Raw genomic sequence first — 72,089 nt, 5'->3', positions numbered from 1 at the left:
CAAGACAGTATGAATCTCTCCATTAAATTTGGTAACAACTTTTTCAACAAAAAGTTCTTAATCTGCCCATTATTAAAATTTGACTATGACTTTTGGTATACATAGTTCATATAAATAACTTTTAGTAGTTTTACATGTATCACCTCTCTAGGACTTCTTCGACCTACTTATGCCTCTTATCGTACCTCATAACTAATCTCTCACACCTCCTTATTTGTGTGTTTATGCATCTCCTTTTCACATGTCCAAATCATATCCCGCTTCCCTCATTTTGTCCACAACAGATATCACTCTTACCTTATTTTGATTATCCTCATTTATAGTCTTATGACTCCTAGTATGACCTCACCTCGATCTCAACGTTCTCATCTCTACAACATGCATCTTTAAGACTAATCAAGATTCAGTCTCATACAACAATAGCGGTCGAACCACCACATTATAGATTTTATCTTTGAGCTTTGACGGTACCTTCTTATCACACAAAACTCAAGAGGCGAGCCTCCATTTCATCCATGTTGTATCAATATGGTGTGTGATATCATCATCGATGTCCTCACTCTTCTAAATTATAGACCCAAGATACTTGAATCCATATTTCTTAAGGATAATTTTGTATGTCAAGCTTCACATCCACGCCTACCTCATGCTCCAATCACTGAATTTTCACTCCACATATTATATTTTGATCTATGTCAACCAGAACCCTTCAGCCTACAAAGTTCATGTCTATGCATTTATGATCTAACTTAGCATTAGCTTCACTACACGTCTCATCAATCAGTTCTATGTCATCCACAACACCTCATTTTAAATGTCTCGCATAAATACATCCATCACCAAGGCACATAGAAACGGGCTAAGTGTTGACCCCTCGTGTAATCCCATCTCCATAGAGAAGTGTTTCAAGCCTCCTCCCACCATTTTTACCCGGGTTATTACCCCTTCATATTCGTAGTGACAGAACTAGGAATTTAAACCAGAGGTGTCCAAATATAAACAAGTAAATATACTTAGAAATCAAGAGAATTCAACAACACTACAATTCATTCAACACAACAAAAAGAAAAAAACACTTCTTACCTATCTACACAATATAATTTTCTGATCAGTTAACACTCCTCGAGTACATGTGGCTCTCCCACTTCATATACTTAATTACATTATACTCATTCAAAAAAAGAACCAAAATACAGATCTTGAGATGATAAAACTAAACAAAAACTGTGCTTATTTCCTTGTTATTTGACAATGAAAATGTAATACAGCAAACAAATTATACACTACCAAAAGTATAGTACATAAATAAATCATAACATAGTAAACAAATCAGTGTGAAACTTCATCAAAAGTACCTCACAACCAAACAGCATTGAACCTTCACACACGAAGGAGCTGCGTAAACCAGGTAGATATCAAACTCAACACCACCATTGTACATAAAGATGAAAACAGAGAAACAGCAGAGGACACCGGTAGAGACTGCGTAGGCGAAAACGGCATATAAAGAGGTCCAGGAGCAATCATAGCATCAGGATTAGGAGGGCTAGGGGTAGAAGAAATTAAGGGTAATGAAGAATCAGTAGGAGCAAGCTCAGAGCCACCTGGTGAAGGAAAAAGAGGACTTATATCAGGAGACAGAGCAGGTGGATTTGGTAACAATGCATGGGCAACTGAATTGAAGAAGATGGTGATATGTGTAAGGCTAGTGATAAAGAAAAAAAATTAATAACAACACAAATTAAGAAAAAAATTGTAGATATTGAAGTGGAAGCCATTAATGTTAGTGATAATTTTGGAATGAAGGAGAGAGGGAGTTGGTGTTATGATTGAAGGATAATTGGAAGGTGAGGGGGGTGGGAATGAGAATGATAGGTGGCAGAAATTTGTTGGAGACGGAAAATTACATAGTATATAATAGATGTTGAGTCTCATTTATTTCTTTATTGTATTTTTGAATATTTTCAAAAAATCAAAAATTCCTATCAGAAATATTACTGTTCTCTCGCTGATACATCTTTATCCCTCTCCGATACATTCCTCGGCTATGTATTCGAATGTCCTATTCCTTCAATGATACATTCCTTCCCTTTTAGATACATCTCTCACCTTCACATGAAAGAATCTTTCTTCGTCTTTCTCTACGCAACGGGCATACCTAACATCTCATCGAGCCTAGAATCCAATCTCACTCACTTATTCACTTATGATGATATTATGGGTGACCTTATTGCACGGTTCAGAGATCACTTGTGTATGTGATGCAAGTGAACGTCTACGAAAAAGCTGTCATCCTTGCATCAATACCCTAGCACCGGGTATCCTTAACGCCTGCCACCAGGCCATAATTGAACTAGGAATTGTAATCCTACTCAATTTCATATTCCTATATATGGTTTATTGCCCAAACCAAAAAGAAATTATAATTCAACTAGGAATTGTAATCTTACTCAATTTTATATTCATATATATGTTTTATTGCCCAAGGCAAAAAGAAATTGTAATTAAACTGGGAGAAGGATTTTATCCCAACACATGACATCTATAAATAGATACATTGTCTCCATAATTTAATCTTCAATTACAGATTGTGAGCCTACGAAGAAAAGGGCATACTCAAGGTAATTTTTCTCCTTTTTTATTTATTTTCGTCACTTTTTTACAGTTTGACATGTATGTCGTAGAAAATTCATATCTCATTGTAGAAAAATTAAAATCATGAACCGTTTGATTTTTCATAAACTAGACTTTTCGATATCTAACATATCCAAAATTTATAATTTAATACTTTCAGAATCTTTCTAGATGATTTTTTAAAGTTAACTCTAGATTCTGTCAGGCTAAAAATTCGTCACTTTTTTTTACAGCCTGACATGTCCGTCGTAGAAAATTCATATCTCATTGTAGAAAAAAATCAAAATCCTGAACCGTTTGATTTTGCAGAAGCTAGACTTTTCAATCTCTAACATATCCAAAATTCAAAATTTAATACCTTCAGAATCTTTCTAGATGATTTTTTGAAGTTAGCTCTAGATTCTGCCATGCTAAAAAAATTTCAGATTTGTGTGACTTACTAAAGATCTCGTGTCTTGACGTAGGAACAACGAAATCACAATCCGCTTGATGATTCTGAATCTAGACATAAAGGTCTACAACACATCCGAGATTCATGATTTAATATCTTCCGGGTCTCAAACATCTTGACGGGTAACAATCTCTCCTTCACTTGTATTTTCCTCCTTCTTCTTTTTTTTATTAGATCAACAAAAGAAATTTTATATTTTACGGAGGCTACATAATGGAAAGATTTATCACATAAAAATGTGTTTAACGTCCATGCGTTAAAAAATTAAATAAATAATACTCTCAAGGTGTTCCATGGCCATGGATGCTTAACAAATTTGAAACTTTACTAGAATGTCGTGTAACGCTCCCGCCTTGAAAACAAACTCAAGGTGTAACAAGGTCCCATGTTTTTAACCATGAAGCTTTATTAGAATACCGTGAAACGCTCCCGCCTTGAAAATAAACTCAAGGTGTTACAAGGTCCCAAATGCTTAACCAACTTGAAGCTTTACTAGAATACCGTGTAACGCTCCCACCTTGAAAATGAACTCAAGCTGTTACAAGGTCCCGAATGCTTAACCAACTTGAAGCTTTACTAGAATACCGTTTAAGGCTCCCGCCTTGAAAATAAACTCAAGGTGTTACAAGATCTCGAATGCTTAACAAACTTGAAGCTTTACTACAATACCGTGTAACGCTTCCGCCTTGAAAATAAACTCAAGCTGTTACAAGGTCCGGAATGCTTAACCGACTTGAAGCTTTACTAGAATACCGTATAACGCTCCCGCCTTGAAAATAAACTCAAGGTGTTACAAGGTCTGGAATGCTTAACCAACTTGAAGCTTTACTAGAATACCATATGACGCTCCGCCTTGAAAATAAACTCAAGGTGTTATAAGGTCTCGAATGCTTAATCAACTTGAAGCTTTACTAGAATACCGTGTAACGCTCCCGCCTTGAAAATAAACTCAAGGTGTTACAAGGTCTCTAATACTTAACCAACTTGAGGCAGGATAAATCCATGAAAAGACCAGTTTAATGTGCAAAGGGACAAATATTATCCACCTTAAAACATGAGAATTTAAAGATCCTTCAAAGATAAATCTGTGGAAACTCTAGCTTAAGGTGCAAAGGGACAAGTTTGCCCACCTTAAGACATCGAAATTTAAAGATTCGTTGAATGATAAAATCGCAACAAAGCTAGCTTAAGGTGCAAAGGGACTAATATTGTCCACCTTAAGGCATGAAAATTTAAAGATCCTTTTAAATATACACCAGTCAAAAGACCAACTTAAGGTGCAAAAGGACAAATCTTTTCCACTTTAAGGCATAAAAATTTAAAGATCCTTTTAAGTATACACTCGTGGAAAATCTAGCTTAAGGTGCAAAGGGACAAATATTGTCTACCTTAAAGAATGGAAATTTAAAGATCCTTTTAAATATACACCAGTCAAATGGCCAACTTAAGGTGCAAAGGAACAAATCTTGTCCACCTTAAGACATGAAAATTTAAAGATACTTTTAAGTATACACTCATGGAAACTCTAGCTTAAGGCGCAAAGGGAAAAATATTACCCACCTTAAGGCATGAAATTCAATTACATGCGCATTTGAAGACTTCTACTTACATACTTGAAGTCTTACCTTTATACTTAAAAGATTTGAATACTTCAACTTGTATAGTTGGAGGGTTTGGGAACTTCAAATAATAAACTCGAAAAATATAAAGACTTCACTTTGCATACTTGATCTAATTTAAAGACTTAAACTGTACTAATAAGAGACTTATATTTTATAAAGGTTTGCCCCCTCCATTGATCCATCAATACTTCGTGCAAGTCTAAAGTTTGATGAGACAAAAGATAAAATAAAATATATATCTCTTTGACTTTCATGCAATTGATCAAGTGGGAACTTTTTTTTGACACTCATGCAACTGAAATTAGGATATGGTTATAAGCGCCTACGTAACTCGGTGAAGAGGATCAAGTCACAACGTAGTTCTGGGGATTTGAGTGATTTTTTTGTGGTTGTGCCGTACACAGTTTATACTCTTGTGGGTCAGGAGTGACATGCAGTTTAGGCTCGTATCTTAAGGAGCATCATCTTACTTCAAGGATAGTATCTCTTTAGGAATTTGGCATTAATAGGACCGATCCTTAAGCCATCAACATCAACAAGCTTGTAAGCACCATTTGAATATGCTTCTTGTACAACATATGGTCCATCCACCTTTGAGGTAAATTTTCCCTCAGACTTGTGCGAAGTAATGATGGGTCTTCTTACCGCGAGAACTTGATCTCCAACTTGAAAGTACCTCAAGCAAACCTTAAAAGCACGAGATAGACGAGGTTGATAACATTCAAGGTTTTTTTGGGCTTCTAACCTCTTTTCATCAAGTGCTTCTAACTCAGCAAGATGCAATCGAGCATTTTCTTCCTCATTGAGTCCTTAGCAAGTCTTAAGGAGGGTATTTGACGCTCGAGTGGCAGGAATGTTTCAACTCCAAAAGCAAGTGAATATGGTGTTGCTTGAGTTGGTGTGCGATATGTTGTCCTATATTCCCACAAAGCTTCTTCCATTCTTTCATGCAAATCCCGCTTGGATTTGGAGACAACTTTCTTGAGCAGGTTGCATAAGGTCTTATTGAATGCTTCAGCAAGACAATTAGCGGCAACATGGTACATAGAAGATTTACGCTGCTTAAAGTCAAAAAGATCACAAATCTTGTTCATTAACTTGTTATCAAATGGTTTGCCATTGTCTGTTATTATATAGCGAGGGATGCCAAAGCAATATATAATATTTACTCGGATAAAATTTACAACATTCTCTTTCTTCACCTCTTTAAGAGCGACAGCTTCAGCCCATTTTGAAAAGTAATCAGTTGCAGCCAAGATGTACAAGTGTCCACCAGAAGACTTTGGTAATGGTCCTACAATATCCAGTCCCCAAGCGTCAAATGGACAAGATGTGATGGTTGGGTGCAATACTTCGGGTGGCTGATGAATGAAATTCGCATGAAATTGACAAGCATCGCACCTCCTCGCGTAATATAAGCAATCTTTCACCATGATTGTCCAGTAGTACCCCATCTTCTTTATGTGAAAGTGAAGTTTTGCTCCAGATTGATGTGATCCAGATAATCCTGAGTGTGCTTCTTGTAGAGCTTCAATCGCTTTTTCCTCTCCCAAACATCGTAATAACATACCCTCAAATGATCTCCTATATAATGTGTCCTTTTAGTAAAGGAACGAGGTGCACGACGACATATGTCAGTTCTTTTTCTTGGATTTTCTGGAAGTATCCCATAACATAGGTAGTCAATGATGGTTTGTCTCCAATCTTTCTTCGCGGCTTCAAGGATGGCGATGATATGATCAAGCTCATTTTCAATATATTCTTCCTCATTTGACGCTGGTACTATCCATTTTTTATAGACAGTTACTTGCATTTGATAAGGAAGGGTTAGCGTCGAAGCAAGAGTAGCAAATGCATCAACTTTCTTATTCTCTGTTCTACGCACATGTTGAAGGGTTACATCTCTAAGCCATCTTATCAACTTTTGAGCATAATCATGATAAGGGCGCAATTCAGGTATTTTTACCTCATAACTTCCCAAGAGTTGATTAATCACCAATTGAGAGTCACCAAAGACCTGTAAATGTAATTGTTTCATGTCAACGTCCATTTCAAGTCCAAGTATCAGTGCTTGATATTCAGCGACATTATTGGAGCAACATTGTTTTAGAGTAAAAGAGACTGGTAGAATCGCTTCTTGTGAAGTGATGAACACCACGCCAACACCAGCTCCGCCGCGATGTGCACCCCCGTCAAAGTACATTTTCCAAGGAGGCTGAACTTCAATTAACATCGCATCTTCATCAGGAAACTCATCAGTTAACTCCCAATCATTTGGTATAGGATGGTCTGCTAAGAAATCCGCTAGTGCTTGTCCCTTCACGGATTTTTGAGGGATGTACACAATCTCAAATTGTTGGAATTGGAGGTACCATCTTGCTAGTCGGTCACAAAGGACAGATTTTGACATAACAAACTTGATGGAATTTGCTCTAGAAATAAGGCGGACAACATGAGTTTGAAAATAATGCTTCATCTTTTGAAGTGAGAAGACCAGTGCCAAGCATAACTTTTCAATTGGTGAATAATTTAGCTCATTTGGCGTCATCGTTCTACTTAAGTAATAAAGAGCATTTTCTTTGCCTTCACTATTCTCTTGAGCTAACAGGGCTCCTACAGACCTTGCTGCAATGTAGAGTATCAATGGTTTTCCAGGTATAGGGGCTGCCAAAACCGGAGGTTTCGCTAGATATGATTGATACTTTTAAAGGCTTCACTACATGTTTGGTCCCAATTAAAAGGAGCACCTTTCTTCATGAGATGACTGAATGATTGACATCTCCCCGCTAGATTTGAGATAAACCTTCTCAAGTAGGCTAACTTTCCTTGGAGACTTTTTAACTCATGAATATCTCGAGGTTCAGGCATCTTTGATATTGCATCGACTTTGGTTGATCAATTTCAATTCCTCGATGTCTCACAATAAAGCGAAGGAACTCGCTGGAAGTAACTCCGAGGGCACATTTCAATGGATTCATCCTTAGTTGATATCTTCGGAGTAACTCAAACACCACCCTTAAGTCTTTCAAATGATCACCCCTCTTCCTCGACTTTACTACCAAATCATCAACATAACATTCAACATTTTTATGGAGCAAGTCATCAAAGATATTTTGCATAGCCCTTTGATATGTGGTGCCAACATTCTTTAAACCAAATGACATCACTTTGTAACAATAAATACCTTTTGGCGTGCGAAATGCAGTGAGTTCTTTATCTTTTTGTGACATGCGGATTTGATTATATCCAGAAGAACCATCCATGAAAGACATTAACTCATAACCAGTGGTGGCATCAATCATCAACTCTAGAATGGGAAGAGGAAACTCATCTCTAGGGCATGCATTATTTAGATCTCTAAAGTCAATGCAAACTCGAATTTGACCATTCTTCTTTCTCACACAAACAATACTTGAAATCCATGTAGGATATTTGACCTCACGAATAAAGCCTGCCTTAATGAGTTTGTTAACTTCATTTTCTATCAACGGAATCAAGTCTGGTCTAAAATGTCTTTGACCTTGTTTAACAGGACGAGAACCATTTTTGACTGCCAACTGATGGACCGCTACTCTAGGATTCAATCCAGGCATTTCTTTATAACTCCAAGCGAAGACATCTCTATATTCTTTGAGTATACTCATGTAAGCGACTTCTTCATCAATTTCTAGAAACGCACTCAAGTAAGTTGGCTTTGGGTCTTCATCAGTGCCAAGGTTAACTTCCTTCAAAGGATCTATTGTGATCTTTACTCCTTTTTCAAGTGTTGGTGAAGCATCTTTAGCATCTTATGCTTCCAAAAAATCATTGTCATTGACCGATATATGACAACACGAGACAATATCTTCTACCTCTTCCTCAATCTTCTTTTGAGGCAAAGAATTGTACTCATTTTGGATTGTAACATGATTTGAGGAACCTATACTTTCTTCATCTTCCTCGCGCTCTTTGGTGTAAACCACAGTATGAACCTTTGCCTTGAGTTCCTCTTTACAGGAAACCACAAGTTCCACTCGTCGCCTCATCCTAGAAGGAATCAAACTTCTGAAATCCTTTCAAATCAAATGTGAAGTAGGCGTTGTAACTTTTAAATAACTTCTCAGGTTCTTGTTATTATTCTTCAGAGGACCTAACCTCTCAAACACAGAAATTCTTGTTGTTGCTTCACCAAGTCGATCAAAGACGGAAGGCCTTTTATTGGGAGCAGTGACATCATCTTCAAAAGTTATATGATTATTACTGGCCCTTCTTCTGGAAATGCGAATTGGCGGCGATTGGCTATAACCTAGGCCTTCACGCGCTTTCCTAGTTTTATCTTCTGATGGGAGTTTCCCTAGTGCTGATGGGTCACTAGGGTTGTATCCTGCCTTCACAAATAACTTGTAGGCATTGAGATCAAAACCTTCTCTTGTGCGTTTTGTAGGGAGAGCCATATCTAGCACTTGATCTTGAGCGACTGACTTTTCTGGCAATTTTGAAGACAAGTTTATTGCATCAATCCGTCTGATAGGAAAAGTTAGCCCTCTCAATGCATTTTCTTTAAGGTTAGATGATTGATCTTGTTCTTTCTTCGCTTTTGGAACATAGCAAAGACTAGAAGTCAGTTTCTTCTTTGAAGACACGATCTTCCCTTTCATTAAGAATGGGACAAGAGTCTTTAGTGTCAATTTTCACCTTTTCGATATCCGCATCAATTCTTTTGATTATGATCTTATCAATCTTTATTGATTTGACGTCATTGGATTTGACCCTTTTAACTACATAACTTCTCAAATAGAATTTCGCATCCGCAGAGTGTGTCTCCACTTCAGTGAAAGGATTATCATCTGCAACTATCTTTCTTTCAATTCCACCTTCAAGATATTTCAAACATATGTATCCATGCGCTTGATCGCAAATCTTCCATGTGGATCTCTAATATAATAGAGCCTATGGACCTCTACCCGCCTTGATTAAATCCTTGTATCAACAGACGACTTTCACTAAGTTCCCCAGTCGTGATGCCATGTTCCTTCAATATGTGGATAGGCAAAATGTTGACTCCAGATCCTTCATCTATTAAGATTCTATTTATCTTCTTCTCTAGCACATGACCCACCATATACAAAGGACGATTGTGTGGTGTTTCTCCAAATAGAAGATTTTTATCTGTAAATGTGATTTTAGTATCACAGACATGTTCTTCTTGGAAAGAAAGTTCAATATATTTTTCAGAAGATGAAAGAGACATCATTTGAGATTTCCCTTGTTTCTTTTTCTTCTTCCCTAGGAGACACTTTTGGTGAGGATTCACTCGTTGTTCCTTTTTTTACAATAGGAGGCACTTTCATTGTTTGTTCTTTATCCGCATTGAAACATGATGCCTCGACATTGCCTTGAGTAGACTTTCTGTCAAACGAACTTGGCAAGACTTCCTCTAGAGTCACAAGACGTCGAGGTTTTTGGTAGTGATGCACTTCAACCTTTGCCCTTTTGGGGCGCTTGATTGATTTTTGCTTCTCTAATTTCTTCACCATTTATCCTCTAACCGGTTGCTCGGATAATTCTTTTCGTAAGCTTGACTTGTTGCGTCTTCGCCTAGTTACAAGAATCCAACCCTCATCACCATCCATGCAACGTCCTAGTCTACTGGCTCTTCTTCATGCTTTTCAGAGATATATATTTGGACCGGATCTAGTGACCCAAACGTGATAGAGATCTGGTTAGAACTAGCCTTCTCATCATCAAGGATAATTTTATTTTCGTTAGCCAATCGCATCACTCTATCCTTAAAGACAATATTTTTCAAGAGGATGACTCACAAGTCTGTGATACTTGCAATAATTAGGTCATCAGTTTTTCCAGCTTCATCGGGTCGCTTCATCTGTGGCAAGTCAATGAGCTTTAACTCAAGCAATTCATCAAAAATTTCAGAAACGTTAGAATCCAAGAAGGGATACTTTTTTCCTTGCATCTCCCTTAGCGTCGACTTTTGATTTGAACGTGCTTGGAAAGTCGTTCTCACATTTTGTTTTACGCCCTCATTCGTGGTGAACTTTGCGGGTGACACATTTACACTCATGGATTCTTTGTTGTCATTTCTGGGCAGAAACTTGCTCCATCTCTTGGGATCCTGCTTGTCCCTTCCTTTGCGAGGATCATGGACAATAGTCATATCTTTTCCGGCAGATGACATGCTCAACTCCATATCATGAGCGCGAGTAGCAAAATCCTTGAAAGATTTTGGTTTTATTCCTTGCAAGATGTAAAGAAGCTCACAGTGCATTCCTTGAATACACATTTCGATTGCAGAAGCTTCACTAAGCCTGTCATTGCAATTTAGGCTCGCGTTCCTCCATTGATTTATGAAATCTTTGACCGGTTCATCCTTTCTTTGGCGAGTATTCGTGAGTTCTACCATGCTCACCGTGCGCCTTGTGCTATAGAAGCAATTGAGAAACTCATGTTCTAGTTGCTCCCAACTATCAATAAAGTTAGGTTCGAGATCCGTGTACCAATAAAAGGCATTCCCTTTTAGAAAGCGGAAAAACTGTTTGACAAGATAGTCTCCATATGTTCCGGCATTATTACATGTCTCCACGAAGTGCGCGACATGTTGTTTCAAATTTCCTTTTCCCTCAAATTGTTGAAATTTGGGAGGTTGATAACCAGCAGACATTTTAAAGTTATCAATCCTAGCAGTGTATGGCTTAGCATACATATGAGAAGACTTGGTGGAGACTTCATACTTATCTTTGATAGTGCCTTCAATAAACTCCTTCAAGCGATCGAGTGGGATCATTCCATCAGAAGAAACTGGCATCTTTTTAACAAACAGGGCTGTCTTAGCAGGATCTTCGTTTTCTTGAACTTCAATGCCCTTTCCAGGTGCATGGCTCGCATCTCCATCTAAAAGTCCTTCTATCCTGTCCATCAACTTGTCAATTCGAGATTCTTGGTGTTGTACATGCTTCGTCAATCCTTTAACCAACTTCGTCAGATTTGCGAGTTGTTCCCCAAGAGAGGAAGCAGAGACACCATCTTTTGCATGATCATCGGAGATGCAGGAGAGTAACATGGATTGTCGCATAATTTAATTTTCAGTGGACTCACGTTATGCGATATACGTGGAGATGATTCATAAGTTGAATCACAGTTCTCCCTTGTGGTAGAGTTCTTGGAACCAGATTGCTCAAGTGATCTTTTCAGCAACACTACTTCCTCCTTCTAAAGCATTTGTGGAGGAACTTGCTCCTTTTTGGAATCGAAGACCCCAAAACAGGAGTTGATGCAGGCGACACTTGAAGCGTTTGTTGTCCTAGTGTAGCAGCCTTGCTTCTCGTAACAGCTCCAAAACATCCAAAGGTAACACCAAGCATGTCTTCAACTTCAGTAGATAACTTGGAGCTAGTGACCTTAGAGGTGGTTGATCGAGAGTTGTTGTTCATGGAAGTCATCTCGATATTCTTTGACGTTTGAAAAGTTGAGATGAGAGGTAGAGATTGTACCACTGGGCGTGCTAGAATTTGTAGACAATAAAATTCGCGTCGAGAAAATAATAATCAAGAATGGAAATTATTGCAACAATCAATTTTATTATTTCAAATTCAAGTGTTACAATCTCTATAATTCCTCTGAATTCGCCTTTTCAAATATAAATTCAAGGGTTTTAAAGCTTGTTCTTGAATCTATGATGAACTTGAACTTGAACTTTATCTTGATCTTGACTTTTATTTGAATTCAAGGGCTTCGAGCTTGTTCTTGAATTCGGTGGTCTTGATCTTGATCGTTCTTGAACTTGAATGCTTGAATTCTTAAACTTGTAGCTTTGTAGAGAATTAAATGGCGTTTGTACCACAGAGTTTCTCTAGCTTCTTGTTTAGAATTTTCTGTCTCTTTTCTGAATTATGAGGACCCCTATTTATAGTATTAGAATAGAGGAGTTGCGATTGGAATAGGATTCCGTTCAACCAATTAGATTTAAGTGACATGGAATTTGGTCTTTATGGAGCGGGCTTGTTATGGTTTTCTTATTTGACTTGGCATGCCACATCATCTGCACACGTGGCGTCAAGATGGGCTGTAGAATGAGATGGGATTGGGGTTAACAAATTGGGTTCATCCAATGTAGCCCAAATCAATTAATTTAGACTTTAATTAAAGGGTAACTTTCACATATAGCAAATAAAAAAATCATATTTGTATGCTATAGCAAAGTTTGCATAATTGCGCCATAGCAAACATAGAAATTATATAATTCGCTATACATATACAATTGAAGCAAATTGCATAAAACGAAGTGTATAAAACAAGAAAGAGAAAGACACTTGGGCAGAGAACTGTATAAAAACGAAGTGTATAAAATGAATTGTATTATTATAAGTGTATAAAACGATTATATACAATATGAATTTGTATAAAATGAGAAAGAAAGACAAAAGAGACTTGACAAGGAATATACAATTGAATTGAATTGTATAAAACGAGAAAGAGAGAAATTAGATACAATTTGAAAATTGTATAAAACGAGAAAGAGAGAAAGACAAAAGAAACTGGGCATGAGAGTATTTTTATTGTATAATTATAAGTGTATAGGATAAAAATATATGTACTTCCATGTGTGTATACAATTTTCTCACGCTTTATACAAACAGAAACACAATTTATACATTTCGCTTCTATTTGTATAAGTGAGAAAGGCGAGGGTGGTGAGCGAGGTCTGAGAGACTGGCGAGCGAGATCTGGAAGAGGGTGAGAGAGGGGAACAAAAATATATGTATTTATACAATTTTCTCTGCTTTATACAATTAGAAACAATTTTTATATACACTTGTGTTTGTATTAAAAGTGAGAAAGCGAGCGAGAGATTGGACGAGAGTGGCGATTGAGGATTGGACGAGAGTGGCGCCTGATAATATTTTGTAAACGTTTGCTATGGAGCACAATTAAATCAAACCCTAGCTACTCCATTTATTTTAGGTTATTAGTTTGCTATTATATACAATTTCCCTTAATTAAATCCATATTTATTGGTCTTAAATATTTAACTCAATTATATCAATCCACAATATTCATTTGGATTAATATATTTATGAATTCAATATAATCCGGATCATTTTATAAATTTATATTTAATAAATTTTAAATGATTACAACACTATCTATTTTTACATAGATATGAAATTTCTGACTTATCAATTGAAGAAATTCATTATGTAAGTTCAAAAATTATAATTACTTTCATGTTCAAGCGTAATTTTTTTTTGAATATGTTAATTTTTTTTAAAGATTTTCTCCTAAGACATTTATCACAATAGAATAATCTATACAACTTAAATGTTCTTTTCATTACAAATTATCTTTATATATATACTCTTATTTTCTTCTCTATTTTTCTTCTAATGTTGATTAAAATATCAATGATTTATTATTTCATGAATAATTCATTATTTAGAGTTTCTTGAGTTATGTGATAATGACAAATAATCAATTCATGAAATATTACTAATGTTTTTTTAAAAACCTATTTTTTATTATTTTTAATATATAGACATTTGTAAAAAATTATTTGCAAATACCTAGTATTCTAATAAATTTACAAGCTACTTCAAATAATAGAAAGCGGCCACTTTTTGAAAAAAAACACACACACACATCGCCAAACAATTATGTAGTCAGTGGAAAAAAACTCCAGCATGGGAAGAAGACGAAAATCTAGAATATAATTAATTTCTATTTTAAATATGAAATAACAGAAAAATAATAAATAATAATTTTATCTATTATAAAATATATTTAAAAATTTTGACACGATTTTATCAAAGACCTTCATGCATATCAAACGTAACTTTGATCAAAATTATTGTACAATATAAATTTTAGAATTTTTTTTATATTCCAAAAATATATATGTAATCAAGTGAACATTATAAATACTGAATCATTATAAATGATAGTTTATTATATTCCTTCAAATATACTCTAAATATTACAGGGTATGCAATCTTTCATAAATTTGGTAGTATAACATTAATTTCTGTCAATTGAAATATTTTTCAACTTTTCCCCATTGTTTTTTCTTTAAAAAGAAAATCAAGATAGTTGTAATTAATTAAAAATAAATAAATAAATTGATGCCCTCTATGGGTGACACGTATAGGACAACTGTGGAGAATATGGAAAAGTGGAAAAATGAATCACCGAAATGAATGTGAACAAAATCCTCATTTCCATTATTTTTTTTCCATAAAGACGAATATAGGAAGCAATTCAGTTCATCAATTTTTTGTAGGTATGTATGATGTTCTTTTCCTTGCTTGTGTATTTTAGTTTTTTCATGAAATCAAATCATGTCAATTCAAATTAAAGGATGAAATGATGACTTGAACTTGTGTTGAATTAATTTTAGACCATTTTAAATATCCTTAAAATAAATAGAACAAGCATGTACAATAAAAAGAAAATTGGGTTCTCTGTGAAAACCGAGCATTTTATTATCTTACGATGATCATTTAGGTGTGAGTCAAAAATACTCCATAAAGTCATGAGTTGGTTAATAACTTTTTGTTTCGTTTCTTTAGAAAGAAGTTATTTTAGAATTAATTATTTGTTTAGTTGAAAATAAGTTATGTCAGAATTAATTATTTATTTTATTGAAAATAAGTTAATTCAAAATTAATTATTCGGAGTTAAAAATAATTTATCTCACCATTATTTTAATTATGACAAGCAATGAATTATAAAAAATTTATCTCATCAGTATTCAGCTATTTTATCAATTGACTTAATTTTGATCTTTTTAACTCAGCTCATTTTAAAATTGGGTTGATATCACTAGAACAAAAATAATTATAATTTTTAACGACAATAAATATACACACTATTTATTGACATTAGTTAATGAGACATCAGATTCAATGCCTTAGTTTTATAGTTTTAGTGTCGAACTGTTAAAATATATTGTTATTACTAATTGTTTCTTTAAAAAAAAAAATATTTAACAATAATTAAACAATCAATTATTGTTGGTGTTGAGTATGCTGCCCATATTGACTCCTTGGTGTAAGCATAGGGGCGGTGCTAGTGTTTGTGTTAATAGGAATAAATTATTTAATTGAGATAGCAATAACGAAAAGAAGTAAAATTTCAAATGCACAAGCTTCAAATCTTGGGTGGGTAAGCACTTGCAACTTTTGCATTTTTGAGCTTTGTAGATGTCAAACACATCATGAATGAACTTGTTAATAAAACACATGATTTTTTTTTGTTGGCAAATCTCGTGTAAATTTTGGTGATATTTGAATGTGATTGTTTTTCAGTGTGCAGAGTGGAAAAACATGGCTTCGAGACAAGAAACTAAGAAAGGAAGAGCTGAAGCAGGTGCACAGAAAGCAGCGGATGAACTTCATGACGTAAATAAGGCTACGAGTGAAAAAGGTAGCACGATGCACGAAGAACCGCCATTCAATCAAGGGCATGATCAGGGCAGTGCTGGAGTAATTGGAGGTATATTTAAGTCGGTTAAAGACACGATTACTAGGAAGGCTCATGACATATCCGACACGACAAGAGAAAGTGAGGATGTTGCAGCACAGAAGATTCATGGACAAAATGAGGGACCAAAGGTGAGATCTTAGTTGTTTTTGCTTCGTGATTTGTTCTCGTTAAACAATAATGAAGAAATAAAGGACTTGAAACAATCTGTTTACTGTGCAGGAACTATATGAAGAAACAGAGGACAATGCAAGGAAAATGATGCAACAACTTAAGCTCAAAGAGGAAGGAATCCACGATGAGGCTCGACAAAGAGCTGAGGCCGATAGAGAAACAGCAGCGGCTAGGTGACACTATTTTCTAATGTCTGGTTAATTTTAATGTTTATGCAACGATATAATGACATTTGGTGTTAAATCTAGTTTTTGATTTTTATGTATATGGCTTGGGCCACAACAATAATGTATTTAGCTGGACTTGTTGAACCCCTTCCAGCTCTAATCATTTGTGCTGAAATCATATTACTAAGTCACCATTTTGTTTTCGTATGTTGAACAGGGGAAGCGCGGCAAAAAAGAATATCTATAGTGCAATGGGGAATCTAACAGGTTCCATCAAGGAGAAGTTAACAATGCCAAGTGACATAGTAGAGGAGACGCGCGCAGCACGTGAGCTGGGTGGACCGAAGAGGGGTATGAGGACGGATGTGGATGAGGGGACTCCTGTTGCTCGATCAGGTTTCGTTTTCACAACTGCGAGGGATGACACAAGTTCATAGGCAAAGATTTTAGCTTATAGAATGTAATTAATGTACAGGTGTTCGTTATCTCTTGTATTTAGAACAATAAAAAAATAAAGATTTACTGTATGGCCTGATATTTTCAGGTAAAGATCTTACAAAGCTTAACCTTTATGTATAAGTGAGTCTTTATCAAGTATTCTCTTATTTAAAGGTAAAGAAGTGAAGTGATGGTTTTGGGTTGGAAAATACCGGTTCTATGTAAGTCTTTTTTTGGTATCTTTATGTAATATTGCAACCTTTAGTATGAACAGTGACTAAGCAATAATGGTAGGAATTGAAGTATACCTATTTTTATTTGGAGTTAGCAAATTGCAGTTTTTAATGATTTGATAAACTGAAAGGACATGATTCTTTGAAGGATCAATCTTATTGCTTTCGAGAAGTATTCTTCTCAACAGTAACAAGGACCTAATAGAGCTGCTTGTTTCTTTGTTGTCTTGGGTTTTTACTCGGTGCTTAGATTGTAAATTTATTCCTGAGCTATAGAGGAATTAGATAGTTTGTTTCTTTCAATCAAAAGTCTTAGGTCAGTTAAAGTTTATATATGTAAATGACCTCCCCCTCTATGCCTTGCGGTAATGATTCCTCTGGCATTACGAACTTACCACAACGACGCTGTCCATAGATCAAATTATTTTGTGGATTGGATTTCACTTGACTGTCTACGGTTCCATTGCGTGTGTTCGGGATAAAAGTTTTGTATAAATGTATCGCCATGCTATTAAGAGGCAGCTGTTGCTGTTTAGTCAATTCTAAGTCGTCTAGAGGTAGAAGTAGGTGGTTTAGTAGGCAACCGTGTGTTGTTTGGTGAATTCTAAGTTATCTAGTGTTGGTAGATTAGTGGGGTATATAGTTATTGTTTAGTTGCTCTTTTTGTAGTAAGGTTGCTACATCGAGGGGAAGGGATTAAAGATAAATTCCTAGGTTGCAAGCAATTGTAATATGAATTTTTACTTTATTTGACAGAAATGAAGTTCAGATTGAAAAACATGTGAGGACAGGTCGTGATTTTCACCGTGAGTGAGTGAGGGGTTTCCACGTAAAGTGATTGTGTTGCTTTACTTCGTGTTTATGCTTCCATTATTGTTCTTAACGTGTCAAGGGAATTGGTCCATTGACTGTTAGTGGACGCATACATATTAACGTTGGTATCAAAGAAGGTTCTCTCTATCTGGTTAACAGCAAGAGAGCTTTACGTGAAAGAATGGCTGCTCTACTTAACTTGGAAAAAGGACAATCGACTACAAGATCATCTCGTTTCAATGGCCAATTCTATAGTTGGTGGAAAACGAGAATGCATAACTTTTTCACGGCTAAGGACAATGAGTTGTGGGACATTGTGTTAGATTGTCCCCTTATACGTACAACAGAGTGAAGGAAGGTGAAATAACTAAAGTCATTTCAAACTATCAACAGTATAATGAAGTTGATCGTAAAAAAGATCGAAAAAATTACAAAGCCAAAAAGTTGATTGTGTAGGATAGGTGCTGAAGAAATACAACTGTATTGCCGCATGTGAATCAACAAATGAGATATTTAGGATTGCCTCACTGAGGCACTAAGCAAGTGAAAGAATCAAAGGTAGAGATACTAACTACCACATACGAGAACATCACTATGAAACAGGGAGAGATATTCCATGAAATGAGTACAAGATTTGCTTCCATCATGAATGAGCTACGATCATCGGGAGAACTTGTTCATCCAAGCAAACAAGTCAGGAAGATTCTTCGAGTTTTTCCAAATACTTGGTCAAACTAGGTTGATGTTATTACTGAGGCCTAGGACCTAAAAGTACTCACAATGGGTGCCCTAATTGGAAGTCTTCAAACACATGAAATGAATAAAAATCAAAATATGTCAAAGAAGGAAGTGAAAAGGATAAACCTCTTTCCTCAAGGTGGCATCAGAATATACATCTGATGAAGAAGAAGAAGAAGAAGACATGCTTACGTCACTAGCTACGACATTCCAGAAAATACTGAGAAAACTTGGAGGCTTCTGAAAAGGTGGAGTTTCCGTTACGACAGCAAATGCAAATGATCTGTGTCACAAGTGTGGCAAACTAGGGCGCTTCATCAGAGATTTCTTTATGACTAAAGTCGAAAAAAGAGACCACCCAAGACCTGGAGAAGATGAAGGCAGGAGAAGGGACCCGATCTCCGACATAAAAGAAAGAAGACCTGCTAGTGACTATGTTGTAAAGAAGGACCTTGCTGTCTGGGGAGGCTCCTCAAGTGATTCAAATCAATCAGGACATCCTAAAGACGTATCCATGCTCATCATCAAAGATGATGAAATTTTGTTCAACACCATGTTTGCCGTCACGGAAAAATCTGATGATGATGAAGAAGCTGAGGAAGAGGTAACACTTTGAAAATGATGAGTGAAAATTGTGGTAGAGGAATGGAGAAGCTAGCAACATACAACTAGAGCTAGAAACTCGCCTCAATAATGCTGAAACTAAACTTGCACTGTCCTTGGAGAGAAACAATCAAATGGAGACGGATCTGGTCCGTCTTAAAGAACTTGAAAAATCCATGAGATTGGCAAGTTTTTCTAAGCTACTTTCTAGTATCACTAGTAAAGCCAAAGCAGTTGGAAAGGGTTAGGTAGTCTGAACATTAATCCTCCCTATAATCCTCACAACAATTTTTTGTGCCTTCGCTATGGCCACAATGGCCACTTGAAGAAGGATTGTTGAACCTTTAAGGGTCCCTATAAAACCTTTCTCCCTACACCACTCAGGAAACTGCACAGAATAAGGGACCTGCTCCCACTACCAGAACTTCCAAAAAAAATAAGATTGTGCTACCTCATTGGACAAGAAATCACTTTATCATGCCTCTATTTGTATACTTGGGACTCAAATTGAAATAGGTTCCCAATTCTCACAAGTGATCTTTGTTGCTGGGAGTGGATGAAGTGGCAGTTATGTTGGTTCATGGATAGTAGATGTTCAAAGCATATGAGTGGAAGAAATGAGAACTTCCTATCATTCAAGGCACTTCAAGGGGGAGGTGTCTCTTTTGGAAATGGAAAGAAGGGTTATATTCTTGGAGATTGGAGAACTGGAAAATCGTTGGAACACTCTATCGAGAATGTGTACTACGTGAGTGGACTGAAATATAGTCTTCTCAATGTGTCTCAAATATGTGACAAGGGAAATAAGGTAAAGTTTCAATCAGAAAAATGCATCGTTACCAATCTAGTACAAAAGGATGATCTAACATGTCTTAGTGCTCAAAGTAAGAATGCTAATAGAAGGCCCAGTCATGTGAGCTCCTTTATACTGAACAAACTTGTTTGCATGGACCTCTTCATGGCTTTAAAGTTCATGATTACAAGGTGTGTGATGCATGTGTCCAACGAAAACAAATTAAACCAGACCCTCCTTTAAGTCAAAGAAGCAAGTCAGTTCATCAAGACCTCTCAAACTAATCAAATGGATCATTGCGGGCCTATGAGAATCAGATTTGAGGTGGAAGAAGTATATTCTGGTGATTATTGATGGTTATTCAAGGTTCACTTGACTATGATCCTCAAGTCCAAGGAGGAAACATACGACGTGTTGTTGATTTTCATCAAAATGGTTCAGACAAAGTTGAACTGCAAGACTGCTGGGATCAATTCCGATCACCAGCTTCCAAGGTGTCACAAAGTGAAAATTTTGAAATAGATAAGACCATGGGCTATTTCACTCAAAGATTTAAAAAATTCGCGAGTGAACAAGGAGGTTTCATGAATAAAGAAACTAACGACTGTGCTACAAGCTCTAGTAATGTGTGTTACAAGTGTGATCAACCAGGTCACTCCATGAGAGATTGTCCTATGCACAAAGCTGACTGCAAGAAAGTTAAAGTCAAAGAGCGGGACCAGGTCCATCCCAAGATAAGTAGGAGAGAACCTTTTTTTTTTGGCAGTGAAAAGGGATATGACTGCATGGGAAGATTACTCGAGTGATTCAGATGACTCTGAGCACTCTAATGATGCTTTCATGGCAAAGTTTAACAAGAAAGATGCTTATGAAAAGGTCTTATTCAAATGAGAACTTGAATACTCTTCCTCTAGTAAATTGAGAAAACTAGCTCTTGTATTACTTAATTTGATAAGAAAGTTGAAGACTGAAGGTAAACTCGTCAACAATAGCCTAGACATATCTCAAGATTAAAAAATTGCTTTAGTTGCCCGAATATCTGATATTGAAAATCAAATGATTGTTCTAGAAGCTGAAAATCAAGATTGGAAGGAAAAGATAAAAGGGGTGACTACCTTAATTTTTAAGGGAAAGAACATGGAAAACATCTTGCACCTGGAGCTTGGAAATAAGAGGCATACTTCTAAGATGAATATTGAATTGACTTTAGAAGGAAATCTTGTGTTGGAGAGTAACCTGATCCATGTAAAAGAGGAATCTAAAAAATTCTGAAAATGGAAAAATTTCTCCAAGATTCTTACAGATCTATTTTGTCAAGGGAATAACAGTAGAAGAGGGCTGAGCTGTGAGAAGATATATCCCCCATATAATTGTCAATTGACATAGCAGACAACATCTTCCCCTATCCTTCTTCTTTGCAACATTACTGACTTTCCAAACGGATGAACACCTTTCACAAACCTAGCATTGCCCTCACTCATAATCATGATCCCATCTAAATGTGAAAAAGGTACAAACTGGAAATTTCTCAGAAAATCAATACCAAGTATCATCTCAAAATCTCCTAACGGCATCACCATTAAGTTACATTTTCCCACCCAACTTCTAATTACATAGACACTCCATAAGCCATACCCACAATGGATTGTGACTTCACATTCACTGTTTTGAAGTAGAAAGGACTTTTAGTCAACTTAAGCCCCAATTCCGCAACACTATTAACATCAATAAACGTATGAGTAGCCCTTGTATCAACCATAGCCATCACACATTTTTCTTTTATCTTCATTTCCAAATGAATCAATGAAGCATGTGGATTTGAAGTCTTAGACGTTCCCTCAACATCATTAACCAATGTAATATGATTGAAAGACAAACCTAATGGATTGGCAATAGCAACAACAACTTTCTCTCTTTCTTCATCCTGATTCATTTTTCCAGCAAGCAAAGCATTCACTCTTTCCTTGTTTGGACAAGACTTAGTCAAATAAGGACTACCACAAGTCCGACAACCTTTCGAGTTGCCATCCTTGTTCTTTGACTTGTTTTCTTTATTTCCTTCCTTCATTGGTGCCTTCCCCTTGTCATTAGCATAGTGTTTACGATTCTCCCTTTTTAAGTCTCCTTTATTCTCACCCTTTTTCTTGGATTTTGAAGTAGAAAGGACCTAACGAATCAACAACAACAATTGCCCTTGGCAAATCCTTGACATTCTTCCTTCGAAGTTTGTTTTGAGTCCAACCTTGCATACCCGAAATGAAGTTATGTAATTTATCCTCATCAGACATGTTTTGAATGTGTAACATCACAAAGGTAAATTCATTAATATAATCCCGCACTGAACCCATCTTCCTTAGTCTTTTCAACTTGTCCCTTGCAAGCCAAGAGGCGTTGCTAGGAAGAAATTGATCACGCATTTTCTTCATCAATTTATCCCACGTATCAATTCTGGATCTCCCAGCACTTACATCATCTGATTTCGAGTCCTCCACCAAAGTTTAGCATCACATGTCAAATACATTGTAGTAATGTTCAACTTGTTCATTTAAGGCACCCTTGCAATTGTAAAACATTGTTCCATATCCCAGATGAAGTTTTCTAGTTCATTAGCACTCCTTGCGCCTCCAAAGGCTTTAGGTTTCGAAATTTTAACCTTAGATGATTCCCCACGAGTTGAACTTAACGCTACCCAGGTCCGTCTTAACAACTAGGCCACCAAAGCCGTCGCTTGGGGCCCCCCAATTTTTTAAAAAAGTACTTATACATATTACTTAAAATTATATGAATGTTTAATTTTAAAAAATAAAACATGTAAGAAGTATAAAAAAACAAAATAGCCGTTAGTTTTCCCACTTTTCTAAGTGAATGAAATATTTTATGAAAATAATTTTCTTAAGTGGAAAATTGTGTTTTCTTATTTATCTCTGAAAAAATTGGTCTTATATTATTATTTACCTTATACTCATCTTTTTTTATTTTCTATTTAACTATTTTTATTTTCAATGTTGAACTCTCTCCAAAAAAGTTGATATATTGTTGCTTACAAGTCAATAAGAACAAAATTTGCTTTTGAGTGTCTTCTTCAAAATATTAGAAGTGTAACAAGCAATCATTATAGTGAAGGAATGCAAGAGTATTTCAATATTATTGTATCAACTTATCAAATTTGTGAGCCAAGTTTTATTATTCTAACTTAATTTTTTAATTTCTCTTGAACTTTTGTCATTGTAGATAATCTTAATTAGTAAGTATATATAAGCTTGAACAGCTAACGTGAGCCAACTGACGGAATGGCGAGAGGAAGAAAGAAAAAGGAAGCACCCAAGGTGGTAGTGACGCTGGGAAGGGTGGAGAATACAGATCTGGGAAGCAAAATACGAATGGATGATAAGGCTGGGCAGGAATCAATGGAACAGTGGCCACCTCTTCCAACGAAGGAGGTAACCATCAACACTATTGAAGTAACACTAAAGGAAGTGAATGGAAACAATGAATCTCAAGTAGAAACAAGAAGCAAGCAAGTTAGTGACATCCAAGACCCAAAGGAAGCAGAGCCGGAAAAGAAATGGGTAAATTTCTTCAACTCAAGTAGGCTGTCAGCTAAAGGGATGAACCTGAGCTACATAACCCCTGTCATGAAGAATGGCAAAAAAGTAATTGAGTTGAAGAAGGAATAGATTGACAAAGCAACGGAGGAGTGGAAACAAGCCCTTATTCTCTATGTTGTAGAGGAATCGCCTACCATAGCTGCGATGAAAAAGTACATAGCTTTACAAGTTAATACTGTGAGTAAACCTAATGTATATTATTATAATGACGGATATTTCTTAGTGCGATTTGCTAATATGGGTGATAGAAACAAAGTGTTGTATTCAGGACCACATATGCTAAATAATCGACCCATTATAGTGAAGGTTTGGAGTCCTGAATTTGATTTCAACAACGAAGTGTTAAAGACAGTTACGATTTGGGTGAAATACCCAAATCTGCCTCTGAGTTGTTGTAGTATGGATTCGTTGAGCAGGATAAGTAGTGGCTTAGGATAACCATCATATACAGATAAATGCACAACTAAGGTCGATCAAATATCTTTTGCTCGAGTTTTGATTGAAATGGATGTAGCCAGGGGACTTCCTAAAAAGCTGAAAGTTGAAGAGCCAAATGGCAGAGTGTTTGAAAAAGTAGTACAATATGAATGAATACTAGAGTACTATACTAAATGTATGCAAGTTGGGAATAAATGTCATGGGAAAGAAGTGATGAAAGTGCAAGAAAGGAAAATAGATAAATGGCAACATAAGTTGAATACAGGGGAAGCAGAGGTACCAAAAATCAAGGAACAAGTAGCAGCACCTCGAGGGGAGACATGGAAGCAAACACCATCAAAGGCTGCTGGAAAAAATGCCAGTAAACCACAGGATATGCAGATGATAATGCAAAATAGGTTTGAGAATATGCCTGTATATGAACAAGAAAGTACAAGTTTGCAGAATTATCGACAAATGCACACGGAGGGTAAAGGAAATGAACCGAATACAAGGGCTTATGCAGCTAATCACGTGGAACATTAGAGGACTAAATAAGCCTTATAAATAGAAGGAATTAAAGTTGTTTATGAGGGAGAATAATGTTAGTATTATAGCTATATTAGAGCATAAAATAAAGGAAGGCTTAGCTAATTAAATAATTCAGAAAGTTGCACCAGGATGGAGATCTGAGGGGAACTATGCTCATACTACCAAGGGTAGAATTTGGATATTATGGGATCCTAAGTATGTGGACTGTGTAGGGGGAAGCAAGACTGCTCAATATATACAAACAAACATAAAATTAAAGGAAGTGGAATGGAGTTTGTGTTTGTGGCAATCTATGGATTACATACTATTCATGATAGATTGGGTTTGTGGGAGGATCTAAGGGTTTTGGTAGGTACATCTCAAGGTCCCTGGTTATGCATGGGAGATTATAACGCAATATTGCAAAATGAAGACAGACCACAAGGTAGTCAAGTACAAGATATGGAGGTAAAAGATTTCAAAGAATTTTTTAGAGACACTGGTATGTGTGAGTGGAAAACAGTATGGGGTACTTATACTTGGACAAGTAGTCACACTTGTAGCAGGATAGACAGGGCTTTAGTGAACGCAGATTGGATGATACAAAAGCCAATTATGGAGGGTACTATACTTAGATCAGGGGTGTCTTACCACTCTCCTTTGAAGATAGTATTAAATGATATGAGCACTAAGAGATATAAAACTTTCAGATTCTTTAATTGTACTGCAGAACATAAAAGTTTTCTACCATTAGTTATGCAAGTATGGCTAGGAGAGGATAAAAAGAGCATGAGAGAAGTATGGAGGAAACTCAAAAAGGTCACCAGAGCCATCAAAGTGTTGAATAATACATAATTCAAGGGAGTTAGAGACAGGATTTAGAGTATTAGAACAAAACTACAACAAATCCAAAAAGACATGATAGATCACAGTCTGGTGAAAGCTCACAAGGATCAAGAAAAGGAACTAAAACAACAACTAGAGAAGTGGAGTTTAATTGAGGAGAGAGCTGTGAGATAGAAGTCGAGGGTACAATGGTTGAGTTTAGGAGATGCAAACACAAATTATTTCTTTGCTCACATGAAAAACAGGCTGGCACAGAATACTATATCAAGTCTTGCAACTGCGGCAGGTATAACTATACATCCTCAGGAGGCAATTGAGAAAGAAGCTATTACATTTTATCAGGAACTACTTGGCCAGAATGCAACTATATTGCCAAGTGTGGATAGACAAATAATGAAGGAAGGTGGTAGCATTAATAGGGAACAACAATTGAAATTAACAGCTCCAGTCACAAGAAAGGAAGTGGAATTTGCTTTGCAGGGAATAAATAATCTCAAAGCCCCAGGTAGGGATGGAATTAATGCTGTATTTTTCAAGAAGGCTTGGACAGTGATGGGAGATGAGATAGTTAATGTTGTACTAGATTTCTTTGATACAGGGGAAATGTACAAGGCAATCAATTGTAAATGTAACCCTCATTCCGAAGGTGCAGAATCCAACCAAAATCAGTGAGTACAGATCTATATCATGCTGCTCAACATTATAGAAAATCACAGCTAAAGTAATCACTCCTAGGCTAAAACCTGTTAGGGAAACAATAGTGGAACCAAATCAGTCAGCTTTTGTGCCAGGGAGGGCTTTGAATGATAATGTATATTGAGCCATGAATTGATCAAAGGATATGGTAGACAAGGAATTTCTAGGAGATGTAGGATAAAAGTAGATATGAGGAAAGCATATTATTCCTTGGAATGGACATTCTTGGAGCAGATATTGGATGAAGTTCAAATGCCATCTAAAGTCATAAAATAGATCATGCAATGTGTCACCTTATTCACCTATTCCATCCAGGTAAATGGACATAAAACAAAACCTTTTAACGCAAAGAGGTGAGTAAGGAAAGGAGATCCAATGTCTCTTTATTTGTTTGTGCTAGCCATGGATTATCTTACCAGAATCTTAAAGACTCTGCAGGGAAAGCCTGGGTTTCACTCCCATCCTAGGTGCAAAGAAGAAAAAATAGTACAGTTGAGTTTTGCTGATGATTTGCTGATGTTCTGTAGAAGTGATCTAAATTAGTTATGTGTCTTAATAATTGTTTTATGATGTTCTCAAAGGCTTCTGGTTTGGTAGCAAATGTGGAAAAGACTGGTGTGTATTTTGGAGGGGTAAAACAGGAGCACCAAGAAAGGGGATTTTACAAGAATTACAATATGTGAAAGGTGATTTACCTTTTAGGTATCATTGTGTGCCATTGAGTACCAAAAGAGTATCCATAGTACAATGTAAACCTCTGCAGGATAGAATGCATGGACAACTTATCATATGCAGGTAGAGCTCAACTCATCAAGAGTGTGTTATATGCAATTCAATTGTTTTGGGCTCACTATTTTCTCTTCCAAAGAAAGTTATCCAAGCAGTAGAGAATATGTGCAGAAAAATTCTTATGGACAGGGAATATTGAAATATCCAGGAATGCATTAGTAGCATGGGAAAATTGTGTTGGCCAAAAGCAAATGGAGGAATGAACTTTTTGGATGTATATACATGGAACAAAGCAGCAATAGGGAAGTTGATGTGGAACTTATGCCAGAAAAAAGATAAGTTATGGGTTGTGTGGATACATAGTTACTATGGGAAAGCAGGTATATGGAACATACATGCTCCACAAGCTTCTTGGGTGGTACAAAGAAAACTGAAGGCTGCAAAACAGTTACAAGAGGCAGGAATCACTGAGGAAGACATAAGGAGCATGACACAATACAAAATTAGTAAAATATACAGGCATATGAGAGGTACAAAAGAGAAGGTAGAATGGAGAGCACTAGTGTGGACAAATTCTGGAGCTCCAAAATGGCTATTCATCATGTATCTGGCAGTAAATGGTAGACTTGCAATAAAGGATATCGAAAAAATGGGGGATTCTACAAGTATTAACTTGTCCCTTATGTCAACAAATGGATAAAGATCATGATCATATTTTCTTCCAATATGCATATGCAGAAGAAATGTGGAGGGGTATACTGCAGTGGCAAGGCATAACAAGAAGTGCAATGAATTGGATTAATGAGATACAATGGGCGGTGAAATACATGAAAGGATGAAGCAGTAGGACACTTGTGTATAGTATGACAATGGAAAGCACCATTTATCATATTTGGTTAGAGTGTAATGCTAGGATATTTCAACAAAAACATCAGGCAACAGGATGCTTGATCAGAAGGATAATTCAAGAAATCCATGGGAGAGGTATAAGGTATCCTAGAATAGCTACTAGATTATGCAATTTGAATAACTACCCATAAGAATAGCTAGTAGATATGGAAGTTGGTTTAGCAAGGATGGAGCTTATGTCCATACCGGCTAATTTTCTTGTTCTGCAACGTTTACCTGGTAAATAAAATTTTACTTAACAAAAAAAAAATATATTTATTTCCGTTTTAGTTATTATGAGAAATAATATAAGTGGAACATACTGATTTAATGAAAATACTCAATCAAATAAAAAGAGTTGATTCTTTTCCTAATGCGTATATTGCTCATAGAATAATATTAGCAATTCCTTTAACTATTGCCTCGGGTGCAAAATGTTTTTCGAAACTAAAATTGATAAAATCTTATCTCATATAAACAATGTGAGATTTAATGTATTAGCTATTTTATCAACTGAAAAGGAATTACTGAAACAATTATTAAAAAAGAGTAATTAATAACTTCATATCTAAAAAGGCAAAAAACATAGATTTTAAATACAGTCCGAACTCACAAATAGATCCCTGAACTTGTTAGGTTTTTCCCTTCAGGTACCTCAACTACACCGTTTTCCTATTGAATCATGGAACCACTCATAATTTGTTCATTATAAACACTGTTGGTTGATTTTGATCGGGTTTTTTTTATATTGTAAATGCTTTCAATTGCGTATTATAATGATTTTGATTGAAGGAATGAAGACAAAATGTGTGTTAGTCTCATTGTTTTCTAATGTGTTCAAATGACTTGAAGAAAAACACAATTATTGTCAAACTGTTTCACTACCAGTTAGACTAATGAATATTGGAACAACATGTGTATCCTCTATTAATACCCCTCAAAAAGTTTGGTTCCACTATGAGCCAACGATGTTCAAAAACAAACAAATTATGGGTGATTTAATAGAGAAATAGCATAATTGAGGTACATGAGGGGGGAAATCCAACAAGTTTAGGGATCTGTTTATGTATTTGGCCTTACATAAATATATAGTACATTATTATTATTTTTTTGAAAAAAATAATAAAATATTAAGGTTTGACTTTAGGCCTCCAATTTTGTTGAGTCGTCCCTGACGCTGCCACGGTCTGACACAATACAATTTTTTTTGCGCGAAGGTTTTCATTATCCTTTTACAGTCCCTCAAACTGTACCATCATAGCCTCACGAAATTTCAAGTTTTTAGCCATGTGTTCATCAACATCTCTCTGATACACACGAACTTCATCTCAAACTTTGTCAGCGTCCAGTCTCAAGTTAATAATGTGCATCAGGAGATCCACCAACGCTGTATCATCCATTCTTTCATTAGTGATCTCAACGAAGGCTTCAACCCTGCGCACTGTTTCCCGAAGTTTTGCGTCCGTCACCATCATTTTAACAGCGCTATGATACCAATTAAAAGAAGGCCAATTTTTTTTATCTAACACCACTCCCAGACAGTCTACAACTCTTGCAAACTTCAGTCTTACACACACACGATTTTGGCTAAGTATAGGAATATTTAACTTAGTTTTTCTTAAGCAAATATCAAAGAAACAACACAACCAACATACGGAAACTCTTCCCAACCTTGTATTAATATCAAATCAATAAAGGATAAGGCTGTTAGGATCGAATTCACGCACACACACTTGATGAATGAAGAACACAAGAACTTTCAAGAGAAAGAGATGAGAGATCTAGAGAGAGAAAGAGAAAACCCAATATTTCGTGGTAATACCCCGTGAGTAAACTTCCACGGCGGTGAGGTATATTTATATTAATAAATCAGAGTATTTTTAGTTACAGAGAATGCATAGAGAATAAATAGTAAAGCCTAAAATTTAGGTCGGCGCGCTGCCCCGAACCCCGCCTTCGGATGGGGGGCTCCCGCCCCCCATAACCCCCTGACAACCTAACAAAGGCTTCACAAATTAATCTAAGGCCAGAATCATCATCCTTTGCCTTAGACGAATTTCCACCCTATAATTTTTTTTGCACAAGACAGTTACATCAGCGGTTACATTTGACATGTATCTAACACTTGTCTTTGCGGAATTTAAACTAAGTTCTAGCACTAAATATTCTAACAGATAGAATATTTTCGAATTCAAAAATACATTCTAAAGCATAACCGAAATCAACCATTCTAACACTTACAATATTTCAACCTATTCCAACACTTAGATTATTTCAGCTTATTCCAACACTTGGAATTATTTTCAGCCTGCTTCCAATACTTAGAATATTTCAACATGCTTCCAACACTTAGTTTTATTTCAGCTTTTGTCTTGCCAACGCCAAGTCCACAACCTTGCCTAGTCAAGCCAACACCCCGCCTTGTCTTGCTGACGAATCTGCCCACACGTAAGCCTTGTGCGTCCAAGCTGCCTTGCCATCACTCAAGCATCTTGAAATTCTTGCTGCTCACTAACTCTTAGTTGCACAAATTCACTGTTTTGCCACATACAGGCCAAGACCAATGCCCAAATCCTTGTCATGCCTGCACGTAGTTAGGTGAGTTAACCTATGAAGTACATAAACATGATAATAAAGTTAATAGATAGAAATTTACTACTCGTTAATGTTGGAGAGAATTTACATGAAAGCCTAATCCAATCTTTGATTGTATTACGATGGAGAAGGAACACTGTTAACTTTAAAAAATCTAGGCATAAAGGGAAACAAACAACAATGTAGAAGGAGGTTTGATTTACTAAGATTGTACCTTTGGATTAGCCGATGCAATGGGGCACAATAGGCAACGTTTGGATGTGTTATAGATAGAGAAGCGAATAGTTGTATCATTTCTGGAAGACTGAGAACGTTTGATTGTCTTAACATTGGTGCTTATCCACAAAGTGAGATGTTAAAGTAAGAACTCTTTGAGTAGGAGTTTGTAACTATTCACCTAAAAGTTTGTAGCACGAGGTGTTTTTAGGTTGGCTATGTTTAAGTTAGGGGTATTACAATAATGTAACATTCCTATTTTGGTGTTAATGCTTTTAAGATAGTATAGAATAGGTAGATAAATAGATATAGATAGATGTCTTGCTGGATTTCATTCAACTTGTGATTTAAAGAGACATTGTAGGTCTGCTCTGTTACTTTTTGTATTTATATTATGAAGGTTGTGTGTTGTTCATCTGCCTTGACTTGTTGTAGGTAGCGCTAGTTTTTTTTTTTTCCACTTAAGTGAGGCAGATGCCGGTGGGGCCCCTCTGGATTTGGGGTGTGACATAATAAGTTATAAGAACATACAAATATACTCCTAAGTATTATTATATTAAAAGCTTATACCAATTCAATGTTGATTTCGTCAAGTTGGGCCAATCGTGAATTCGAGAAGGGAAGGACATCGCTTCTGAATAAAGTGGTCAAATATTAATTTGTGGAGCACAAAACTTTATTTTATCCTCGAAGATAGCAATTAAAACGTTCTGAATATAATATTTTAACTCGTAAAAGTATCTAACAACGATATACTCATCATTTTGTGTTAGGTTATTAGCATTTTAATATTAATATTTAACATATTAAATTGCTTTATTTTGGAGTTATAAGAATGAACATTGGAATGGATGACTTCTACATCATCCATTAGCATTGGTTATCCATCAATGTATTTCATTCTTAATTCCTCCGTTACTCTTTGTAACATATGTAACCTATATAACTCCCATTGTAACCTATGTAACATATGTAACTCCCATTGTAACCTATGTAACTCCCATTGTAACCTATGTAACTCCTAAGACCATTATCTTCACTATTTACTACCTCCATTATCTTCCTATTCATTGCTAGGAAGACTTCTTGTAGTATAAATAGTGGTAGTCTTCATTTGGTTTTAGAGACACACAATTCATAAGAGAAAACAAAGAGTGAAAGAGTTAGTCTAAAAGAGAGTTCTTATTAGTTGAAGGGAGGCGTTCTTTTTTGTGGAGCTTTGGACTCAACTCTTGTCCAGAGTTATTGAGTAATACTTTGTGAAGGCTGTTGTATCCTGGAGGGGATAAGTCAAAGAGGACTACTGCTGGACCAGTGAAAACATTTGCTGCAGTGGGCTTGAATCTCCTTAAAGAGAGCGAGATATCCGCGCCTCAGCCTGAAGAGATTACTTTCTTCATTTTATTTTCAATTGTAATCTTGCAATTTTATTATCTTGTAAGTTTTTTCTCTAACAATTTTAAGGAGATTCTAAGATGGCTACAATTGAAAAAACCGCGGATGTCAAGATTGGAGATCTTAACAAACCATTTCGGTTCAATGGTAACCATTTCAAGAGATGGAAGGGTGAAGTACTTTTCTACTTAAGTCTTCTCAATGTTTCTTACGTTTTAACCGAGAAGAATCCAAATAAAGAAAGACATCACCACTATGAATGATGATGAAACTATTTCTCATCTAGAGAAAGTGGAAAAGTACGATGGTGATTCCTATAAGTGTCGGTATTATCTTCTTAATTGTCTATCTGATAATTTTTATGATTATTATGATAAAACTTACTCTAGTGCAAAGAAAATTTGGAAGGCATTGCAGAGTAAGTATGATACCGAAGAGGCTGGAGCGAAAAAATATGCAGCTAGTAGATTTTTTCGTTTCCAAATGGTGGACAACAAATCAGTGGTAGATCAAGCTCAAGACTTCATCATGATTGTTGGAGAGCTTAGGTCCGAAGAGGTTAAAATTGGAGATAACCTTATTGTTTGTGGCATAGTGGATAAACTTCCACCTTCTTGGAAGGAATTTCAAAAAACTATGCGCCACAAACAAAAGGAAACCTCTCTTGAAACCTTGATAATGAAAATCCGCATGGAAGAAGAAGCAAGGGGCCAAGATGCACTTTTACAAACAGAAGAGAACAACATCACATCGAAGGTAAATTTAATTACTTCGAATAATGCTACTCCTGAAACTCACAAAAATACTTCTTTAAAGCCTAAGAAGAAAAAATTCAAGAAAAATAATGGTAGACCTCCCAAGAAAAATAATGGTGAAAATCACCAAGCACAAAATCAACAAGTTCAAGAAAAGGGACCATGCTTTGTTTGTGGCAAGAGTGGGCATATTGCTCGATTTTGCAGATTCCGGAAACGTGGTCCTAACCCTCAGGCAAACGTTACCGAAGAACCTTTTGTGGCGGTGATTACCGACATAAACATGGTTGAGAATGTTGATGGATGGTGGGCTGATTCTGGTGCAAACCGTCATGTCTGTTATGACAAAGACTGGTTTAAAAAATATACTCATTTTGAGGAGCCCAAAACCATCATGCTTGGTGATGCTCACACTACTCAAGTGCTTGGAAAGGGAGATGTTGAATTGTGTTTTACTTCTGGAAGGATATTAACATTGAAAGATGTACTTTATACTCCTTCTATGAGAAAAAATTTGATGTCTAGTTTTCTTCTTAATAAAGCAGGCTTTAAACAGATTATTAAATCTGATCAATATGTAATAGTGAAGAAAGGTATTTTTGTGGGGAAGGGGTATGCATGTGATGGGATGTTTAAGTTGAATGTTGAAATGAATAAAACTTCTACTTCTGTTTATATGCTTTCTTCTACTAATTTTTGGCATGCTCGTTTGTGTCATATTAATGATCGTTATGTTGGAATCATGAGTAGTTTAGGATTAATCCCAATGGTTAAAAAGAATTTTGAAAAGTGTGAGGCTTGTAGTAAAGCCAAGATCACTAAAAGGCCTCATTTTCAAGTTGAAAGAAAAACTGATTTGTTAGAATTAGTTCATACTGATATTTGTGAACTTGGTGGAATTCTAACTCGTGGAGGTAATAGATATTTTATCACTTTCATTGATGATTTTTCTAAGTTTACATATGTTTACTTGATGAAAAATAAAAGTGATGCTTTTGAAAATTTCAAAACTTATCTCCATGAGGTTGAAAATCAGTTTGGAAGAAAAATAAAAAGAATTAGAAGTGATAGAGGCCGTGAATATGAATCAAATGAGTTTAATTCTTTTGTTAGATCATTGGGAATAATTCATGAAACTACTCCTCCTTACTCTCCTTCGTCTAATGGAGTAGCAGAAAGGAAAAATAGAACTTTGGTTGAATTGACTAATGCCATGCTTATTGAGTCACATGCACCTTTAAATTTTTGGGGTGAAGCTATCTTAACTGCTTGTTATGTGTTGAATCGTGTGCCTCATAAAAAGTCTAAATTGACACCTTTTGAATTGTGGAAAGGTTACAAGCCAAGTTTGGGATATCTAAGAGTTTGGGGTTGTCTAGCCTTTGTGAGGCTAATGGATCCCAAGATTACAAAGTTGGGTAAGAAAGTTACTACTTGTGCTTTTCTTGGTTATGCTTCAAATAGTACAGCCTATAGATTTTTTAATCTTGAAGATAATATTGTAATAGAATCTGGTGATGCTATTTTTCATGAAAATAAATTTCCTTTTGATACTAAAAATAGTGGGGGTCAAAGGATTGAACAAAATATTTTGTCACTACCTAGTTCTTCTACTTCAACTTTGAAAAATAAAGAAGTTGTTGATTTTGAGTTAAGAAGAAGTAAAAGAGCTAGAGTAGAAAAAGATTTTGGTCCTGATTTTTATGTGTTTAATGTTGAAAATGACCCTCTAACTTTGAAAGAAGCATTATCTTCACATGATTCTATTTTTTGGAAAGAGGCTGTAAATGATGAAATGGAATCTCTAATTTCTAATAAAACTTGGAAGTTAGTTGATTTACCACCGGGTTGTAAAACAATTGGTTGCAAATGGGTCTTAAGGAAAAAGTTGAAACCGGATGGTTCTATTGATAAATACAAGGCTAGGCTAGTTGCAAAAGGTTTTAAACAACTAGAAGGCCTAGAATTTTTTGATACTTTTTCTCCGGTAACAAGAATTACATCCATTAGACTTTTAGTTGCTATGGCTGCAATTTTTGATTTGCAAATTCATCAAATGGATGTAAAAACTGCTTTTCTAAATGGAGACCTAAATGAAGAAATTTATATGGACCAACCCGAGTGTTTTGTTGAAGCAGGCCAAGAAAGCAAAGTATGTAAACTTACTAAATCCCTATATGGCTTGAAACAGGCACCAAAGCAATGGCATGAAAAGTTTGATTCCTGCATGATTGAAAATGATTTTAAAACAAATGAGTGTGATAAGTGCATATATCATAAGTCTTGGAATAATTCACATGTGATCATTTGCCTATATGTTGATGATTTGTTGATCTTTGGCTCTAACATGAATGTTATTGATGAAGCTAAAAATGTTCTTAGAAGCCATTTTGATATGAAAGATCTTGGTGAGGCAAATTTTATTCTTGGAATAAAAATAACAAGAACATGTGAGGGGATTTTCCTTGACCAGTCACATTATGTTGAGAAAATTTTGAAAAAATATAACTTTCATGATTGCAAGCATGTTGCTACTCCTTTTGATTCAAGTGTTCACTTATTTCCTGTTGAAAGTGAAAATGATGTAATAAATCAAAAGGAATATGCTAGTATAATCGGAAGTTTGAGATATGTGACTGATTGCACTAGGCCTGATATTGCATATGCAGTAGGAGTACTTGGCAGGTTTACAAGCAAGCCAGGTAATGAACATTGGCATGCTATAACAAGAGTTATGAGATATTTAATTGGAACGAAAAATTGTGGTTTGTTCTATAAAAAATATCCTGCTGTACTTGAAGGCTTTTGTGATGCGGATTGGAACACTTTGTCAGGTGATTCCTGTTCTACCACTGGTTATGTCTTTACTTTAGGTGGTGGTGCTGTTTGTTGGAGATCAAAAAAGCAAACTATAATTGCTAACTCTACCATGGAGGCTGAACTAATTGCTTTAGCTTCAGCTAGTGAGGAAGCGAATTGGTTAAGAGATTTATTGTTTCAAATTCCTTATTTTGAAAAACCAATTCCTCCTATTTTAATTCATTGTGATAGCACCGCTGCAATTGGTAGAGTTTAAAACCGTTATTACAACGGTAAATCCAGACCTATAAGGAGAAAACACAGTAATGTAAGATCGTATTGGACAAATGGTACCATTAATGTTGATTATGTCAAATCTTGTGATAATCTTGCAGATCCTCTTACAAAGGCCTTAACAAGAGAAAAGGTCTGGAGCACATCGAGGGGGATGGGATTGAAGCCTACAAATTCTTGAGTCATATATGAGGAAACCCAACCTGGGGACTAGAGATCCTATAACCAGGTTCAAAGGGAAAAACTAATCATATGATGACTTGTTGTGAAAAATGCACTATTTTTTTGTTTCCCTCCCTATAATGTGAGTGCATTATTTCCTGTAGTTTGTGAAGGTTGAGTTGATAAAACTCTTAATGAATATCTGTAGCCCGTATGGGTGGAGTTTTAATCTTACAGGAGCACTCTCGACAGATTTCAGCTATGTGATGTGTGGAAGTAGGTCGCTTCCTATGAGAATAGGGCTTATTCTCAAATGCACTCATGAAACCGGGATAGCACATGGCCATAACGTGCTGGCTGTTAAAGCTCATGTCAACACCTTGATTATTATGTGTGAGCAGTGATATTTTATTTCCCTTAAGCAGTCATAGTTCAAGTCTGAGACCACTACGACTCTGGAGTAAAAGTTACTGTTTCACTAAGTGGAGGTTCAATGCAGGGCACACCTTCATTATGCATAATAGTCTTCCTTCAACTGATACACTCTCTTATCTAAATATTAAAATGAGTGGGGGATTGTTAGGTTATTAGCATTTTAATATTAATATTTAACATATTAAATTGCTTTATTTTGGAGTTATAAGAATGAACATTGGAATGGATGACTTCATCATCCATTAGCATTGGTTATCCATCAATGTATTTCATTCTTAATTCCTCCATTACTCTTTGTAACTTATGTAACATATGTAACTCCCATTGTAACCTATGTAACATATGTAACTCCCATTGTAACCTATGTAACTCCCTTTGTAACCTATGTAACTCCTAAGACCATTATCTTCACTATTTACTACCTCCATTATCTTCCTATTCATTGCTAGGAAGACTTCTTGTAGTATAAATAGTGGTAGTCTTCATTTGGTTTTAGAGACACACAATTCATAAGAGAAAACAAAGAGTGAAAGAGTTAGTCTAAAAGAGAGTTCTTATTAGTTGAAGGGAGGGGTTCTTTTTTGTGGAGCTTTGGACTCAACTCTTGTCCAGAGTTGTTGAGTAATACTTTGTGAAGGCTGTTGTATCCTGGAGGGGACAAGTCAAAGAGGACTACTGCTGGACCGGTGAAAACATTTGCTGCAGCGGGCTTGAATCTCCTTAAAGAGAGCGAGATATCCGCCTCAGCCTGAAGAGATTACTTTCTTCATTTTATTTTCAATTGTAATCTTGCAATTTTATTATCTTGTAAGTTTTTTCTCTAACATTTTGTATTATCATATTTTCCTCAGATTTCATATATCTATATTAAGACATTCTAATGTCATTTATATTATCTCAAAACCTCATTAATTAGAACAGAATACATGTTCAATGCATGTGACCCAAAACTAGAAATAAAGATTTATCCCCATGAGGTCTCATATAAAGTCAAGTTTGTATCATCTCTTGTGATTGACCATGATAATTTTAATTGAGCAACTATATTTAGAATATTTCTAAAGCACCGAAACCATGTGAGACTATTTCATTACTTTTTCTAACTTTAATTTATACTTGGCAGAAAGAGATTTTTTTTAATTAAGACATTATAGCTAGAGAGGAATCTATTTATGTGTATACACAATAGTAAGAGTAATATTAAAGATTTCCGATCGATACAGTCAGAATATTCCTATAAAAACATAACACTAAAGTAAACTTACTACATGATTAAAGCATACTCCCTACTAGCTGATATTAATTTATTTAACCACTTCTTTCTTAGAAAATAAATGGCTCATGTTCTCTTTGCCTTGCAACACTAAATAGATAAAGTTATGAAAATAAAAGTTGAAATAAATAAATAAAGCTTCGGTAAATATTGCTTGAAATAGAAAAGTTTGCGATCAATCAATTAACAAAAAAAATAAATAAGAGACAATAACTTGATAAAAAAAGAAGAAGACAGTATTTCAATCAAACCTAAATAAATACGAAGTAAGTAATCTTGGAGAGACCAAACTTTCTATAAAAGCAAATCCATTCTGAAGGATACCACGAGGCAACAATGTAAAGGAACCTCTTTCTGTTCTGTATGTGTTTTCGCCAGATTCACAATGTAAGCATCAAAATAACACTTCACCATCTACAAATCTATATTTTGGTGCGGCTATACATATATCAGGATCTGCTATAAGAAATATTCTATGCCAAGATTCCTCAAGACCATACTCATTGATCACCCATAACATAAAAGTGCCGTTCCCCTGAATACACGCATTAGTATAAGCACACAACATTCCGTCCAAAACTGAAATGCCAATATTAATGCTGCTCAAACTTATTTCCTCTGGTAATGATATTTCTCCATACACTTCATGGGAAATATCAAATGAAACCACAAAATGATTTTTTGATTTACCAACCCAATGAAATGCATCATGTATAAATGCCAAAGAATGCATACCATGCACCATATAGCAAATGTCACAAGGATATTCAACAATTTCTCCAAGACAGAATTTCACAAGGTACTCTGCTATGATTACTTACACCATTGGGAATTTTAAGTATCTTATAATCATTACAGGTAGAGTCAAAACACATTCCCAAACATGAAAATTCCTCCATTGGGAGTGGGAAGTACAATTGATTCTCCAGTGGAGGGATTCTATAGCAAAAGTATTTGGCGTTCAACACTATCTTCATGAACATTGATAATAACCAATCCATCACAACAACAATAGACTATGCAATGTCGTGGTTCAATATTTAAAGGGAAATTTAGTTCCCGTATATTCTCTAGAAATTGCACCGATGATATCGAACAACAATAAATTGAAAATAGACTTCTTAGGGCACAATTTGAAGAACAGATAAAGTTTTGTCATTCTTGGCATGAGTGAGATTCTTCTTCTTGAAATATGACTCATCGATCAGTGTACCCCAAAGTTTTGAAACACATTTAAATCGAAGAAGAGACCGTACAAGCAACCTACTGTGGAAAAATTTCCACAAGTATATTCTCTTCAGAGTGAACATCCATGGCCTAGATAGATAAGAAAATTCTATCACGCCCCTTTTTTAAGTATTGAAATGTTATATAATTATCACCATAAGTTTTATAATGATAAACTAGAAAGCTTGTTAATTTATATTATCTTTTATTACCAAAATAAAAATAGAGTATAAAAAGATGAGAAAATTTTAACAAGAGAAAAAATCTAAGTCCTTTGTCAGTTGAAACATGAGAGAGAAACTAATAAGGCAAGCACTTCAAGAATTTTTAACTATTCAGTGAAGATATAAAACTGGTATAAGGATCATATATTTTTCACCTACTCGTAATTTTAATATTTTCGTGGTTGAGACAATTAATGTTTGAAAGAGATGCATTCTTGTTTTACTAAACTTTACCAATAGGTGTGTGTTTGGTACGAAAAAAAGATTAAATCTTAGGCTTGTTTTTTTTTTTTTTCAAATTGTTTCACAATTATCATAGTAGAAGGATTTGATCCTTGTAAATTAAATGATGATGCTATTCTTCTTCGAGAAATGATAGAACATAAATAGGGAAAAACACATTTTATCCATAGAAATAGAGCACACATATATACTTAGTCAAACCAACAACAAGTTGAATATATAAACTCATATAGTAACACGTCAACTCACTTGTTTCCAATCAACAATCCATCAATTTTTCTTCTTTTGATGGTTCCACAACTCTTGATCCTGAATTTATAAAATTGGATGAAACTGGCTTAAGTTGTCAAAAATAACACACACATACACAAAATAGAAAAAAAATACCTTTGAGAACTTCATTGAAAAGCATTGACTTCTTGTTCAGATGTTTATCAACCATCTTTGAAGATTCAATTTGAATCCTTATTTTTTGCCTCTTGTATAAGTTAGTTATAGTTATTTATGGAAAAAAACATAAATACATTAGCAATAGAAGAAATTTTTATAATTTACCATAATCGATACTATCCAAAAAAAGAAAAATAAGAGTACAGATAGCTTTCCATGAAAATGCACAAGTACCCCTCAATATATGTCCGAAATTTCAGAGACACTATGCTAAGGTCCTATTACCACCTTGAACTTATTTTAGGAAAAATAACTTAAATACACAACTATAAGTTTGTATTCTCTAATTTTCCCTTCTTTTTTTTTAAATATTACATAATTCCCTTTTTTTAATTCTAGTAGAAGTGTACAGATACATAACATTCTCTCTCCTATAATACACAATTCCCCAATATAATGCCTATTTTTTCTCCACTAAAACACTCAATCTTCTAAATAAGTTTTTGGATTTTGAATTATTAATTTTAATTAATTTTAATTAAAACACCCAATTTTGAAATTTTGAATTTCAAAATTCAAAAAAATTGAAATTTCAAAAAACTGGACAATTGCTCTCCCGTTCTTATTGGTCTTCTTACTCCATCACGTCTTCAGTTCTTCTTACTCCATCATCGTCTTTGTTCTTCTTAAGCCAGCATCTGTTATTGGTTTCTTTCTTTTCTTATTACTCCATCATCAGTTCTTCTTTTCTTCCTTTTTTTGTTTTGGTTAATTGTTCTATTACATCATATTAATGAATCCGTTAATTAATAGAAGGATATATGATTCCGACGATGAAAATTGGAAAGAAAATAGAAAAAAGTCTTTGCATGATCCTATGAATCTTCAGAAGGATTCAAACAAATATTCTGGCGAAACATCAAAATCAAAGGTTGTTAAAATACAACAAAAAAGAAAAAAGAAGCAACAACCATTGTTGTCAGGCCTACATTGTTTCGGGTTTGTATTTTTTATGCTTATTTTAAAATTGTTGTTGAAATTAGTAAAAATTTTAAGGAATCCAATATGTATCAAAAAATTATGAAAATTATTATCATGTATCAGACAATAGGTTTAATATATAAGTACTAAGTGGATTATAATGTTTAGTCTATGCTTTGATACATGAATTAGATGTGTATCATATGATTTCCTATGCATCAAGGGTTTTTGAAATTTTTTATCATGTATCAGTGATTAATTTCAATAACTGCGCCATCAAGTATGCTTGCTGATATATTTTGAATCAGTGTGTATAGTGTTATAGACGATGCATTGATACATGAATTTGTTGTGTATCATAATATTTTCTATGTATCATGAGGTTTTGAAAATTGTTATAATGTATCATTCAATAAGTTTAATAACTTCGCCATCAACTGTGCTTGATGATACATATAGAATTAGTGTGTATAGTGTTTAGTCGATGCACTGATACATGTATTAGATATGTATCACATTTTTTTCATGTAGTATGAATGTCTGAAAACTGATATCATGTATCAGTAAGGTATTAGTTGTTTATTTAGTATTAGTTGTTTTATTTAGTATTTATATTTCAATGTCGTTATAATTTGTTTTTTTTTCCAAATTGCAGCCACTGAAGTACAAGATAAAAAAGATACCAACACATCCCATAAGGTTTGCTGTCAATTTTAACAACAATTTCCTAAAGGACTTTGAAAAATACATAGGGGAGAATGTTATCCAAATGTTTAAGGATACAATTTTTGGACCCTTTTAGACATTTCTAAATATAATTTTCACGGCCAAATCACTAAGTGCTTGTTGTTTTTAGAGTTGGAACAAAGCAACCGTAATGTGTTGCATATTAGACATTCAAACGGGTGTGTCCTAAAATTTGGTATAGATGAATTTGCATTATTAACTAGACTTAAGGTCAGAGGAAATACCAATGATTTCAAATACCCAGAACCAACTAATTGTATGCTTTTCCAAAAGTATTTTCCTAGTGCAGTCAATAGTGTTACCAAGCATCAATTAGTTCAACGGTTTAAGATGGGTAATTGGGAGAACGATCAGGATGCACTCCAAATGTCTATATTGTTCTTTATTCATACATTTGTATTAGCTACTCTTGATAATACAACTATATCTATTGTGGACTTTCTAATGGTTGAAGATGGTAGATATCAACATTATCCTTGGGGTCAGCAATCATTTTCAAAACTAATTGGTTCACTTAGACAAGATTTTGATGTTAGTAAAAAGTTGTATCGATTATATGGGATGCCATATGCACTTAACGTTGGGATATACGAATGTGCATCCAATTTAAATTCTGAAATGGTTGTGAAAGAACGAAATGTCATCCCAAGAATGTGCAATTGGAGAGTTGTGTCTGATAAGGCAAAGTTTGAAATGCTTATGTCTACCATTTTCCAAGAGGTAAAATTTTATGTTTGTCTATGGAATATCGTTATTTATGTCTAGTAATACATTGTGAAATATTATTGTATTAACAATTAAATTATCTTATGTGTTGTGATACACTCCAAATGCATGTTCAAACATTATCCAAACAGTAGAGGAAATTGAAACTTTTGACCTTGCTCAAGTTGAACATGCTCATTCTTCATCATTACCATTAGTACAACCAAATGAGGAAGATGATTTTGATAATTTCTCCACAAAACCTCCCGAACAGTTATTGAGGACATATTCTAGAGTGTCTGATACATCTCCTTCACCACCGCCAAAAAGAAGAAAAAATGTAATTATACAAAAAAAGAAAGTGTCAGAACAGAACCAGCCTGATCAATCAAATGTGTCTCCGACACCGGATGATGATGTACATGTTTCTATGTCAAATCTGCCTCCAAATTCGAATGCTGATGATGTACATGGTTCTGTTCCAGACGTGTATCCGAAATCGGCTGCTGATGTACATGGTTCTGTTCCAGACGTGTCTCCAACCCGGCTGCTGATGTTCATGGGTCTGCAGATTTTCAGAATGTCAACAATATAATTCCATATATTGAAGAGTTGAAAGGACATTTGAAAACTTACGTAAGTAAATTATTTTGATATTTTTAAATAAAATTTTTTATCCTAAATGTATCTACAATTTGTAGGTTGACAGGAAATTTGAGGAACTGATTATATTGATAAAAGAAAATCACTCCCAGTTGATGCAATCTATAGGCAAGGAAAACATCAATTTTCAGGTTAATATAAGCACATTTCAGTGTGACAAACAAACATCTCAGCAAATACCAATTGATCTTTCTGATATGGATGGTGTAGCTGAGGATGGTGTTGGTTTTTCTGGTAAAAATGGTGAACATCAAATCGTCGACAATGCAGGGGATGTCTCTGAGAATGGTGTTGGTGTTTCTGTAAATGAGGGTGAACAACTAGTCAGTGATACTCCAAAGGTAATGTTTATGATACATTGGACACTTTATTTTTCCATTTTAATGTATGTCGTGTATCATGCACATATAGTCAATGCTATGTATCATGTGAGCATAATCACTGTTACGTATCACCACAAATTATATTAACAATTTTTATTTCAAAACTGCATATTCAGGATGGTGACGCACATCAGTCGCACCAAGATTTAAATGAACATATCATGGACACTTTCTTTTTCATTTTAATTGCTGTCATGTATCATGCACATTTACTCAAGACTATGTATCATGTGATTATAATCACTGTTACGTATCAACATAAATTATATTAACAATTTTTATTTCAAAACTGCATATTCAGGATGGTGACACACATCAGTCGCACCAAGATTTAAATGAACATATCATGGAGGAAGATGTTGATGACAATGTTCAACACAACATCCCTCATGTTTTGCCCGAAAAAACAACAATGGATACATCGGTAGATTTTTCAATTTTGATTTATGACACACAATTTCATTACACACAAATTTATTTTAAAAATCATTACATCATATTATACAGGAATCTTCCACTTCAACAACAATATCGCCATCAACTCAAGCATCACTAGATGCGCTTATCAAAGATTTGGGTAAATATCCTACTAATGCTAGACCATTATATTCTTACAATCCACAAAATATAACTAGCAGTCAGTACTTGTTGACCGACAGTCAATTACCCACTGATATTCCAATAACTGAGATTGGTGTTAGAACCGATTCAGTCACTCCTGCGCATAGAAATAGAATGCCTTCGAGAAGAATTCAATCTCCATATTATACTTCTTTTGGGTCAAGCGAGAAGGAAAAAGAGAAAGTGAAGGATATGGCTCGACTCCATTTCCCGTTCGAAGGATGTGACATTACAGATCAAGTTTCGCCGAAACAAATTGAGGATTAGATGAATTGGTTGTCAAGGGGGCTTCTAAAAAATCATAACAATAAGTAAGTTTTATACATTATTTTTGCAAGTGTTAGGCGTAATCATTTTTTATACTAATTCATGATACTTTGTTATATAAAAATTGTAATTAAGTGAGTGTTATGTGTCATGTATATATATTCAAACTTATGTATCATATATGCAGGAATCCATCGGACGATAAATACAGATCAAAATCTTCTTCTTTTGGATTTACGATGATGAACTTTGTTGTTGCTTTTCCAATGAACAAGAATTGGTTTTATGCCATGTCACAGCCAAACAAATGTTGGTCTGATGAGGTAAAAAATCTTAAACTAATTATCAAATATGTATCAGTCATAATTATATTATAATAACATGATACATTTTGTAGAAGTATCATACTATTTAATTAGATATGATACATTCTGTAGAAGTATCATACTATTTAATTAGCAAAAGTATCATACTATTTTTTAATAATTATATTTTTTATATTGTTTAGATGTATATCATTTCTTACTATGTTTTCATTTTGTTTATAGCACATCGATGTGATTTTTTACTACCTTCGTAAAAAATCAAAACTTTGCAGCATGGATCAATACAGATACCCAACAACCCACTGCTTGTTCATGTCACATGTAAAAAATTGTTATGATAGATATTACATGGACGATGATGATGATAGTCTTAGTACACAAGAACATGTTGATCGCGCTTCAGTTGTATCTGTATATGAGAGGTCTATAATTAACATCATCAAAGGTTTTGGAATACCAGTTGCTTTACCATGGCATCTTGTAGATGAGGTCTACATCCCAATTAACTGTGATCAAGAATTCCATTGGGTGCTGGCAGTTGTTGAGTTGAAAAACAGGGTGATAAGAGTTTTTGACTCATCAATTAGCACAAGGAAAAAAGCAATTCCATATGAGATAAAAATGTTGTCTAAAATACTTCCTTCTTACCTACTGGACAATGGATTCTTTGAAGAAACTGAACGCACAAAATTTGTTGATTGCCATGCATACAAAGGCAACATTACTGGTTCACTTCTAGAGCCTCAAGTTCCTTTCATGATTGAATTTGCACAAGACATCGCTAAACAGGACTGCGATAGCCTGTAAGTATCAAGAATTTTTCGTTTGTCCTTTTTAATGTATCATTAAGTTTTTAATTTATTCTGTATTTTTTTGTAGAGACTGTGTGTTATATGTTACTGCATTTGCCGAGTATATGAGTGACCAAATCAATATATCATATGCTGATTTTAGTCCTGATTACCTACGTCAAAGATATGGAGCACTGCTGTGGAGTTATGGAAGCGAGAAGGCTAAGTGCAGATATGTTAGTGACAATGATGATCCACCAAAATCTAGGGGCGTAGTCACACCACCACCAGAAGAAGATTTAGTTCACATAGTGTAGCATTTTATGATAAAACAATGTTTTAATGTTATATTTCTTGTTTTGATACGTTATTGAACAAGTATTTTGATCTTTTTTATTGTTACTTTTTTGTGTTTGTCAATTTCCATGAATATTTTTTTTAACATTACGTAACAAATATTTTTATCTTGAAAATATAAATATCAGACATATTATAGCGTCACACAGGTTTAATTCCTTTAATAAAGTATAGTCAAAGTATTTATAATTAAACATAGAAATAAAGATTTTTTAATTTTTTATTTAATGGAGATGATACATTGGGCAAACCAAATGATACATATGTACCAAACACACACTAAAAGTACCTGATACATTGGCTAAACCATATGTATCATGTACAATATGTTACCTTATAATCCTTAAATTTTACATGATATTTAGTTATAATGAATAGCATAGTTATATGAATTGCTATTATTTTTTAAAAGTAAAGTTATTTACTGTATATTTCAAGAAAAACATATCAAAAAAAGCATTACACAAGTTAAATTATATAAAATCACATGATACATGATTTATAGTCATTGTAAAGTACACACCAACCTCAATAATATTTTTTATTTTTTATCTAATGGAGATGATACATTGGGCAAAGCAAATGATACATATGTACCAAACACACACTAAAAGTACATGATACATTGGCTAAACCATATGTATCATGTACAATATGTTACCTAATAATTCTTAAATTTATATATCTTAGTGTAACATAAGATTTATAAAATTTTATATGAAAAAGAAATATTGACACAAATATATTTATCAACACCAATAATAACAAAGTATTTATAATCAAAAGTGCGACTTCAAATTTAATTAACACAGGTTATTAAGTTTATTTATCTAAACCAAAAGTGTTCAAATTGCAACTGTAATGAAAACTGAAAATCATTAAAATGTTTACGTTATAAATTATTCTTCATATCTTAGAAACATTACGACTAATTCACTTCTCTTTTGGGTACAAAGTACAAGTTCTTCTGTTGTGTCCTTCTTGTCCACATTGTTCACAATAGTTTGTGTTCACCGAAATCTTTTCATCTGCATTCTTTTTTCTTCTTTTTCTTGGTCGTCCAGATGATTTTCTGTATCTAGGTGGATACACAGTTTCAGCTACAACATTATTAGGATCTGACCAATCTTCCTTATCTGGCATTGGTACCATTGGAATTTCATATGTTTTTGCCAATGCATCAGGCTTGTAATAATCAGAGCAATACGAATTAATATCTGTGACATTGTTTTTTTTCAATACAGCGATTGCATGTGAACAAGGTATCTCATCTAGTTGAAATCTACCACAAGAACATACTTTCCGCTCAAGACAAAAATATATCTTCTTCCATTTTCATAAACTGAGAAAATAAATTGAGATGATGGAACAACCTGTGTACATTAAAAATTTTAAATATATAATTTTTAAAAAACAAATCATGTTCAAAAATGCAGAATGATACATTGAATTAGATATATATAATATAAAGTATTATATAATGATACATACCTCCAGTTTTGAAATTTTAGCCGCGTTTATAATCAACAATTCCTCAAATTTTCTCCCTAATGTGTCCTTTGTGTATGAGGCTACTTCTCTGTTTTTGCAATGCCAAGATCCAAAAATAATTCTAACTTCTTCCAACAATTCTAATATAGTTAATTGGCGTGCTTCAACAAGACAACCATTGATACATTCTGCAATGTTTGAAGTCATCATTTTACCTCTGTTAACTGTTGCATGAATTCTTAACCACTTTTCGTAACCTGCATCTTCAAGGTACTCCTTAACCCTGTGATCAATTCTATCAACCTTAGCCATCAACTTATCAAAATCTTCCTTTCTATATGCTTTGGCCATAGAGTAGAATAGATCACTTATGGCCTTTCTGCTCCTTTTGAAGTTTCCACATACATTCTTCCAAAGATGCCAGATGCATGCATAATGAGGTACATTTGGGAACACAATCCTCACACTCTTCATGATACTCTCATTTCTATCTGAAATAACACACATATCTTTTCTATCGCCAAATGCATGTTTGAACTGTTCAAAAAACCATGTCCACGAACAATCATTTTCGGTGTCAACAACACCATATGCCAATGGAAATATGCAATCCGATTACACACACATTATATTATTTGATACGTAACATATAAAAACACATCATAACTATAAAAAAAATACCTGCGCCATCAAGTGTGCTTGCTGATACAAATGTCCCTTTGTAAGCTCCACTCAGATGTGCACCATCCACAACAACTACTGGTCTGCAGTAATTAAATCCCCTAATGAATGGTCTTAAGGCGATGAACAAATACATAAATTCATCCTCTTCGGTCTTATGCATTCTTATATAAGAATTTGGATACACAGTTTTTAACATGTGTATGTATCGCGGCATCCGTCTATATCTTGCAGATGGTTTTCCCCTAATCATGGAGAGTGCACGTTCTTTAGCACGCCATGCTTGTTGGTAAGATATTTCAACCCCATAATATTCTCTAATATCATCAATTATATCTCTTGGAGTATAAATTCGTTTATGATTGACCAATTTTGGAGCAGTAACTCCACTTACAAATCCGATTGTTGCTTGGACTTTGGTTAATACCCTCTCCCTCGTCGTACACGTATGTTCACTATTGAAACTTCTAACAATGAATATATCAGATTTTTTCCTGCAGGACGCCTTCATAGTCCAACCACATTTGTCTGAAAAGCATACCAACACATAGCTGCGTACATTTTTTAAGCATATTAATACTTATATCAATTGCATCATATAATATATTCAACAATAATGTTTAAAGTAATCAAACAATGAATTACACAAAAAGTATCTACCAGTTTTTAAGAAATTAATGAAGTGGTTATACATTAATGAAAAGTATCTACTAGTTGTGATATGATTGTTTAAATTGATACAGTCCTTACTATATCAGCAGTAGTATATTAAAGTATCAAAATAGTTATTTCAATGTATCAAAACAAATTACTGAAATGGTGATACATTAAAATATCAAAGAACAAATGATACATGTAGGTTTTTATATAAAATAGTAATGTTTCATGTACTAATTTGAACAGCATGGAAATATATATATTTATACCAAACACTATCATACCTTTGTTGATCAGACCTCTTTACTTTGCAATTGAAGTTGTTCTTTATCTTATATTTCGTCATCACATCTACAAGTGTTGCTTTATCCTTATATATCTGACTTGTCTTCACATCTACAATATCTGAATTGATTATAACATTTGTAACTCCAACTTCTGCATTTTCATATGAATCAAATAATCTAGTTTCAACCATTGCCAAAGCCCGTGTATCATGTGTTGTGCCTTCTACACACGTAATGTTTCCACATGTTCCATCAAAGTTATGTACAATACCACCATTCTTTTCAATTGTGTCAATACATAATGGATACATTGAAAATTCAGGCTCATTTTTTTTCAGTTCTAAATATAGTTTAACACTCATATCGTTCTTAAGCTTCACCAGACAGGAGTTACCTTCTACAATGTAACGAATTTCAATTTCTTTCCTTGATACATCAATATCCAACTCGGCTGCAATTGCTGCTTTGAGATTAGAAAACGAAATTGAATCTCCAACAACGATTCCGTCAATTGTGTAACTTTCATACTGCAATTCGTTCACCCAAATTTTGGAATGTCTCATCAAAATTGATGTATTCATCATGAAACATCCACAATAACAACAATAAAATTACTACAGTTCGAAATTTAAAAGGATGTTCATAAAAAATGTATTCAAAATAGATGATATAATCTTTGATTTTCAAAATTTGAAATTATTATCCAATTACGTGCTGAATTAATTCTGATTAATGATCTGTTACCGTAAATTAAGCTGTTTTAGTTAACATGTTTAATTGTTCCGTTTTTTCCCCATTTTATTCTTAACAGTTTTTAAGTTACCATGTATCATTTACCATGTATTACTATAGTCTAAAGTATCACGGCACAACAATTTTAAGGGAATTTTAGTAAATATAAATTTGTCGGGACAAAGTGTAATTATTGAATTACACTATGGGATTCCTTAAATTTTTACCTTATTTTATAAGTAATTTCTACCCCTTTCGGCCTACTTGGCACTACCTTGAAAAAAAATAATCAACCAGCATTGGGCCCATAAGATAGTGTCACGTAATTCGAAAAGAGCTAGAAAATTATTAATAAAATAAGTTCAGGGAATAATAGGACCTTAGTATAGTATAAGTGTGTCTGTGAGATTTCGGACATAGATTGAAAGGGTACTTATGCATTATCCCTAAAATCATTATTCAATATCTAAATTTATTTATTTTAATAAAATATATTTAGCAATTATTAGATAAAATTTAATCTTCTAGTCTTGACGCGGTTATTCACTACCGAGTGTTAATTTTATCAAAATATTGGATTTTCAGGTTCCATTAATTAGCAAGAACACATGTTATACACTGTCAGATATTAAAATACTATATATTAAATAATGTTTTTTTTCATGGAACTCATAGCCAAAGGAAAAAATAATTTTGTCCATACTTTTTGCCTACAGTTTTATCTTCACACATAGTAAATTTATCATCACTTTATTAAACCTAGTTATATACGAGTTGTTATAATTAAGGTAGGTATATATAAGCTATACATACACATATAAGTTACATTATGCATGTTCTAATAAAAATAATATTGGATCTACTTATATCTTATATACTATACGTTATAAATCATGCATAATAAATATTATTATATAATACAATGAATAAATATAGTATGTTGTTTGGATTATAAATACAGTGTATTATTGATGTGGATTTGAAAAACACGTTATTAGGCTAGGAGTCTTATTTGTTAGAGACTTAGAGTTGTTGTAGAGGTTAGAAGTTATCGCTTNAAAATAAAGTTCTTCTCTATTTCAATTCCTGTTTAATTGCTGCACATGTTCATTCTTTTCTCTGCGTGTTGCTTTTTATTTTATGGTATCAAGAGCCAGGTTATTTGCTTGAACATTCTTTCCTTCTTCTTCTCTATCAAGTTTTTAAAGTCTTGTTGGAGGAGATTGAAAGTTGCATAGAAAAAGTTTGTTGAGTATGGAGTCAGCAAATGGGGGAAATAGTTCTAACGCACAGTTTTGTGTCGAGAAGCTTGTTGGGACAAACTACAAGTACTTGATAATGTGTATGGAGGCTTACCTTCAAGGTCAAGACCTGTGGGATCTTATTGCTAGTGCTTAAGTAGAAATTCCAACAAATACTCTGGAAAATTCAGAACCACAGAGAAAATGGAAGATTAAATGTGGTAAAACACTCTTTGCTTTGAGAACATCAGTTGGAAAAGAGCTCATCGATCATGTACTTGATGTTAGTTCACCAAAACAAGTTTGGGAAATACTTGAGAGATTGTTTACTAAAAAGAACACCACTAGGCTACAACTGCTAGAAAATGAATGGCAATCCTACACAGGGAGGCATGTCTATTTCTGTATATTTCTTGCGAGCTTAAGCTATTTGTGCTGATATTTCAGAATTAGATACGGATGAGAAGATTGGTGAAGCAAGATTGCGACGATTTCATATTCTAGGATTCAAGAAGGAGTATAATCCATTCGTCACCTCCATTCAGGGTTGGACAAAGCAACCTTAAATTGAAGGCATTGGCAAAGCAAATGGCAAGAAACCTTGAATGATATGCAACTCTCTTTTCAAGGGATAAGAATAAAAAGAAAAACACATCATTTGAAAGCAGAAAAAATGAAAAAAAAAATCAAATGGTGAAAAAACTACTGGTGGCATTTTTGATAATAGGAAGTGCTACAGATGCGATAAAATTGGACACATCAAAAATATTGTAGAGTGAAGCTCTCAAAAGAAAATATTATAAGTGAAAATGATGCAAATGAGAAACTCAAATGGGAATAGTGCTTCACTATTGAGGTTACTGAACGGAGGAACGATGATGTTGAACTGGTTCAATCTCTCCACCATAGTGACAACTGCAAACAAGAATAGGTCTTTGATTCTTGTTTCTCACATCATGTAACAGGAAGTAATTCTTTTCTTTCAAAGTTGCAACATAAAAGAGAACGAGTAGTTGTTACAGTAGATAACTCGACATATCCAGTAGCGAATGAAGGAGTGTTAAAGATTGATGTTCGAGATACAAGGTTGTCAAGTTGAACGATGTATTTCCTGCTCCACGCTTGAACAGAAACTTAGTTTCAGTTTCTCAAGTCATTGATTCTGGAAAATATATTTTGTTTGGTCCAAATGATGTGAAGATCCAGGATAATATGAAGAACATATCTGTCGATGTTGTTCTTATGGGAGAAAAGAAAGGTTCGTTGTTTGTCATGGCAGTAGGGGAAGCTTAAGGTTGTTGGATTAAACCACTTGGAGGAAATTGATCAACCACTCCCTTGTTCACTGAGTCAAGGCTCCTGCAAAAGTGTTGCAGCAAAATATTGTCGGGCAATCCACGAGTTTGGCATTGAACAACCAACTTCTTAAATCTTAGCCAAGTGTCATGGATCGGCTTACCCTCAAAAAGCTTGAAACTTAGGATGTTGTCCTTTAGTGTCATCATCTTCGAAGGAGAGAAAAACCACTCTTAAAATACAACGACAAACTCTTTCACGGATTGAGAGAATCCCTTGGAAACACATCCGACCCACTTATATGCTTCTACCATTAAAGAAAATGGGAACAACCTCAATCAGATTGACTCTTGGGATATGCTCTTAAAGGAGAACGGCCCAGAAACATCAACTTTCCTTTTATGCTCATGGGGATCCTCATGAGTCAACCCACCAAATAACCATTTCAACCGAAAGAGCTGCAACATGGTGCTTGTAATGTGGAACACAACGTTCCCTTCAGCTGGAAGAAAGAGAATGACATTTACTTGATACGCTCAATTTACTTCTCGAAAAGAAGTAAAGGCGGTCGCATCAAGTAAAGAACCCAACTAGTGAGGTTGGGATCCTTCCCACGAGGAAAATGGTTCAGACTTAACTTTATTCTATTATTACTTCTATTTAGTCAATTATTTCCCAAAAAACAAATAAATAAACGGGGTTTTGATTAATAAAAACAATTAGCTAAATTAAAGTAAACAAGTGACAGGTTCAAGTATTGGAGTTTAATCAAGTAATGAGAGTAACTAGGGCGTTAGTGTTACCCACAGGCTCTTAACTCGGTAATTTTAGCTATAACAATCCTTTCCTAGTATCTTGTATGCAAAGTGATAAGACAGGTATCTCTAAATCCTTGGTCCGGCATCTAGAGAATTTCACTCCTCACCTTGGTCCGACTATGTGTGTTGCTTTACTAAACCTTATCTTTACCTCATATTAAGCATCATATTCGATATTTGACTAAGTTGTTACTTCATACCAACCGACACTAGCCTATTAGATAGTATACACTAAATTTATGTTGATAATTCTTTTCCTACTATTTACCTCCTTAGTTCGGCAAGTAGCAATAAGGCGAGTTCTAATGTTGGCCATCCGTTAAAAAAACTTTAAAGAGAAACAATTAGCAATACATGAAAGACTCTATTCTAGACTTGTTATTTTAGCTAGGTTTTACCTTGTTATTTACCCATGGTTCTCACAACCCTAATTATGGAGTTTAATTACCCATGCTAATAATCACACAATTCATATTGATAATATAATAATTCATGCACTTACTTTGAAGAGAACGAACAAAATCCAGAAATTTACTTGAATAAATCACCAAAACACCAATAATTGATTTCGGAAAAGTAATATCAAATCCCCAAAATCAAGAGTTCAATACTTAGACAATAAAACTGAAAAATATCTGAAGGTCTAACCCCAAAAATGAGGTTTTTTGAACTATTTATAATAAAACAAAACCTAATAAAAGAGGAAAATCTATTTATGAAAAAATCTGCCAAAACGCGTTCGAGTCGATAACCTTCGTGACGGACCGTCGTGACTACGACGAACCGTCGTAGCTTCCGTCGTTCCATACTTAGCACAAATCTCTGGTGCTTTATTCATCAACTCTCTGTTACCCTCGATGGAAAGGTGTGATGGACCGTTTCAAGCACGTCGGTGCATCGAGGGGCTTCGTTCACGACATTTAGAATCTTCTGAAGTTGTGTATAGGACTACTCTCTGTTAGCCTTGACGAATGTGCAGGACGGACCATCGTGGCTTTGACGGTCTGTCGTGTGCTTCCGTAGTCCCACACTAGGTCAGAATTCCCTAAATTCCTTTAGCAGCCATTATATTCTCACGACGGTTGACCCCTACGGACTGTCACAGTCACGACGGACCGTTGTAGGGTCCGTAGGTGGTTACTTTTGCAATTTTAGCTCAAAATCTTTGCGTTCTCATATGGACAGATTTCCTGGAAATAATTAGAAAACTACATCAAAATTAATACAACAAGGCTTTAGACACACACTAAACTTAAGGAAAAGGCATTGAAAGTGCCGTGAAACCACGGTACATCAACACCCTCAACTTAATTTCGTTGTTTGTCCTCAAGCGATGCACTATGACTCACTACAAAATCTTTGTACAAAAGTATCTGTCTTTTAGCTTTCGCAATCATTTGGCTATCAATCCTGATTATTCTCATTATTTTCATGCATGCTATCACTATTAGGCTTGAATTATGTGGATTAGACCATGACACACTCGCCACAAACTGATACCTGGGTGCTAATTTTTCCGGTATTGCAACTAGTGTCCTCACTTCAAATTAACATCCTCATTTTCACATAATGATTACAGTTTGAGTACAAGGATTACTTTTCAACACTCGCTCTCAGAAAAACTTCACAACTCATTTATACATATTGCCATAGGATTGCCCTTATTTTCACTGCTTTAAGTTCGCCATAACAACTCTTAGGATCACGATAGGACTTTCTTAGCTTGTAGCATAGGCTCAGGGTCAGGTAGGGTATATTTAGGTGTTTTAGTAACTTTTTGCCCTCGTTGACATATCGATTAAGCGTCCGGCCTTTTTATCATTTTATTCCGCTCTATTTCTTAATTTTCTTATATTCTTTCACCTTGCTATTTTCCCTTTTTTTTTTGTAAGTGACTCTTTTCTTTTCTTGCTTGTATTTTTCACATTTTCAAATATTTATTATTATTTTTATTCTTTTAATTTTTGTTATTTCACTTTTCTTTCAACTTTTCTTGAGTCACTTTTCTTTTGTTCTTTCTCTTTCTTTGTTCTTTCAACCCCACTTTCCGGAGCATTCCTCATAATAGCCACTCTCAACTTATGCTTTTGGCATAAGTTGAGGTTGACATATCCAAGGAGGGACCAGGGCCAATACATTGTTCCCAGAAAAAATCAGTTGGGGTGAAAAAGAAAGGTCTATTTTATGCTCAAATCATTTGGATCAAAAAGGGATTAATTTCATTCGGTTTTCTGTTATTTAGGTTAAAGATTGGCTATATTAAACAAGGGCCTACGATCCTTTCCTAATTGTCTAGCTCAGTACAAATAGTGGACTATTCAAATTTTCCTCACACTCACTTGACATCTCATTACTCTACCAGATTATCAGACACCTAGTTTGAGTCTTAGATTTAGGGTCATGCAGTGGTGTATCGTACTAAGTGGTTCATACTCTTCATCAACGAGATTTTCTGCAAGATGATCAACCAAAGCCTATGCCTTTATCGCTTTTTGAGTCACATACACAATGTCAAATTCACTCAACAACATCTGCCATTTAGCTAACTTTCTGGTCGGCATCGCCTTTTGGAAGATATACTTTAGTGGATCCATTATGGAAATGAGGTATGTAGTATAGGAAGACAAATAATGTCTCAGCTTCTGGGCAAGCCATGTTAAAGCACAACACGTTCTCTCCAACAAAGTGTAACGAGACTCGTATTGAGTAAACTTCTTGTTTATATAATAGATAGCCCTTTCCTTCTTTCCTGTCTCGTCTTGTTGACCAAGTATGCATCTGAATGCGCTATATGAGACAAATAGGTACAACAATAAAAAACTCTCTTCTCGCAGAGGAACCAATACCGGTGGATTGGACAAGTAGTTTTTGATAGCATCAAAAGCAGTCTGACACTCTTCAGTCCACTTTGTCTGGGCGTCTTTCATCAACAGCTTGAAAATATGCTCACATACCACAATTGATTGAGCTATGAATCGACTGATGTAGTTTAACCTCCCTAAGAAACTCATCACCTCTTTTCTCGTCTTCGGCGGAGGTAACTCTTGAATTGCTTTAATCTTAGAAGGGTCGAGCTCAATACCCCTTCTGGTGACTATAAATCCCAACAACTTTTCGACTGGAACTCCAAAAGCGCATTTGGCGGGATTTAGCTTCAAGTTGTAGCAACGCAAATGATCAAAGAATTTTCTTAGATATGTTAAGTGCGAACTCTCGCGGGATTTAATTATGACATCATCCCCATACACTTCAATCTCCTTATGAATCATGTCATGAAAAATGGTAGTCATAGCTATCATGTAGGTGGCATCACCCTGTAGTGATATACACCCCAAGGTGTAATGAAAGCCATCTTTTCTGCATCCTCCTCATCCATCAGAATCTGGTGATAGCCTGCTTAACAGTCCACAAATGACTGCATTTCATGCCTTGCACAGGTATCAATCTAAATATGATTATTCGGTAATGGAAAATTATCCTTCAGGCTAGCTTTGTTGAGATCTCGGTAGTCGACACAAATCCTGATTTTCCCATCTTTTTTGGCGACTGGAACAACATTGGCCAGCCAAGTTGGATATTGTGTCACTTCCACCAATCGGGACTCTATTTGCTTGGTGATCTCTTCCTTAATCTTTAAACTCAGTTCAGGCTTGAATTTCTGAGTTTTTTGCTTCACTGGATCGAACCCCGGGTTAATCGATAGCTTATGACATACGACATCGGTACTCAACCCTTGCTTGTCACCGACTTCCCAAATGAATAAATCGATATATTCAGCAAGCAAATAAACTAGGCCCTCTTTCTGAGCTTCGTTTAAGTGGATGATGATCTTAACCTCTTTAACACATTCCGGATCTCCCAAATTCACCATTTTCGTTTCCTCTAGATTTGGTTTATATTGATTCTCGAACTGCCAAAATTCCTTGGCGACATAATTTGGTTCCCACTTTATTCTTTATAATTGTCAACCTCGTCGCCACCTGCCTCATTTTGTTCATTTAGCTCGTGACATAACATGACATCATAATGAAAATTCAAAAATTTGAGTGGTTAAGAAAATGCAAAATGGTGGGTCTCGGGCCTCTTCCGGACTACCACCGATTTTAATGTGCATGAAATGAAGCCTTTCTACCGAAGAGTTCGGGGCATCAGGATCGGCATGTAGGTCCAGTTCTGCAGCACCCCCTGGCTCAGCATCGCGAATACCAGCTAGCTCGACCTCTTCCTCGACAACAACATCGATCTCCTCAAAGAGGTCACAAATTCCTTCCCCAAGGTCTTCACACTTGACATACTCCCGGATTGAAAAGGATTGATACAGATGTGGGATCGGCTTAGCCAATGCTTGATCATTCTTATTCTTCATGTTCATGTCATCATCTGTGGGGATGTACCCCAAACCATAGGTGGATCCCCTAACGAGGATTGGAACAGGCTCAATAATTCCTTGGGAATCTCTTCCCAATCCGAATCCTTGCTCAAAACCATTCAGCAGCATCACAATGGCTATCATCTTGTATACGGCAGGCATGGGGGTCTTTGGGGCCAAGTCTTCGCCGATGGCATTCACCAGCTCCACCGTGTAAAAGTCTGTACCTCGCGATGTCTCATTAATGATAGGCACCTGCCTGTCAAGGGAACTCCCCTCGCCATGAATACCCAGCTCTTCAGTCTTCCACACGAGCTTCATCATCTGATGAAGAGTAGAGGGGACAGCTCCAGCCATATAGATGAACGAGCTTCCCAAAAGAAGGTTGTAACAGGTATCGATATCCAATACTTGAAATTGCGTGCTGAATTCTGTGGGGCCTATTTGAATGGTCAAATTCACTGCTCCCAACGTGTCTCTCTGAACCCCATCAAAGGCTCTCACATTGACTTGGTTTTGCTCTAGTTTCCCAAGGTCAAACCTTAGTTCCCTCAATGTCGACAACGGGCAGATATTCAGACCAAATCCATCATCTACTAGACATGGTTGACAACCTTTTTATGGCATATCACAGTGATGTGTAATGACTTGTTATGAGACCTTCCCTCAGTAGGAAGCTCTTCGTCATAAAAGCTGATTCGGTGCACTCGAATAACTTGGTGAATCATAGCGGCCACGTTATCGCTACTTGTGCCTGTGGGTACGTACGTTTCATCGAGAGCTTTCATTAAGGCCTGCCTATGGGATCGAGAGCCAATCAGCAGGGCCTATACGGATATCTGAGCTGGAGTCTTCTCCAAATACTTGACGATGGAATAATCTTTTGGTTGCATCCTTCTTCAGAATTCCTCCGCTTCTCCTTCGCTTATCGGCCTCTTAGCCTGATCCTTCTTTTGTTCTCTGAGAGCAAGCTCGTCAAAAGTGTAACTCCTTCCAGACGTAGTCATGCATTGAGAAGCAGCAGTTTCAATAACAAAGTTAGTCTTGACGAGAGTTTCTGACGGCACCAAGGCAACAGCCTTTGCAGGTGTCAAAATAACAAACTCTCTCTTCTCTTTGACGCTTAAAGAGGCGACATCCCTTTCCAAATCATCATGAATGATGGGAGTAATCATCTTCGTTCCACACCAGCCTTCATCTATCTCGATCATATTGACATTGCTACCTCCATAATCGGCAACGGGTTTGTGTTGACATTTGGTGCCGCCGGTTTGAGAGAGACTACCTCTTGATCAATCAGATCCTGAATTTTGTGCTTGAGGTTGATACAATCTCAAGTATCATGCCCAACACTGTTGGAATGATAAGCACATCTCTGATCGGGTTTGTAGAACTTTGGATTGATATCCACGGGTTCGGGCCCCACAGGGTGGATGTATTCAGCCGAAGCCAGTCTCTCATACAGTTTCGTTCGGCTTTCAACAAGTGCAGTAAAGTTCCTTGAAGGCCTCTTCTCAAATCTGGGTCGGGGAGGGTCATAGCGTCCTTGTTGAGGAGGAGGCACCTGTTGATAACTTCTGGTATTTGGACGAGGAGCTTGGCTTCTGGGATATGGATTTGTTTGGTAGTTTGGCGATGGAGCTTGGTAATTCAGAGGAGGACTTTTGTACAGTGGAGCTTGGACTTGATAAACAGGAGTGGGTGCTCGGTAGCTCGACTGTACGTTAGCGCAGTTGGGAGCAACATCCTGGTAGGGAGATGGAATTCGGTAGGGTGGATGATGATTTGAGTAAATGGGAGATGGACTTTTGTAATTGGTGGGTGGACTTGGGTATACGGGAGCTTGGACGTCTGGATAAATGGAGGTAGAATTCTGATTATTGGGATGACTAGATTTAGTATAACAAGATTGGTAGGACTTTGGGGAGTGCCGGGAACGACCTTGGGAATATGATGATCTTCTAGGGTTTTTCCTTCGCCCATATCAAATAGCAGCAACTTCTTCTCTTTTATTTCTCAACAACCCTGAAGATCCAGGTGATGCCTCTACACGATCTATCTTTCTTGATTTAAAACCGTCTTCGATAGTCTCACTAATCTTGACTATCTCGGCAAACTTTGCTCCAACGAGCAACATGATTCAATCATAATATTCTTGCTCTTACACGTGCACGAACACTTCAACGACTTCTTTCTCAGTCATGTGTGGCCTCACCCTTGCCGCTTCTTTTTTCTACCTATAGGCGAACTCCCTATAGCTTTCGGTTGACTTTTGCTTCATCTTATCCAAAGAGTATCGATCGGGAACAATTTCTACGTTATAGGCAAATCGATCGATAAAATCTTTGGCCAATGCATTCTAGATGGGCTATTTTCTGGTTTCATGCGAGGTAAACCATTTGAGAGCTTCCCCACACAGGCTTTGGCTGAAAATCCGCATCAACAAAGCTTCATCCCTTACAACTCCCATGAGATGGTCACAGTAGGCTCTCAAATGAGCCTTAGGGGTTCCCAATCCTCCGAAGGTGTCAAACTTCGGGATGTTGAACCCTTCAGGAAGGTCCAAATTTGGGTGGATACACAAGTCCTCGTAACTAAGTGCCGTGATGTCGGGGATGCATTGGAGCTCCTTCATGGCCTTCTTGACCTCTTCTTTTATATCGACCTTTACATCTTCCTTTGCCATCCATTCCTTTTCTCGTTCCTCGTAATGGTCCAGCTCAGAACCATGTACATCGTGCTCGGTAGGGACAGGAACTTGGAAAGTGTCTCTCTTTGGGAGGGGTGGAGCTACAGAGGGACTTTGGGCATTTTGGGCGGTTTGGTAATTCTGTGGGTAGGCCTGAGGATTGGTGTTCTGATTTAAGTGGTGGTGGGGTGTTTGGGGATTGAAAGCATTTTGGTTTTGTGGCGCTGGAACGGTCTGATGGTGAGTGTTTTGAGGGTGGGGTGACATTTGGGGATGGTTGTTTTGAAAGGGAGATGGAGTTTGGTAGGATGCTGAAGCATATTAGGGATTTTGGGTAGTCAGATCTATAACCGACGGATTCTGAACAGGTGTAGATGGCTAGTTCTGAGTTGGATCCATATTTGAGGAAGGGAAGTAGATTGGAGGCCTCCCATCAGCGGCTTTAGCAGCAAATCAAGGTGGAGGAAAATCCTGCCTCCATTGTATTTCCACTCTCATCTCTGCAATCTAGTGCATCAGCTGCATAATCAACTCATTGTGTTCTTCTACGGTGGGTTGAGCCACCCAAACATCAGCAAGACTCACTTCTTCGTTATTATACCCCATAACAATCTTTCCTTTATCGAAGATTTGTCTAAAGAAGGAATATGCGGGGCCTTTTGATCTGGTGAAATAAGGATGATCTGCCAGCTTTAGATCGACACAAATCAGTTTCAAAGTACCTGAGAAGGCAAGCAACTCAAAGGCAGAATTGTCAGTGTAGATTCAGAGTATAAAATGCATAATATCACATAGAGAGCAAGTAAACACAAGAGTTGCTTTGTTTCAGGATATATTTAACCTACAAGTGAGGACGGAAACACATTTTTTAACAAGCAGGAGTTTGCTTGTTTTAGTTTTGACGCTGTCTTAGGAAGGCTAAATCATGTTGAGCTAAGGTCTTCTTCCAGCAGCCCTTTGACGTCTGTTGATGCGATCTTCGTATCTTCTCGTAACAGGGAGGGGGAAATGAAAATTTTTAAAGATAAGGGCCGGCCTAGGAAGGCTGCCTACGTATCTCATAAGGTGAATTCAGGCCCAACGTAATTCGAGTACAAAGTAAAACATTTTAATTCATTCGTTCCTTACTATTACAAGGAAATTAAAAGGCAACAATAGAGCTCTTGAAAGCTAAAATGATGATGACACGTTAGTCACTTCCTTTCTTGTTGCAGCATTAGTCTCCTCCTTTCAGATGACATAGGAATGGAGGCTTGTAGACGATTTCCTCGTCGTCGTCTTCCTCAGTTGCTTCAGGGTGAGCGTTGTCTGGACCACTATTGGCTCCTTGCTCGTAGACGGGGTATTTTTTGCCTATTTTCCGAAGTTTATCAATCATGTCACTGTGGAAGGCTTTGTTCTTTTTTCTCAGTGCGGCCATCCTTTCTCTCACTGAGGCGAATTCTTCCATTTCCACTGTCAGCTCCTTGTCCAGTGACATGCTTTTAGCTAACAGAGCGGCGGTCTCCGAATCTATCCTCGCCTCTCTTTCTTGCACTTTCAACCGAAGCATGTCCGGCTTCTCTCGCAAGTCCTCTGTGTCCATCTCAACATCTTTCTTCCTCTTCATATGTGATGCCAGATCCTCATCCAACGTCAGAGTTGCAGCTTTGTAGATTGCGGTGTCCATGTGATCTGTTCGATCTTTCTCTGTAGTTCCTCTTCAGTGAGTTCCATCTGGATGTTCTTACCCTTGTCCATAGCAGTGATTTTTCCTTTTGCTGATACGGTAGAGTAATGTTTTAGGATATGTGGTATAGGGGATGTCTTTTAAGTGAGAAACTTAAGACTTGGAAATCTTTGTTTGACATTTTGTAATAGTGGCTTCTGTATATTCTTTGGAAATTTCTGGATAGGAGTGGGTTTACGATATCCTCTTTCATAGCAACATAACACATAAGCAGTTAAGCACACATATATTGCGTCCTAATAATGCATGTGACCCTTTGTGCCAAGGTTAGGCCTAGAGATCTGAAGGATGTATTACGTCATTTAAACAAATAGTTGTATCCCCAAAATAAACTTCACTAAAAATCATAGCGTTTATTACATAATTTTAAATCAAACGGGCACATTTAGGGAGGGGGATGTGATGCGAATACATATAGAGAACAATCCCACGCAGGGGAGTTAAAAGGTTGATGTCTCAGCATCTCTTTTGGCCTTCTCTACTTCTTCACGGATGATGCATTTGCTGGTGAACACGTACGGCTCGATGAACACAGCTTTGGAAGATGTGGTTACAACTTGTAAAGTGTTCATCTGTTCGTCGAGGGTCGTGCCAAATGCATCAGACAAGCCCTTGTATTGTCTAGCTCTTGTGACGTCACAACTAAAACCCTCTGACTTTCTAACTCTCGGAATCGGTACTCTCGCTCCCTTTGTTGAAATTCTTGCTCTCTCTATTGAAATTTTTGCTCTCTTCGGTCCCATTCTTGCTGAAAATGGTATGCATGGATCTGAAGCCTTGTCTGTACGTCTTCAATTTCTCAACCTGTGCATGGTATCAGATTCACTACACCATGCTGATCATTCTGCAACCATGTCTTGTATTCGTCAACATACCCAGCTTCATATCTTTTCTCGGTCATATCCCATTTCATATAGACACGTCTGTCCTATTCCTGGAGGATGATCTTAGCGAAAGGTATTTTGCCATTCCAGTCATAATCGACAACAAAAAAGCTAGCATCCCCTTGGACGGGTATGATTTGTGTTCTACCAAATTGTCGCATCACTCTTGTTGGGTTGTAAGGCCGCAATTCTCTGATGCCAGGAAGGACTAAAAATGGAAGTTTGTCCCCTTGTGCTGCTATCCTCTCTGACTTGAAGTTTGGTAGCATCCACTGTATATCTCCTTCCCTAAGATCATAAAATACCCTTGCTCACGCATCCCTGGTGGTATGAATTGGGAATCTGCAGACACTCAGATAGAATTCATAGTTATCAAGGGGACTCGTCTGGCTCGGTTTGGCCAACTCCTGTGGCTGGGCGCCATCCCTTTTACAGAGATGCTCAATCAACCACCATTGAAGTAGAATGTTGCAACCTTGGAAAAACGGGAACCCATTTTTACACAGACTTAAAGATCGATAAATGTCGGCCAAAATGACTGGAGCCAAATTACAATACTTCTTTTATTCTTGTTTTCTACCAATTCCCTTGAACATGTCATCCACTACCATCACGACCCGGGTGTCGATTTCCTTTCCTTCATCTTTAGGGAACACCATAGTTCCTAAAAGGCATGCAGAGAAAGCGATAGTCTGAGTTTGCCTCCAGGTGCTGTGATTGTGAAATTCATTAGGAAAATATTTGAAATAGATGTCATGCCACCTTCTCCAGAAAAATCTCATTAGTGTTATATCGTGGGTTTCCAACCAGTTCGCATTTACTTGTAACAATATATTCTTCAATTCTTCACTAGTTGGTCTATCTAGAAGAATGATGTGATGATTCGAACATTTTTTCCCTTTGCCACATGTCCCGATAGAGTCCAGACAATCCTTAATTCCCTCTAGCGTGGGTGTTATTTCGACATCTCCAAATCGTAAAACCATCTTCTCATCGTCCCAGAATCGAGTGATAACCTCGATAAACGTGGGCCATACCTTGAAGTCCATTATTGAAGGTAAGTGACCCAAGTGAATTGAGATTTCTCTCTTTTGACAATCTTTGAGGTTGTCCCACCATACGCGGAGAATGTCTGGCATCTTGGTGACCATGTTGAAATGAAGGAACTGACTCAACATTTACAAAACATACAACAAGTTAATTGCCCTTCCCGCCGACTCCACAAACATTTAAACACGCAATACATCCTTTAGATTTTTCACACTAATATGATTGTCCTATCGAGTCGTGGGCTCTTTGGACTCAAGGTGGTATTTCTAATGGGCCTAACACTCCTTGGGTGTTGGGTTGTCTTAGGTCAATGCGCTATTTTCGGGATTGGGTTTTGCTATATCTTAGTTTAACTAAGAGTGGGTTGTAATTAAAGTGGAAAGGGTAACCCAAGCGGACTACTTGGGTTGGGAAAGTTAACGATCGTTGACTATCAAGTAGCCAACTACACTCGTCAGGGTGCCCCGAGAAGACTTTTGGTTAATGAACGACTGCGAACCCGCATAATCGTCCTTTAGTGGGAATGAAAATAATTGTCGTTTGACGAAAGATGTTATGCCATGAATGAAATAATTTAATAAAGCAATAAACAAACATACACATAGCCAATAATGTTAGTTTTTAAGGTTAGAATCCTCTTAAACTCCCCAGCAGAGTCGCCATTTCTGTTATATCAAAAAATATACTTTTCCAAGAATTTTCGACTTTTAGAGTCGCCACTTAATTTTGAGAAAAATTAAGAAAACTTTTGTTTTCAAATAACTCTACAGAGAAAATCGTTTGAAAACAAATTAAAGGGGTTCGGGGATTCAATTTATGTTTTAGGAAGATGTTAGGCACCTAAAACATCCGTCTAAAAGGTTTTTCCGGCAACTAACGTCGGTTGCTAAAAAATAAATTTGGCTTGAAAAGTATTTGGAGTAGTAAAGAGTTTAATTACTAACTTATTATCTAAGTGATTTATTTTAAAAATTATTGTTTTTATGTTGATATAAACATTTGAGGCGTCTACGGGGAGTTTCAAGTTTTCTTAACTTAAAACTACTAACACATAAAGCAAGAAAATAAACGAGAAATAAAAGAGATGGGAGATATATTTGGGTCCAAATCTGGGTTCTGTTTGCCTTGACCGGTTTTTGGACCCACCTATTTTGGTTTTTTTTGACCCATTTGACTTTCCCTCGTACCTGTCCTAGACTAAGCAAATAATTAATACAAAATAAATGCAGAAAAACAAAAACGACAAGGGCTTAGGCCCAAAATAACAAAATACAAAATGAAATAAAAATGAATAATTTTGGATCTTCTAATACGACTCCTTCGGCTTTCTTTAATTCTTCAAACTTCTGGACCTGTTCGCCGGTGTCGTGGCTTGATTCGATGATTGGAAATGTGAGTCTTTATGACTCTCTCGAAATGCAAAGAAGGAGAGTTCATAGAGAATTCAAGCGGATTTTACATGCCACAATGTAAATGAAGAGAATTAATATATAATCCAACTTACGAAATACAAGGAGAGAAAAGAAATTTATTAACCCCAAAATACACTATTTCGACACATCAAGAGGCATACTAACACACGATTCCACTAAGGGGAATCATACAGAAGCATACCGGATAACGACAACATTTAATTAAGAGTAAACAAATGTATACATACATATACTATGTTAAAATTTTTTGGGTTTGGACATTCATTATAGGAGGTTTGATGAGGATTTTTCCTCCATTGATTTTGCATTGACAACTTTGACTCAAAATAAAGCTAAGTTCTTGGTCAGAGGCTTGTGAGAATTGCTTCTAAGAATTGAAACATAGACTTACTTCCACGCCGGTGCTTACCTTATCGGAGGGTATCAATGGTTTTTTTGTTTATTGTGGAGCCTTGAGAGTAGTTTTGGATGTGTGCTCAGGCAACATGGTAAAGTGATTTCCTATGCATCAAGGAAACTTAAGGTTCATGAGAAGAATTATCCGACCAATGATCTTGAATTAGCGGCAAAGGTTTTCTCTTTCAAAATTTGGAGACATTATCTATAAAGGGTGAATGTTGATGTGTTCACCGATCACAAGAGTCTCCAATATGAGTTTATCCCAAAAGACTTGAATCTCTGACAAAGAAGGTGGTTAGAAATTTTGAAGGATTATGACATGAATGTCCTTTGCCACCCCGACAAGGATAATGTAGTTGTGTATGCCCTAATTCGATTGTTCATGTGAAGTGTGTCCCATGTAAAGGATGAGAAGAAGAGGTTAGTTTGTGATGTACATAGGTTGACCCAGTTAAATGTCCAAATAGTGAATTACAACAAGGGTGGATTCATGGTCCATCATGTTTCGAAATCATCCTTTGTAATGGACGTGAAGTCCAAACAATACCTTGATCCCATATTAATTTAGTTGAAAGAATCGGTACTAAACAATTCCGTAGAGTCTTTCTCACAAGGGGAAGATGGGGTGCTTAAGTACCAAGGATATTTATGTGTTTCAGATGTTCATAGCTTGAGAGAGAAAATTCTTGAAGAAGATCATGGTTCATAGAATTCTGTACAACCAACTTCCACCAATATATATCATTATCTATGGGAAGTCTATTGGTGGAATGGTATGATCAAGGACATAGCAGGTTTTGTAGCCATATTTCCGAATTGCAATCAAGTTAAGGCCAAAAAACAAATACCCAAAGTGTTATCCAAGATATAGATATTCATACTTCAAAGTTAGATGATGTGAATATGGACTTTGTTGACAGTTTGCCCTGAACTCGAAGGAAAAAATGATTCTTTTGGGTCATTGTTGATTGGATGACAAAATCAGCCCACTTTATTCCCGTGAAGACCTCTCGGCGGAAGACTATGATAAATTATACATCAAGGAAATGTTTATGTAGCATGGGGTTCTTTGTCTATTATTTCAGATCGGGGTACTCAATTACTTCACACTTTTGGAAGGCATACCAAAAATGGTTTGGTACAACTGTTAAGCTTAGTACCACTTTCAACCCTCAAACGGCTGGTTCAAGAGGAACAAACTATTCAAAACATAGAGGACATGTTTAGATCATGTTTTATAGATTTCAAAGGTAATTAGGATGAGCATCTAACATTGATAGAGTTCACCAATAATAATAGTTACCACTCAAGTATTATCGTGGATCATTTTAAAGCATTGTATGGTAGGAGGTGTAGATCTTCGGTTGGCTGGTTTCAAGTAGGTGAATTTTCTTTAATAGGTACCGAACTAGTTTAAGAGGTCATTGAAATTTTTTGACTCATTGGAGAGAGATTGAAGACGGCCAAAAGTTGCCAAAAGTCTTACGTTGATGTTAGAAGAAGGGATCTAGAATTTTAAGATTGTGACTGGGTCTACTTGAAAGTATCACCTATGAATTATGTGATGAGGTTTGGTAAGAAGTAGAAGCTTAGTCACGGTATGTGGTCCCATATCAAATCTTGCAACGTGTTAAGAAAGTTGCATATGAATTAGACTTTCCAAATGAATTAGCTTTGATTCATCCGATATTTCATGTTTCCACGATTAAGAACTGTATTCGTCATCTTGGATCCATCATTCCTATAGAGGGTTTGGGAGTTCATGAGTGTCTTTCTTATGAATAAGTTCCGGTAGATATTTTAGATTTACAAGTGCAAAGGTTAAGAAACAAGGAAGAAGCTTCCGTTAAGGTTTTATGGATGAGTCATTTAGTCGAGGGTGCTTCATGAGAGGCTGAGGCCGATATGAAGTCCCCCTACCTAATCTGTTTCCTTCTACTCCTCTCCAATATCGAGGTAAGTAGTTCTCTTAAGTTTTGTGTTTTAGGGGTCACATTTCTATATATGTTTCTTCATGATTTTTCCTTATCACATGCATGTTCTTGTGAGAATTCATACTTAGCATGAATAGAGTTTTCATGATTTTATGTTCCTCATGTTGATTTGCATTTTAGTATGAAGATTTCATATGTGAATTCAGCAAATAATTTGATGAACATGCTTAGTAGTTATGTTATTTTCGATGAAATGGCATATTGGATACATAATGTTGTGTTGAGCTTGACTTATGTTTTAGAAGGTAGTGCTTCCCATGTTTATTTGAAATGATGAATTTGTGCATAATGGATTGTGGATGTACTTCCTACCTCCTTGTGTTGCATTTTAATGTCTTGAGATGGAGTTGATATTTCCTCCTTTGAATTTTGCATGATCTAGATGTTGCATGTATGATGGGATTATTGTCTTGAGTCCTGTAAGGTGACTAGGTCGTTCTTCGAGGATGAATGTTCCTAAAAGGAAGATAATGTAACACTTCAAAAAATGATATATTCAACTAGAGCCTAAAATAAGGGTTAAAAATCATTATATTGACTCCTTGTATGTTAGAAGACCATTTAGGGTCGAAATGAAAATTATTTGAACCAAAGACAAGAGGCTAGTGCCAAGGAAAAAGGGGCCAATCCAAAACAAAAGGCCACGGTTTCCCCTAGCTTGAGCACACTACCTCAGCTTTCACAAGTGGGACCACATATTGTGGTCGTCACCACGGCTTGTGAATGGCGCTCGTGGACTTTCCTTGACCATGGTATAGTGGCCACCGAATATCCTAGCTACATCCTGAAGTCCCACAAGAGGGACCAAGACTTGTAATCTGGACCACAACTTATGGAGCCCCTTATGAAGATGCCTTGGAAATTCGAGCTAGATGCCCCAAAAGGCATGGCTAATGCCTCGAGGACCATGAGAGGGACCACGAATCGTGGTCTTGATCATGGCTCGTGGAACCCCTCGTCGGATTGACTTGGGTGATTATACTTCATGCACTATTATCCTAGATACTGCCTCACCTACACGAGCAGGACAATGGGCCATGGTCCTCACCACGGCTCGTGAAGGTGGCTCATGTCACTTAGGTTGGGTCACTAATTAAATGTCTGTTTGGTGTTTTCCTATTCTTGTTCAATTATAGCGATGTCGTTTTGGATATTTTTAGGGGTAATATCTAAGTTGTTTGAAGTTAAAGTTCACTCAAAATATGTCATTACACTAAAACACCGAAATAAAACCAAAAGATCCTTCCTAATTTGTTTTTTAAGAATCCAAATTTCGCTAAAAACCTGGGGTTTCAATCTATGTCATAGGTATATTCCAAAACGTTTTAAAATGTTTATTTATGGTTGATTATGGTTGTTTATTACGAATCATGATTGGGTTAATGGGGTATTGTTGATTTATGATGAAAACCCCCGTGGACCCATGAATCCCCTTATTTCTAAATCATGGATCGATGATGTGGGTTTCTTGATATTAAAAGTATGTGAATTGATTATATTTATGTTTAATAAGTTATTGAATTATCAAGAAACTCCCCTTATATGATGTAGTAATTGTATATGTTTGGGTTGATTGTGATTCATGGACTTTGAAGGACAACGTTAAGAGGGGTTGTACATTTTTATGATTAGTGTATGAGCTTATGATGCACTTAGAAATTGAAGATCCAATTATTATTGTGTAATTGTTGTATTGTGACGAGATCATGCTTCCCATACCATCAAAAATGACTATGTAAGAATGTATAGGATATGGTAAAGTTGTTGTGTTGATTGAAACACTATTCTCATGAACACACTCTGAATATGATGGGAAAGGGTTACTAACGTATTGATGATTATCAGATTGATAACATTCTTAGATAATTGAATCTATGGTATACTTGTTGAGTTGTGTTGAATGAATGATAAGATACTCCTTCACACATGCAGATACAACTAAATACTAATTATGTAAAGTTTGAATTAATGCTTAGCACCAAGTGGATATGACTATGAGGTAAAGACCCTTCCGCCAACGCAATAGGTCGGGCCTCTCATGAGTTGGAAAGTATCCCATCAATGCAATAGGCTGAGTTTTTAATAGAAATCTCCCTATCCCATAACTATGTGTCCACATAGGTCTTTATCTAGAGGTTCCAGTTAAAATATAATGCATGTAGTTCTACCTCAGGCATGTAGGACATCTCTTTTTGGAGTGGGGCATGACATTAGATTCCATGTACCTCACATGGTCTATGTCTCTTAAGGCTATTTTCCCTACATGAAAAGACTATGAATAGGACAATAACTATGCCTATGACAACTTAATGACCTTTACTTAGTAGGAGTGGGAGTATAGGACATTCCAAAAGTAGACTTTGAAAGGTTATGGGGTGGCTTCTTATGCTATGATAATTAATGAATGTATTCATATATATTAGATAGATTGTTGCTATGAATGACTTTCCTTATGTTCAAGTTACTGTACGTGATTATTTCCTTGTCTACGACTATTGACTATGATGAGGTCTAAGTATAATAGGTATGACTAAGGTGGCCTCAGAGGATTATTTAGTATGGTTGGCATTATCAGATGCCAACCATACATTGCGCAAGTATACCTTAGGGTTACTACGGTACTGGTTCTACTATGTTATGAGCTTTTTTATAGGATGAATATTCTATGACTTGTGTATTTACATTAAAAGTGCATAGTGGTTCTCAAACTTGACAAATGCATTCCTTTTAACTAAATTGTCCTTTATAGCATGTTTTAAGGATTCTAAGTGCATGGCTTCCGTACATAGTACATTTTGTGCTAACCCATATGTTCTACTTTTTTGTTCACAAAGTGTAGGTCCAGGTTGTTGAAGCTGCCTCTCCTTGGTTGAAGACTTGGATTGATTCTAAAACTTAACAAATGCATTCCTTTGCCTTGGTGAGTCCTCATGATTCGAGGACAAGAGTTATTCTTTCTAGTTTCATTTCGTATGTTCTATTTTGAGATTTGATTGTAAAGGGTTGTGACCCTACTTATATTCGTTGCAGTAGATGGTTAATGGGATAATGTCTAGACTTCGCTTTTGACTTTTATTAAAATGACTTCGTTTATAAAATTTTAAATTTCACGTCATTTCTATTTTCTTATGTTTGTGTATGCTAAGGGATTGTATCACACCACTTTTGCATTAAGTACGTCGTGTTACAGATAGGGGTACCCCTGGGTCATGATATATACATGGTCCCCAAGTGTTACCCATATCCTACTTGACTAAGGTAGAACCATAATTTTTGCTTAGGTAGATCAAGTAGCTAAATAACCTATGGGGCCATATAGTCTATGGGATAAGGATATTGCTACCAGAAACTCCGACTCAACTTGCATAGAAGGTCTCCTTCTCATATGGCATACTTTGGGAACCCAAACTCAACTAGTGTAAAAGCATCCATCTCATATTTAATATCTAATCAGTGATAAGCATTAACTCCCACATAGTACATACTAACTCGTAACTTGATTCATTAAGATAGCTCATTAGATCATGCGTGAGAATAAACTTTCACCGTCCATGCTTACATATAGATTCAATAGTTGAGAAAGAGTTTCAATCTTAGAATCTTCAGAATCTAAGAAAACATTTCACATCATATCATATCCATGCATAAGTGTGTATATGAAAATATCCTTTCAACAACACAACAACTACATGAAAATCATAGAAACTTCACCCTAAAAGTGTTCTTAAAACATATACATAGATTCCATAAAAACATGCACGTTCTCATGCTTTACCCTTTCAAGGTTCAAAGTTAATATCAAATAAACACATCTAGAATTCAATAAATTAGACATGGATATCATCATAATTCAAGTAACGCAATCAGTGCATGTATAATTTCGTAGCATTCTTCTTTCATCAACAAAGACCTACATCAGAAATTACAATTAAATAATATGGTTTTTTATAGGTTCCTTAGCATTCATCATAAAACCATATGAAATCATCATTTGTACTTAATATAACATAATTCAAGCATTAGACTCATGTTTGAAAGGAACCCATGACTTTGGAATCAAACCCTACTTTTTGGGGATTTCTATCTTTAGGTTTTGAATTTTGAAGGGACTCAATGGAAGAAAGACTACCATAAATTGATCACAAATCCCTATGAAATTTTGTTTGAAAACCTTGCTTCTTGAACACCAGCTTTCACTTCCCTCTTCTTCTTATATGAGTTTTCTAGAGAGAGAATTTTAAGAGACGACGAACTTTGGAAATTGATTAGGATTTTTGAAAGAATAAGTCGAATAGGTTGGTTTTAAATTAAAAATGACTTATATAGTGACCCTAAGTTAAGTATAAACGACCTCACTTAAGTTGGACTAAAGTCGGAATTACCCAAAACATCCCTCACTTTAAGTGAGATGCGAGGTCTCACATGGGGCCACACGGGCCGTGGACATGAACACAAGTTGTGGTCCCCTTCTTGGACTTGAGGCAGTGACTAGGAAAAAAGTGTCTTTATCCAACAAGCCCAATGCATCTTCATAGGGGCCTCCACGAGTCGTATCCCTGTCGTAGGCCTTGATGCAATGGCTAATCCACGCTCCTTCAAACCTCAACTACCAAGGCATGACCAAGGACACTCCAAGA

The 72,089-nt window shown here is 35.9% G+C and overlaps 2 protein-coding genes and 1 pseudogene across 2 annotated transcripts; 2 read left to right on the top strand and 1 right to left on the bottom strand.

The window, feature by feature from the left end:
• Positions 1–16,010: 16,010 nt before the first annotated feature.
• Positions 16,011–17,094, top strand: LOC107004287 (embryonic protein DC-8-like). The gene is made up of 3 exons (XM_027913249.1): positions 16,011–16,310; positions 16,402–16,526; positions 16,738–17,094. Exons 1-3 carry the CDS (start codon positions 16,023–16,025, stop codon positions 16,955–16,957), a joined length of 633 nt encoding a protein of 210 aa, XP_027769050.1. The 5' UTR covers positions 16,011–16,022; the 3' UTR covers positions 16,958–17,094.
• Positions 17,095–40,817: 23,723 nt separating this feature from the next.
• LOC107003849 lies at positions 40,818–45,725 on the top strand (annotated as a pseudogene).
• Positions 45,726–47,404: 1,679 nt separating this feature from the next.
• Positions 47,405–49,399, bottom strand: LOC107004414. Its single transcript, XM_027912646.1, is given in 5 exon segments — positions 47,405–47,439; positions 47,442–47,803; positions 47,874–48,425; positions 48,816–48,969; positions 49,213–49,399. Coding segments are annotated over 5 exon segments (1,290 nt in total).
• Positions 49,400–72,089: the final 22,690 nt, after the last annotated feature.

This window comes from Solanum pennellii, chromosome 11 (assembly GCF_001406875.1).
Source record: "Solanum pennellii chromosome 11, SPENNV200".
Lineage (NCBI taxonomy): Eukaryota > Viridiplantae > Streptophyta > Magnoliopsida > Solanales > Solanaceae > Solanum > Solanum pennellii.
This window is presented reverse-complemented; position numbering and strand designations above follow the sequence as displayed.

What these genes read in the sequence shown, in the direction of transcription:
- LOC107004287 (XM_027913249.1), top strand. Translation starts at nt 16,023, where the DNA reads ATGGCTTCGAGACAAGAAACTAAGAAAGGAAGAGCTGAAGCAGGTGCA. An exon ending in GACAAAATGAGGGACCAAAG is followed by an intron (nt 16,311 to 16,401) that starts GTGAGATCTTAG and finishes TTTACTGTGCAG; the next exon opens with GAACTATATGAAGAAACAGA. An exon ending in AGAGAAACAGCAGCGGCTAG is followed by an intron (nt 16,527 to 16,737) that starts GTGACACTATTT and finishes TATGTTGAACAG; the next exon opens with GGGAAGCGCGGCAAAAAAGA.